The sequence below is a fragment of the Pseudochaenichthys georgianus genome, chromosome 24 (assembly GCF_902827115.2).
Source record: "Pseudochaenichthys georgianus chromosome 24, fPseGeo1.2, whole genome shotgun sequence".
Classification (NCBI taxonomy): Eukaryota; Metazoa; Chordata; class Actinopteri; order Perciformes; family Channichthyidae; genus Pseudochaenichthys; species Pseudochaenichthys georgianus.
Genome location: NC_047526.1, coordinates 18,793,052 through 18,865,140, shown reverse-complemented (window position 1 = coordinate 18,865,140; position 72,089 = coordinate 18,793,052). Strand labels below are relative to the sequence as shown.

The 72,089-nt window shown below is 40.1% G+C and overlaps 3 protein-coding genes across 3 annotated transcripts; 1 reads left to right on the top strand and 2 right to left on the bottom strand.

Moving 5' to 3' along the window:
* Positions 1-31,606: 31,606 nt before the first annotated feature.
* On the top strand, positions 31,607-35,374 carry mrps18a (mitochondrial ribosomal protein S18A). The gene is made up of 6 exons (XM_034075418.2): positions 31,607-31,809; positions 32,902-32,933; positions 33,851-33,955; positions 34,051-34,174; positions 34,741-34,813; positions 34,914-35,374. The coding sequence occupies exons 1-6, from the start codon at positions 31,662-31,664 to the stop codon at positions 35,056-35,058; spliced, it is 627 nt and encodes a 208-aa protein (XP_033931309.1). The 5' UTR covers positions 31,607-31,661; the 3' UTR covers positions 35,059-35,374.
* A 102-nt stretch (positions 35,375-35,476) lies between these two features.
* Positions 35,477-40,884, bottom strand: rsph9 (radial spoke head component 9). The gene is made up of 5 exons (XM_034075417.2): positions 40,331-40,884; positions 40,064-40,232; positions 39,102-39,231; positions 38,477-38,623; positions 35,477-35,747 (listed from the first exon to the last, which is right to left on the bottom strand). The coding sequence occupies exons 1-5, from the start codon at positions 40,555-40,557 to the stop codon at positions 35,587-35,589; spliced, it is 834 nt and encodes a 277-aa protein (XP_033931308.1). The 5' UTR covers positions 40,558-40,884; the 3' UTR covers positions 35,477-35,586.
* A 5,906-nt stretch (positions 40,885-46,790) lies between these two features.
* Positions 46,791-60,816, bottom strand: tmem63a (transmembrane protein 63A). The gene is made up of 23 exons (XM_034075416.1): positions 60,728-60,816; positions 58,191-58,373; positions 57,828-57,904; positions 57,660-57,738; positions 56,776-56,813; positions 56,517-56,659; positions 55,915-55,966; positions 55,681-55,789; positions 55,150-55,220; positions 54,973-55,053; positions 54,522-54,639; positions 53,965-54,098; positions 53,368-53,511; positions 52,482-52,635; positions 52,290-52,396; positions 51,955-52,041; positions 50,525-50,590; positions 49,986-50,148; positions 49,713-49,818; positions 49,420-49,587; positions 48,794-48,909; positions 48,662-48,712; positions 46,791-48,238 (listed from the first exon to the last, which is right to left on the bottom strand). Exons 2-23 carry the CDS (start codon positions 58,350-58,352, stop codon positions 48,101-48,103), a joined length of 2,364 nt encoding a protein of 787 aa, XP_033931307.1. The 5' UTR covers positions 58,353-58,373; positions 60,728-60,816; the 3' UTR covers positions 46,791-48,100.
* Between the last annotated feature and the right edge of the window lie 11,273 nt (positions 60,817-72,089).

Below are 72,089 nucleotides of genomic sequence, written 5' to 3'. Positions count from 1 at the left end.
TTCTTGCCTAGAGCTGAATGTGAAGATCTAAACCACTCTGACGGCCATTGGAAGATTAGCTTAGCATAAAGACTGGAAGTAGCCAAGACTGTCTAAATCCAAACTGTGAACACATTGGTCCATAAGCACAAAATGAACATGTAAAACATCCTGATGATTTATAAGTGATAGTATTTTTTTATTTTATTTAACCAGATAAAAGCATTGAGATAAAATCTCATTTACAATGCTGACCTGGCCAAGAAGGCAACGTTACACATTATTACACATAACACAGACATATAAAATACAGAGAACACAACTAAGTAAACAAAAAGACGAAAAGCAGTCACTACATTGTGGACATTTGGAACAGTAAGAAAGGTGCACTAGTTCTTACTGCAAGAGCAGCTGGAGGTAAGGACCTCAGGCAACTTCAATTTAAAACAGGCTATTAGGACAAGTGCCATCAGTTTGAGGCTTGATTGAAGGTCATTCCAAGGCCAAGGACGATGATGAAAAAGACAACATGTTCCAGCCTCAGTCCGAACGGCAGGTACCTGGAACCATATGGCACTGGTTCTGAGGTTGTAAGAGTTACAAACTGGAGCAAATCTGGCACAAATATACAGTGGAAGCTTACCTAAAATGGCTTTATACAATAATAAAAACCAATGCTGCATCCTACGCACACTAAGTGAGGACCATACAGTTAGGCTATACAGTTTGCAATGATGAGTCCTATAGGGTGCATTTGATATATCGCAGTGCAGCATGGTATAGTGGGTCTAGTTTGGCCAAAACAGTGGGACAGGCAAATCTATAGATTGTATCACCATAGACAAGCTGGGACAGGAATAAGCCAGAGACCAACCTTTTACGGGAAGAAGTTGAAAAACAACGTTTAAGTTTGTAAAGGAAGCCAAGAGTGAATTTCAATTTCTTAGTTAGAACTTCAATGTGGTGTTTAAAGTTTGGATTTCTGTCCAACCAAAAGCCCAGATATTTGTATGTATCGACAAACTCAACAGAGACGCCATCAAGGGTGTCAATGGAGAGGCAAGAGGACGCTAACTTGGGAGCAAAACGCATTGCTTTGGTTTTCTTACTGTTCAATAGCAGTTTGGAATCAAGAAGTGCATGCCTCAGCGTGATAAAATCTGATTTTAAATTGGAAATGGCCATATCCAGAGAAGGAGCACATGAGTATACAATAGTGTCATCTGCATACATATGATAAGTAGAAAATTGCATCTGATTACAAATATTGTTTACATATAATAAAAAGAGCAAGGGCCCCAAAATAGAGCCCTGTGGAACTCCCTTCTCCAAGGTGACAGGGTCAGAGACAGTACTACCCAACCTGACGCATTGAGTACGGTCGGTTAGATAACTCTGAGACCAGCAAATGGCATTATGACCGAAACGAGACACCAACATAACATTAGACATAATGTGGTGATCTATAGTGTCAAATGCTTTGGCCAGGTCAATAAACAATCCAACACAAAAATATTTCTTATCCAAAGCAGCCTTAATATCGTCTGAGACTTTCAGACTGGCAGTCACAGTACTATGCTTTGATCTGAATCCAGATTGCAAGGGTTAAGGATGTTGTGTGAATTTAAAAAAAGTTTTAGCTGTGTAGAAACTAGGGACTCAAGAATCTTTGATAACACAGAAAGATTTGAGATAGGACGATAGTTATTCAACTCAGTGGGATCACCAGCTTTCAAGAGGGGCGATACAAGAGCTGGCTACCACACAGCTGGCAGTGTGTGAGTGGACAGGGAGAGAAAAAAAATATCAGTAACTGGTTGTGCTATAATCTGAGCTGCAATTTAAAAAAAGAAAGGATCCAGGCCGTCAGACCCAGCAGACTTTTTAGGATTAATTGAGGGCAAACCGTGTAAGACTTCAGAGACAGAGAAATAAGCTAAATCAAAAACAGGGGAGATCATCTCTTGACCATGGCTGTGAGTACGACCAAGCAGAGAGTCATGACTTTGCTCATCAAAAATGTGACCAGCCTTTTTGAAGTGAGCATTAAAGGCATTAGACATATCATTTGTATCTGAAATAAAATAATCACTGATCTTCAGTTTTTGGGGGAAACTAGAAACCTTCTTGTTCTGAAGTGATTTAATTGTTTAGTAGAACTTAGAGTGGTTAAGCTCAGATAGTAATCAGCTTTAGCTTTTTTAATAAGGGCTGAACATTTATTTCTGAGGACACAAAAAAGAAGCCAGTCATCAGTAGTGTTAGACTTTCTAGCTAAGGACCATTGCTTATTTCGATCATGAATGAGATCAGATAGTTCTCTAGTAAACCATGGAGTGTTCCTATTCTTGACTCTGAATTTTCTAAGGGCGGTATGTCTATTAATTGGACAGCAACATCGATAGATGGAATTAACGCTATTTAGTTCCATTTAACCTCCGCCAGATTGTGTAAGAGCCTGCTCAGAGAAGTGTTTGAAGCAGTGCCTGAGCACAATAAGGCCCTTGGCTTTGGGCAACTTAGTGCTCCTAACGCAAGCAATATCACAATGGTTGCTGATATCATTAGGAAAAACACCAACAACAGACATATACTTATGAGCTGCATTTGTTAGAATGACATCTATAAGGGTATCGTTTGAGTTTGGCAGGGTTTATTCTAGTGGGACTATCAATAAGCTGAGTTAAGTTCAAACCTGCTTAAACTGTGAAAATGTATCACTCAACCAGTATAATGTTGTGTTTTTTATAATTTATGCTAAGCTAAGAAAAATGGCTGCTTGCCTTAGCTTCAGATGCGGACAGGCACATATTGGAATTGATTTTTGTTATTCAACCCTCACCCCAAAAAATTACTAATTATTGATAAAATTGTATAAAATTACACAAAAACAATCACAACATAATCCAAACCTGTGAAACAGCAATTGCAAATGCAGAAAATAGGCAAGGTGATACTGTGTAACACAATCATAGGCACACGCAGTAAGATGAAAGAAATTCCTTCCTATAAGTATTAGCTCATATAGCTTTATTGTTCATTTAAATCCCTCCTCTGTTGATTGTAACTGTGCAAAATGAAAGTAAACAAACTTTAGCAAACAAACCCGGGTACTGAAGGCAACAAATGAACTCTGTCTGTGCGTCCGAGCCTCAGCACACTATAGCAGTGTTGTTTGGGAGTTAGCAGGCTTGTCGTTGCGCCGGGTCAACACACATTTCTCTCTAAAGTGACAAGCAGCGGGGCTGACATGTTCAGAGCTGTTTCACTTTGTTTCCTTTTTATACACAAACAACGTCCCACTGTCATCACTCCATCCTTCAAATACCCAAGGGCCCCCTTAAGAGTACGGTCTCAGTGTTGGCCTCTGCTCGGGCCCCATGATTTCTCCTGCAAAGCAACTCCCCGAGGAGAAACATTTTACTCAATGTAAGCTCAGAGGTTTTCTTCTCTAAGCAGCCTCACATCCAGAATAACAAAGTATAACCAACTCTGCTGATCACCCCGTCCTCACACAGCAAGTTTTCCTTCATCAAAAGGTGCCTTCAGGAGGACAATTCCCGCCTCCCCCTCCCCCTCCTCCTCCTCCTCGTGACTTTAGGGTTACATTACACTCCTCTGACTGACATAGCAACACACACGCCCCGATTGTGTTTTACAGCAGGTAGTCAATCTCTCACCCTGTAAACCTGCCGGCCTGTGTCAGTGTGCGTTAGCGAGAGTTTTCTCACAGGTTATCACTCTCACAGCTGTTTTTTCTTGTTCTCTGGCTGTAATTTAAGAAACTCTGCGATGATAATGGATTTAACAGGTTTCTTTAAGAGCTCTCTGACCAGATGTGCTCGGCAGCCTCGGGATAAACTGCTAAGTATCACTTTGTCTCTATGCGTGTAAGGTGGTCCTCCATTTTAAACCAGGTAAAGCTCACTTGGAGGTCCTCGCAACACCTATTAATTACCCCTTATTTTTCATGACTTTAATCATCTGAATCTAATTTATTCACAGCTCATCCAACCCCCCAAAAAACAACCGTATTACTCAACCCAACAGCCGACGATGTGTTGAGATTCACTTTTTAGATGCCTTCAGATTCCTTTGCTCACCACTTTAAGTCTTTTGTGCTCAATTATGAGTATTATACCTGAGGCAATTAAAAGAATAGTTTAATTTTTGGGAGGAAATATGCAAACCAGCCCCTCTAAATGTAATGTTAATTCTGTAAAAAAAGGTTTATGACCCCAAATACCCTCACAGGTGTTTGTTGTTCTCTTGCTGATTATACGTACAGACTGTGCTTGGGTTTAGGACAGGTCATTATGTACTTAAGTCATAAGTGTCTCACAATAAAACCAACAGCGGAGCCTCTGATGCCACGGAAACATATTTCCTAGCTTGTTTCACACGATTAGAACTTGTGTATAATTTGTATAATGTAATAACATACAATTGTCTGGCTCCATGATAATGTATTTGTATAGTGAGTACTTTTACTTTGGATACATTGACTACACTTTACTTGTCATGCTAGTTTGACAGTAGGAGTAGAAGTTTACTTGTATGTTTACACTGCTGTATTGTTACTTTTACTGCAGTAAACCATTTGAGTACTTCTCCCTCCATTACACTTAAAACATAACACTTGGGGAGGAGGCAGTGGAGAACTGGGGGTCGGGGGGGGGGGGCTCGGGGAGGGTATGACGATAGGCTTTGGCCTCTTCAATAGTGGCCATTCAGGGTAGGTATTAACACTTTTGCCTTGAGACGTCATCTGACAAAACGTTGTACTAAGTAGATATCTGAATGCTTTAACCAAAGCACTAACTACTGTTTACTCTACATTCCTACAATGTAAATCATTTTTCAGCTGAGTCACCTTAAAGTTTCCCTGCTGCCTTTAAAATTTAGGAAGTTTAACTGAAGCGGAATAACTCTTAAATCTTTGAAAATTGTACTTAACGAACTGATCAACATGAAGTCGTAGCTACACTCTGGAGCGTCTCATTTTGTGAGAGGTAAAATGTTCCTATATCTAATGAACATAGATTAGAATAGAGTTCTTGCATTCATTTTATGAAGCATCTCAATCAAAGTGACCAGAAAGCCAGCATTTCTATGTTCGTAACCTTTCCCAGATGTGCAAGTCAACAGAGAGAGAGGAGGGTGTGGACAGAACAAGGTGCAGCAAAGACATGGGAAAAACCAGCGAGAGTGGAGCTGTGGGAGAAGAAGAAGAATATAGTGAGAAGGGGAGAGAGACTGTCACTGCCTGAAGGGTGAGGCAGGGGGGCAGAGGTGAGAGAGATGGGGGTCTCTCTCCTGTCTGGGTGGTGGGACCACAGTGAATGACAGAGTTATTAGGACGAGCATCTGACAGGAAATAAATACAGCCTAGGCAAAAAATCGCCTAGAGGCAGCCAGCCAGACATTATTGAAAAGTACAATAAACTCTATAGTAAATGGGTTAAGAAAACTTTTCTTAGAGTGCTCCACTGGAGAATTTATAACCTCTGCTGCTCAGACGGAATGTAAATAATGTATTTCTTCCAGAGGGCATCAGACAAAAACTCTCATTTCAGATTTAGGAAACACGCTTTTGACTTTATCCGGTTTAATAAAAACTGTTAATTAGATGATTCATGTAGCCTATACAACTAAATGAACAGGACATTTATAGTCTGTCAAGACATTGCTTTGTTGAGGTTGTTTGGACGTCACTGTGTGGGTTACGTTATGTTAGTGTTGTGTCTGGACTTTTTGTGATGTGTTGATTAACAGATGGAGCAGGAAGACAACTGGATGCCTCAGTAACTCCATCCATCCATCCTCTCTGTCATTTGTACGAGGATATTTGAGAGGAAAGGAATGAAAGGCATGGAGAGAACAAAGACAGAAGAGAGCGGTGACTTTGAAGAATCCATCTCGTATATGTCACTGTCAAGAGTTTTCAACCAAAACGGACTCCGGGAGCCCTCGGCAACAAAAAAACAAACAGCTGAAACACTGAACGCTATGCTTCTGACACATTCAAGGAACAACATGAAAGAACATTTTTCTCATTCTGCTCTAGACATGACTTACAGTGGGGCAAAAAAGTATTTAGTCAGCCACCAATTGTGCAAGTTCTCCCACTTAAAAAGATGAGAGAGGCCTGTAATTTTCATCCTAGGTACACTTCAACTGTGAGAGACAGAATGGGGGGAAAGAATCCAGGAAATCACATTGTAGGTTTTTTAATGAATTAATTGGTAAATTCCTCTGTAAAATAAGTATCTGGTCACCTACAAACAAACAAGATTTCTGGCTCTCACAGACCTGTAACTTCTTCTTTAAGAGCCTCCTCTGTCCTCCACTCGTTAACTGTATTAATGGCACTTGTTTGAACTTGTTATCAGTATAAAAGACACCTGTCCACAACCTCAAACAGTCACACTCCAAACTCCACTATGGCCAAGACCAAAGAGCTGTCAAAGGACACCAGAAACAAAATTGTAGACCTGCACCAGGCTGGGAAGACTGAATCTGCAATAGGTAAGCAGCTTGGTGTGAAGAAATCAACTGTGGGAGCAATTATTAGAAAATGGAAGACATACAAGACCACTGATAATCTCCCTCGATCTGGGGCTCCACGCAAGATCTCACCCCGTGGGGTCAAAATGATCACAAGAACGGTGAGCAAAAATCCCAGAACCACACGGGGGGGACCTAGTCAATCACCTGCAGAGAGCTGGGACCAAAGTAATAAAGGCTACCAGAGTGGGACGGGTGGCGCAGTGTACTGTGCATCTGATCATCAGATCAAGGGGGGTGCTGGGGAACTCCGGTTCGAAACCCGCTCCTGCCGCCACTGCGTCAGGCCGTTGTGTCCTTGGGCAAGACACTTCACCCGGATTTGCTCCTGTGGGTATTGTCCACAGTACATGTATGATATCAATGTGTACTTCAGGGTTTCCGTTAGCCGGTAATTACCGGTTTTTAGCTGGTAACATTTATAAAAAACCGGTAAATTCAAAACCTGACGGTCAAAATGTCTGGTAATAATTAGGGAGGCTCCGATCGATCGGCCGCCGGTCATTATCGGCCGATATTCACTCTTAATAGTTTGATCGGTGCTCTCTATAAAGGCCGATCAGGAGAGCTGGATCTGATCGATATGGACATAAACGCGAGTGAAGTATAACCGGACGCGAGAGAGAGATCAGATCGGCTGCTGAGTCTGACCGAGACACGCAGCTCTGCATAATCACCTGAAGCCCCGCCCTCTGTTTAGCGGGCTGCAGGAGCTGCTTGAGAAACTCACGTGCTGTCAGGAGAGAGGAAAAGAGAGGATCCGTTTCTCCCGTGTTATTATTCAAAGTTGATGTAAACTTCTGAATAATGTACGTCATCTACTACAAGTAGTTTGTTTGAATGTAATAATTATGTTGTTTGTTGTTTGTGGAATCATTTATTGAAAAATGAATCTGAATTTTTCGATCTGTTACGATTATAAACTGAAGCAATATAAAAATGAGCCCCGTGAACTGAGTTTTAAACTGAAGCATATCTGCTCATAGTCCGGTAATTACCTGCTAACGGAAACTCTGCTACACAACTATTATTATTATTATAATTGAAATATGACCGGTAAGTTTCAAATTAGTCCGGTAAAATGAATTCTGCCCGGACATTTGACCATCAGATCAAGGGGTGAAACCCGCCGCTGCTGCGTCTGTAAAGCCGTTGTGTCCTTGGGCAAGACACTTCACCTGAACTTGCTCCTGTGGGTATTGTCCACAGTGACCATTGCATGTATATAAAAAATATGTATATGTGTAATGTGTATCTGTAAAGCGCTTTGAGCACTGGAAAAGCGCTATAATAAATGCAAGGAATTATTATTATTATCAGTAACACACTACCCCGCCAGGGACTCAAATCCTGCAGTGCCAGACGTGTCCCCCTGCTTAGGCCAGTACATGTCCAGGCCCGTCTGAAGTTTGCTAGAGAGCATTTAGATGATCCAGAAGAGGATTGGGAGAATGTCATATGGTCAGATGAAACCAAAATAGAACTTTTTGGTAAAAACTCAACTAGACGTGTTTGGAGGAGAAAGAATGCTGAGTTGCATCCAAAGAACACCATACGTACTGTGAAACATGGGGGTGGAAACATCATGCTTTGGGGCTGTTTTTCTGCAAAGGGACCAGGACGACTGATCCGTGTAAAGGAAAGAATGATTGGGGCCATGTATCGTGAGATTTTGAGTGACAACGTCCTTCCATCAGCAAGGGCATTGAAGATGAAACGTGGCTGGGTCTTTCAGCATGACAATGATCCCAAACACACACCCCGGGCAACGAAGGAGTGGCTTCGTAAGAAGCATTTCAAGGTCCTGGAGTGGCCTAGCCAGTCTCCAGATCTCAACCCCATAGAAAATCTTTGGAGGGAGTTGAAAGTCCGTGTTGCCCAGCGACAGCCCCAAAACATCACTGCTCTAGAGGAGATCTGCATGGAGGAATGGGCCAAAATACCAGCAACAGTGTGTGAAAACCTTGTGAAGACTTACAGAAAACGTTTGACCTCTGTCATTGCCAACAAAGGGTATATAACAAAGTATTGAGATGAACTTTTGTTATTGACCAAATACTTATTTTCCACCATAATTTGCAAATACATTCTTTATAAATCAGACAATGTGATTTTCTGGATTTTATTTTTTTCATTTTGTCTCTCATAGTTGAGGTATTCCTAGAATGAAAATTACAGGCCTCTCTCATCTTTTTAAGTGGGAGAACTTGCACAATTGGTGGCTGACTAAATACTTTTTTGCCCCACTGTATGTGGGATCCTTTCCAGTTCCTGGTTTGTGGTTGGCTTTAGAAACCCCCAGAGAAACAATTAGTAACGTCAATGGAAAGGCAAGGAAAAATCCCAGAAAAATTACCTTCAAACAACTGAAATATCATCCAGCCGTGTTCAGAATTTAACTAGCCTAAATGTCTGGACATTAAAATCTCTTTGTAGCTTAAGGGTAACTAGATGTGTTGCCTTGATGTGGTTTCAACATCCCAGAATGACTCCAAGATAATGACCGTGCTAATGCTTCCTGGCCAGGAGATCAGGATATCGCTCATGCAATTTGTTATACTTCCTGACTACTAAACACAGACAGCAGAGGACTTCCAAAAGCAGCGTGTGATAAGTAAAACATATGATATAAAGAGTGTTCTAAGTTAAAACAAAGTATGAGTCAGTTTGAAACAACTTAATTGTGTTTGATCCAACATCTTTTGAACAAAGCCAACTTTTTTGGAGGAGGTTTGGATGTCTTTAGCAAGCTGAATCCAAGACTGCTGTTTTGATTGAAGAATTTTCAGTGTTTATCCTACGCTAGTCCGGTTCCAGACCTCTAAAGTGCTGCTCAGATCTCCAATTTCTTCTTTTTTTGAAACAGCTCACTAGATGTGCTAGTTGACTGCTGTGTCAGCTGATCTGAGCTGTAAACAACATTTAAAATAAGCCCGTCCTCTTTCTGTGCCAGAACCAGAAACATTTACAGAAAGTTGGTGTCGAGCATAAAATTGATGGATGCTATTCAGGTTTTTACAAGCTGACTTGGATAAGTAACAATTATTAAATCAGCTTGGTTTTATGTAAAAATTATTGAAAATGTCATCAGGTAGATCAAAATAACAGAATAAGTTAGCTAACATGACAATATGGTGTCATACAGCCAAAGCAGCTTTATAACGGCCTGTCCACACAGCGGCGTGCGTTGAAGCTTCCAACGCTTCTGCCCATTCACTTTGAATGGGGTGACATCACTTTTAGCCGAACTGCATTTTGGGAAGCGACGTGGAGCGTTGCTGCCGTTACTCACTTCAAAAGTTGAGCAATGTTCAACTTTTGACGCCTCGATGGAGGCGTCAGCCAATCGAATCATATGCCAGTACAAGCTCTAGCCAATCAAACCGCGTGCTTGTGTGTCTGGGGCGGGAGATTCATGTGATTGGTTGTTGGTCGAGTGTCAGACACGCCCGCCGGCAAGCGTCAACGCAAGCCGCTATGTGGACGGGCCGTAAGGCTACATATGCACAGTGGTGCTTTCAGCTAAATGCTAACACCAATATGCTAACATGCTCACAGATGTTTAAAAGGTAATATTCACAATTTATGTAAAAAGCTGTAACTAAGGAGTCATCCTCTGGGGACCATGAATATATGTACACAATGTCATGTCAATGTGTAAAAAAATGTTTTCAGTCTTTCAAAAAAAGACATTTTAGCCCAGACAAAGTGGTGGAACAACACTTTCTTCCATAGAACAATGCTAAATAGAGTAGCTGACGACATGGTAACCCCAGAAAAAATAATACCTTGGTTCCTCACTAACCACCAATTTAAGTTTAAATACCAAAAATCGGTCTTGACATTTCAAATTAGGATCCAGAATACAAACTCTACGCATGACTGCACAGTTATTATACTGTACATGTCTTTTGGGACAAGAACAGAGTTTTTCAATTAGAGGGGGTCAAGCAGTCACCGCTGTGCAACAGGCATGAAGTTAGAGCAACATCCGTGAAAAGTATACGTTCCGTTCTGTACCATGCAGACCAAATATCCCTTCAGTGAGCATGTAATGCAAACTAGTGTGTGCCACAGCCAAAGGGAGCGTGAGTCTACTCATCAACGTTATCTTTAGCCATCAAAAAAGTAATATTATTCTTTATGTTACTTTAAAATGTGACCACCATGCTTCTATGAAAGAAAAGGTAATTTAATTTCCAGCAGGGCCCCTGTCCACAGAGGCCTGCTTGGAGCGGATCCACCAGGATCTCCTGCCAGGATGTAAAGACTAACACAGGATCTCTGTTGGAAACACGGCACAGCTTTTGCTCTAGGTACATGTCTTTTAATAATCCCTTTTTTGTATTTATTATACCTGTAGTGGACGACAAAGATAATTTCATTTCCATTTTGAAAGGCTGGTTGTGAAGGCTGAGTCCCTAGACATGTGCCCTGAGGTCACTCTAGACTTTTACTACGTCCCAGAAGGTTTACCATGGATACAACATAAACATGTGTGCGTGCATGTCTTAATAAGTCAATGGGGATATACCGTAGGTTAATGTTATTTTCAATATCTTTCACTTCACTGCTGGGATTCGGAAATATCTCAAGAATGACGTAAAAAAATTATACCCCAGTGTGGGAGAGAGAGATAATTGTGGTTGTAGTGCTTCCAATGGGCCATTGTATGAGCTATATAAACACATTACAAGGATTTTGGCTATTGTCTAACTTGAATCTGATAAAGTAGGCTGTTCTCTCTCAGTGTGTCTGAAGAAAATGTATTTGTAGATAACACAAAAACACTGCTAACAAACACTCCTTTCAAATGTCAGACCTCTGGGGTCTTTGGTTTGATCGGCAGTCGATGTGATTGCAATCTGGCAGGAGTCCTGGAGCAATGTTTAGAGGCCAGCTTCATTTACTGTATATGGGGAGGTTAGAGGTTGTCTGTGTCTTGTTAAACGGGATTAACGCCTGGATTGACAGCTTTCTGTTGCATCCTCCGCAGAACTGCGTATTAAATGAACATTTTGTCTTGTTTTGACCATGGTGTTTTTCTCTTAAATGTGGCTCTTTGCATCAGCTTGAGATAACTTTGCCCTCAGTGGCGGTTCTAGACCAATTTTACTGGGGGGGCCAGGCTGGGGCCAGTTATTTAATGAGAGGGGCACAATAAAAGCGGGTTAAAAAAAGACAAAGACAGTATAATGTAATTGTGTAAAATAAACATAAAATACAGTAATTGGTATTTGTTTTTGTAAAGGTATTTGTTTTAGTACATTTAAGTTACAGTCCTTTGTTTCAGTAGTTGTCTTTGTTTTAGTAACTTTAAGTGACAATTTAATTAAAAAACATAAACAGTATTTGCTTTTATATAAGGTAATGAACAGTTTAATCTCCACTTTACATCCGGGTCTCTGATTTGATTTAGTTCCAAAATCGTAATTTTGTAACCTTTTTTTTGGAGGGGGGCCACAGGGGGGTCCCTGGTCAGTGTTACGGGGCACTGGCCCCTGTTGGCCCCCCCTCGAACCGCCCCTGTTTGCACTTGCGACTTCCATTGTAGAGATTCCGGCGAAACGCAAATTACTTTATTCACCATGTACGCGTGCAGTCCGTGCAGACTGGATTGTAATCTTATCCATCGCCTAATGCACACACTGTTCCACACTCCAGTTGAGTTGGTGGCGTATGCACCATTCACTCGTTTATCGAGAGAAAAAAAGAAAAAGGAAAAGGTTTTAAACTGAAGGATTGTTTTGATTAGTTTTTTATGAGGAGATTTGCTGTTATTCTCATTACCAATATTATTATAGTTAGCTTCTATAGGAATACAAAGACAGTCTAATGGCATTGATCTCCTGGAAAACAACGTAATAATGTGCAGTGTGTATTGGTAAATGTGCATCCGTGCAGCATCAGATGGAGGCAGAGCCCCACATGTAGTATCAATTTAACCCTGTGCACATGAATGGATACACGATGTGGAAAGTATGACTGATCTGATTTTTGAAGAAAAAAAAATGTGAAAAGAATGGAAGTAGCCTCTTGGAATGGCCATTATAGTTTACAGCATAGGGATCCACATCTAAGGAACGTCAAGCCTAGCTTTTCACACATCCAGGCGCATCGTTTTTCTTACATGGGTGAAGCTGGCTTTCCCATACTCTCTTCTAAGGAAGCTCAAAAAGCTAAATGCAATGGTGGATCATATGGATATAAAGTCATTCCACACTTTGTTGAACAAAGAAGGAGGATACATGAAGAAATGCAAAGTGTTGCTGCTGAGAAAGGGACCTGTTGATGCCAGATATGGAAAATAGATGTGTTCACAGATGAGAGTGATCCCAGCTGTGTAACTACAGCAAATGAATTTGCAGCACTTATCAAGATTATCATCCTGCAGTCTTTGTTTCACTTTCCCAAAATCAACTGTAACTAAGGGCTGGGGCTGGCTTGACCAAACAGTCATTTTATTATTGTAATTCAGATAATTGCAGTAATCTTTTTGCTACTTCTTCTATAGCACATATAACTTCACAGATATACACAGGTAACCATGCAGTTAGAGAAAATGGCTGGTTTAGGCAAATACTATCTTTTGTAGCATGGCTCAAAAACTCTACAACAGAGGTGCAAAGTTAGCATGAGCCATACAGAGACAATAAAAACACATTAAAGTGAAATGTGCCAGTTTTAAATAAACCGCAATTACTCTTTAAGAAATCAATCAACAGCTTGTCAAGTATTATAGTGGGACTGAATGTGACCAGCAACAGAGCAACAAAGGCAGATGTTTTGCATCTGGATTTATACTTGTTAACACTCAACAGATGGACATAAAGAGTCGGAGAACAAATCAGTGGTAAAGTGTGGTCAGTTAAAATATATTCACCTAATAGATCAATGTGACATCGTCTGCCAAAGGTTATCATAAAATAAAAAGATTTAGGATTATTTGTCAACAAGTACAAACAAAAACCTCAAACCCATCTGTTTGAATGATATATATAGACTTTTAATTAAAATGTAAAATACTGTACAAGCTTGGGAACTGGCAATCCCGTGAGATCAGGGTTTTTTAAATTCTAAAAGACAACATAATAACTCAAATTAACAAAAACTGGGATATTTATTCATGATCCGGTGCAGTTGGGAAATGAAACATCCCAAATGTAAGAGGTTAAAAACAATAAATCCCACCAAAGATACCGTAGAGTCTTCACTAACTTGTAATGGAGTTGCAAATATTTTGACAGTACATGAGTTTAAGGACTATCCTATTACTAGTGGCATGCAAACTCTATACCTCCTGTCAGTGAATGCACCGTTGCCTCGGGCTAGGCAGATATTACTTCAGGGAAAAGAATCTCATTCAGCAGGCAGTTATTACTGTCTGTGTCCTCAGAGACGCTTGCCTCCGCTCTGGATTTAAACAGCGGCGCTCACAGCCTGAAGCACAAAGACCTTAACATGATTTTCTGGATGATGATAAAGGTATGTCTTCCTTATAAGTGTGGCGTATTGTGTTAAAGATATGGTATATCTGTTTCACATTATAGTGCCTCCCTGGCTTTATGCAACTTATTCGACATACAGCAACAATAATCAGAGCCACATTTCCGCTGCAGGGAGGGAGCTTTTTGGACTGGGATATATATGAGGTCCAGGCAGTGATCATCAGACTGTCAAATTGCAGTGGATGATTATTCTGTGCTGGTAATGAAGTCTCCTGGATGGAGCATAAGTGCAATGCAAGGTTCATCTTAGAATGATCTATAGCAGGGGTGTCCAAACTACGGCCTGGGGGCAAATTGTGGCCGGCCGTCCATTTTGAATTGGCCCTCAGCAATTCAAAAAGTATAGTGGAATAGGCCCACACATGAAATTGGTGCCTGTCTTATATTGTACTTCTTAAATATATTCGTAAACATACATAAAACGTTATTAATATTGTGTTAATAAGCCTATTGTCCAAATATATTCAGTCAAATAAAGTTGAAAACCTTTTCAAATAAATCTTAATTGAGAAAAAAAGCATATTTGTGTAACAAACTTGAAATATACCGTTCATATTTCCCCCTATTATAAGCAATCTGAGGCTTCTGTTTGAAAGAGTGAGCAGCCAATACTTTTTGTAATAAGATAAATAAACCCTATGGGAAGCTGTGAGGCTGTTTTCTTTCTTAAAGCATATTCAGGTATAAAGCATAATTTACCTACATTTGATTGATTTTGACAGCTTATAACCTAACTTAACATATGAGATAATATACGGCCCGTCCCTTCATGTATTTTTCTGTTCGTGGCCCTCAGGGAAAAATGTTTGTTCACCCCTGTTCTAAAGGGTTCAAAGGATTGTAAACTATTTTGGGAAATGTATTCAATGCTACTGATGTTGGTGCATTAATTATGGAGCTGAAGACAGCAGCTAGTTAGCATAGCTTGGCCTAAGGACATGAAAGAGGACAAAACAGCAAAATTAAAAAGGTCACAAAATCAATTTAACAGCACCTCTTAAGGTCAGTGATTACATCCGTACAACTGCCTATGTTCCAGACTGTTCTCTGGCTGGTTCCACTAGATTCCTTATTATGGAAGGAGCCAGGTTAGCTGTTTCCTTGTTTACATTATTTATGTTCATGCAAACTTACATCCAAGTGTCTAGTTACTTTCTCTTAAGCCATCAGTGGCATGGCTTGTGTGCAGCTTACATGTCATTTTGGGCTCAGATGCAGCACAGACACAAAGAGATCTTCATCAGATCAAATATCTGCAGATTTCCTGAGGATCAGTAGTAGATGAGCTCCAGTAATGATTGAATCACACACTTACAAAAACAACGGTAGATCTCCTTAACTTTTAGCAGGTGGAGCGCTTAATGCAAAAAGAGTTCCTCAATCAGTGTCATGGCAAATGTATTATACATAAATGTGCACTGTGGATCTGATAAACCAATGGCATGTGTTGTAGCAACGGCAAACCATTATTTACAGCTGAAGTATCTATTTGAAAAAACAAATAATAGGCTTTTGTTTAAGATATACTGTATGAATCTGTCAAAAATAAAAAGTTCTCCCTGGAGATGAGCTATCTCTATTTAAAAAGGAAAACCCCTTCATTGTTCATTTAAGGGAGTGAAGCCCCTGACAGGATCCAGATGCAGCTTGAGAGAATTTCTTAGGGAGAAGTCTTCCCAAACACAGAACATAAAGTCAATGTGAGATTATACTACGGCAGCAGCCCATTGTTCAAACCCAGAAACTATGATTTAACACAAAATATACATTAATATTTTTCCAATGTCTTTTATTAAAGATCACCTATTATGCAAAATGCACTTTTTTACGTCTTTTATACATAAATATGTGTCCCCGGTGTGTAAAGAGACTCAGAAAGTGTCAGAAACGACAACCTTCTCTCTTTTCATCCTTACCCAAAACGGGGGTAAAAAACACTTCAGAGAAATGTTTTGTATAGATATGGCCTTATAATATATTATTCAAATATAGCACAATAGGTGAGATTTAAGTCATATCTTTTTGTTCTGAGTTGTCTAAATGTCATCAGGTTCATCGCTTTGGTTCATACTTAAATATCAGCTATTTCATTGGTTTCCGTGTCATTTTGTACGAACATTCTTGGTCCCCAGAGGATGAATCCTACTTACAGTATGTTCCCCTGACCACCTGTTGTCACCAAAGCAAGTCAAACTATTTCACTCACTCAGTTTAATATCTCATCAGCCACCAGACATTTCTTTTAAAAATATTACATTTGATAGAAAAAACCCAAGCAGAAATCTCCCACCTCTCGAACAGCTGTGGGGTCAAAATCATGAAAGAGAACATGAAACACTGATCAAATGTGGGGGACATGAGGGACCACCGTCTTTGATGCTTTTGTCCAGAGTTGTTTTCCTGTACAAGCATATGGGGAGCTTCTGAAAACATGAGACTAAAATCAGCTGAGAGAACTTTGGAGTTTGTTCTTCTGTGTTCAATCCTTCTTTCTCTCCACCACCACAGCCCATGTTAGCCGCCGCCAATGCTTGAGATCATTTCTCTCACCACAACAAAGAGAAGACATCCCACTATTTTAAAGTGGCTCTTGCCAGTTGGACAGGTTTCCTTAAACATGTATTTCAGCAGGGGGAAAGGAAGTCCGCTCTTCTGAAACTCAGCAGCAACCAACTGTGTGGGCTAAGGGTGAAATGCACCACCCAATCTGATCTAATTAGATTTTCACAATGTTTTACAAGGTTGACACCTTCTTCGTAGCTTTCTGATGCAAGTCCTCTGCGTCTATTTACTGATTTTGAGTGCTCAGATAGACCCCGAAGATTACTATTATCATCACTTGTGAGCTGTAGGGGATTTATAAATCATAACATTGACTTGTTTCTGGTCCAAGTTCTTCCCTTGGACCTCATTTCATGCTTCCTTTCATGGGAATTAATGTATTATTTCTGAGTCAGCCAGATGTTTAACACTGAGCCCTACTCAGAGACAAAATAAATATAACTACCACAAAAAATTAAAAGGTGGAAAAAAAGAAAATGTGTATATCACATTGGTTTGGCTTACTTTATTGCCAACGGAGAGAATATACTGTAGCAGGTGATCAATCTTAATAGACTCTACAGAAATGCTGTTAAAGTGCTCAATGTTATAGAAAAACCATCTTTAACACCTTTGCTACGTCTCAGATGGATTAGGATTACATTACAGCAAAATAACCAAGGTGGCAATGCGCCGAGGTGTCGAGGACAATTTGGTCAATCAATTCAGCGTAATGAAATATCCAGATGTATTTCAGAAATGTGAAACATCTGGAGGACAGTTTTCAAACTTTTGAACACTGTCTTCATGAGAAACTGTGGGTGTTGCTTCTAAAAGTAAAAGATGACATAATCTACACAAAGACCAAAACAACTCTAATCATCAGCACTTTAAGGCACCTGGTGCTATCTTTGGAGTATAATCAGTTTCAACCCAGTCTCATGGCATTTCGTGTTCACCAACACGATTTTTAATCTATTGATTCGTGTTCACCAACACGATTTCCCCCTTTTTTTCGTGTTGCACAGCACGATTTTAAAAGCAATGTATTTCTACTGGTAATGTGTTTCGTGCCTGCAGCACGTCTTGTTCTCCGGTCGGGTCGTGGAAGACCGGAAGCTGTGTGGTTCATAAAAACATGTTCTTACTCAATATCAAGCCACAATTATTGCTTTTATTTTAAATTGTATAATTTCGGACATTTGTTGCCGCTGGGAGGAAAATAAATGGGGCTCAGAGCCTCAGGATACTGAAATCTGTATCTTTAAATATTTTTTTCCTTCTAATTTGTTATTCTTTTCAAAATAACACACTGTTATTTACTCACCAATAACACACAATTATCCTTGCTTTTATTTATTGGTTTAATTCCATAATCTCGGGCTTTTTTGGCGTCCGTCAGGAACTGAATTTCCAAATAAAAATAACCGGAAACAGACTAGGGACATAAGGGACTTTTCGAGCATCATTGCGATTGTCAACATTTCTGAGTTTAGGATGGCCGAAGACACTACACTACCCATAATCCCCAGCTATCGTTTAGGACTACAGTCCCCGTAAAGTTACACAGAGCGTCAAACAGCTGTGTGAAATGGAACAAAACCACGCCAGACTATTCAAAATTGGAATCGAACGCCCCCCCAGAACTACACATGCTGGCTATTGTGTTTCGCAAAATGTTCTATGGGACGTCACGTCTCTACTGAACGTTTTCGTTTTCCCCACAATTAGAAGTTGCCAGTATTAAACACATTGGTGTTATCAAATGTAAAACATATAATTAATAAATGGGTGAAAATCGCTTGTGTCCACAATGCGCAGCATTAATATATACCTACTCCACTACAATTCAGAGGTTAACCTGGTATTTTTACTCCACTACGTCTTATTTGAGTTACTTTGCAGATTCTGATTAATGATGTGAAATATAAACAACCCTTAAAACAGACTTTAGTTACACCTGAGTAAAATTCAGGGAAGGTGATTGTCAAGTGCCAACAATCAGGAGAGATATTTGATAGTTGGTGCTTGAGAAGACTAAACATGTATCTGCAATTGACATGAATGGAAACGAGTAATAAAGTATATTCATTACTTGTTATTCTCTACTAATAGTTCATTAAAAACTGTATATTATGGCTATTTTGCACATCCCTTTCAAGATTTCAAGATTTTCAAAGGTTTATTGACATATCATATACACAACTACGGTGTAGTTATGCAATGAATGAAAATCTTGGGTCACAGGTTCCTCAACAGTGCATTACAAGACATCTATCAATATGTGTGTACCTCCACCGTTAAACTGTCATATTCTGCACATTTCTTATTCTATCTACATACATAAGAGTATAATTAATGTGTATAATATCAGTTAAAATAAGTGCTTCAACATAGTTAACATGGCAGGAAAGCAATATATTAGACGTTAAGTACTTTGTCAGGCTTAATATTTATCTGTAGATAGATACCCCCAAAGTTTTTTTCTTATTTAAAAGAAGACCTTAATCTAAAGTATTATTTAATGTTTAAATAAAGGTTAATTCGTTTTTCTGTTTTGCACCTCCTCCTATTAATATCTGTGTACATCCTGCACTAAACTGTTTTATTGTAGAGATCACTTATAGTCTCTTCTTGATTTTTTATATTCTATATTTCTATATTTATACTTTCCCCCTATGAAAGTATGTACTCTTAATATTTTTTTAATCAAATATAACACATAAAAACAAGAATTCAATAACGTGCTTTAACCACTAGGAGGTGCACACAAGGTACACACAGCCATAATAACTTTGTATTATTAGTGTAGGACACTTATGTATGTACAACATCTGAAGATGTGTAGTTTTATTCATGCTTTCACATAATTTTACAGCATATTGCTATACTATTTCAGACTCAGTATTTACATTCTTACATTCAAAGAAAATCAGTAATATCTTTAAAAACTACAAGTCCTTTTATATCAGCTGTGCACTGTTATAGTGTAAATATAACCTATCTACGAATTAGATCAAATGTAAAAGTCAGCCGAATTAGTGTTGATACTGCAAGGAGACGTATTGTGTGAAGAGAAATTGAAGATGTTGTTTAATTGTTGATATATTTATGATCCACGTCAAGTATTCAGTTTCGGCGGCATTTCATCAGTTTTTCCAAAGGTCTTCTCATCAGGGCTCTCTAAATAAAGAACTACGGCAGATCTGTAATGTGTAATGCAGCCGCACCGTGTATTACAATGCCGTTATGTGATGACTTTCAAAGAGAAAAGCAATAGCACTCGGAATTAAGTATTATTTTATTCTTTTAAAATGTTTTCTGGATTTCATATCATATAAACACCAAATCCCAGCATGCATTGCGGCTAAAACATCCAATCAGCGAGCTTAAAACCATAGCTGAGGATCTTGGGTATTCGCTCGAAATGCCTACGTCTGTTTCCGGTTATTTTTATTTTGAAATTCAGTTCCTGACGGACGCCAAAAAAGCCCGAGATTATGGAATTAAACCAATAAATAAAAGCAAGGATAATTGTGTGTTATTGGTGAGTAAATAACAGTGTGTTATTTTGAAAAGAATAACAAATTAGAAGGAAAAAAAGATTTAAAAAATACAGATTTCAGTATCCTGAGGCTCTGAGCCCCACATATTTTCCTCACAGACGGCAACAAAAGTCCGAAATTATAGGATTTAAAATAAAAGCAATAACTGTGGCTTGATATTGAGTAAGAACATGTTTTTATGAACCACACAGCTTCCGGTCTTCCACGACCCGACCGGAGAAAAAGACGTGCTGCAGGCACGAAACACATTACCTGTAGAAATACATTGCTTTTAAAATCGTGCTGTGCGAAATACCATGAGACTGGGTTGTCAGTTTACTGCATGCAGTAGTCTACAGAATAAAAACTGTTGACACTTAGACACACTGTCTACAGTATGTACTTAATATTCTGAGAATAGAATGTATTTGCATTATTCTTTAGCCATTAAAACAAGATTGATCTTAATCTAAAGTAATAAACCCCACCTGCTTAATTCAGTAGACCTAGTGCAGGGGTCGGCAACCCGGGGCCCACGGGCCGCATGCGGCCCTTTAAGCCCTCTGCTCTGGCTCCCTTGAGCTTAGACAAAAATAAGAAGGAAATCAAATAAAAGTATTTGTAGGACTATTTATATTTTGTTGCATGGTTGAAAATGTTTCGTATCTTGTATTTTGAGGTGATACTGTGACACATAAATAAAAAACAAAACGGTTTTAATTAGGTCAACTAAAATATGCGTCACATCCTTCTACGGTCCCGCGCGAGCGCCTTTTCTTGGAGGCGAATAACCTGACCCCCGGCTCGATGAGCGAACTATGGATAAATCAAAGAAAAGTACCGGAGGAACACAGGATTTAATTCTGTGTGGACAGAGTTATATGCTTTCACAGCAAACGATGCTGGTTTACCGGTATGTTTGATATGTAGAGAGAAGTTGTCAACGGTGCTGCAGCCTTTACATATCGAGGAACAACAAGGGAGAGGAAGACAGCTGACGATCTTCAGTCATAATTCAATGGGGTAGGCCTATGTAATTTATTGCAGAAAACACTTTTTGTTATATTCCATGGAATGCTCTTGACGTCCCGATAGCAATGAATATATTAAATGCTTTGACAATAAATACATACAAAAATGTATCTCTGGAAGCCGTAGCGCTGTAAAAAGCACGACCAATCATCTGAGCCGGCCCGGCTAAAATAACTGGATGGCCTAACTGCCTGTCAGCCTTTCTGTGCACAAACTTATCTCGTGCCCTCATTGGTCATGTGCGCGTTCGTGTGTGTTGGAGGAGGGGCTCTGTAAGGAAGTCTGAAGGAAGAGGCATATTTTTTCCGGTTGTGTACTTTCAAATGCTAGCGCACTCGAGCAGGTTTCTACATTCTTACCTACCCTACCTTTAACTATTTTTAGGGTGCAGCTATATGTTTTATTTATTTCAAAGTGGGCCCATTTTATATAATATTTTTTTTTCCTTAAAATGTGCAGAGGACTCCCCAAGTGCTGTGTTTAATTTATTTTAAAGTAGGCCTGTGTATTATTTTTAATTCTCCTTATAAGAGTTATTTGTTTCTTATTAGAGGTTAACAGTTTTATATCATGTAATAAATAGCCTAATAAATGTAAAAAAACCTGTAGTTTTGTCTGATATAACAATAAAAAACTATGAAATATGTTTTGCGGCTCCAGACAAAAAATTTTTTTGAAAAAAGGAGCAAAATGGTTCTTTTGGTCAAAGGTTGCAGACCCCTGACCTAGTGCCTCAAGTTGCCACCACAGAGGCAAAATACAGCCAAAAGAAAACATGCTAAATGCTAAAGGATGGCTAATATTAGCACATTCAAATTACTGACTGACATACTGACACTTCTTTGCTTGTGTTACTGTAACACTAGGTTTTGGCATTTCACAGTTACACATTTTGATGTTTCATTATCCCAAAAACAAGTTCTGTGCCTCATCCATGTAAAAGCTAAATGCGTCAGGAGGCTAATCTTAGGTAGCCGTACTAGCTTGTCTACTTGTAGCCTGCTAGGAGATAAGCATTGAAAACGAAATTTAAATAATCAGCTAAATCTGTAAAATAAATCGTATTCTGTACCTTCAAAGCTAATTAGTTTTGGGGAAATGTCATTACAATTTAGAAAAACAATATTCAAGGTTTGTAGCAAACTTTTTCCAAAATATATTACAGATTAATATTAATGACTTCCTCTTCATCTTTACTTTATTGTGGGAATATATCAGATAATCCTGAGGATACTAAAGGTGATATTGTAATAACAAATATCATTTTGAATTATTGAAATATACAATTGTTAAATTGTTGGAGACAAAATCTGATAAAAGCATTAAACATGAAGTTTTACTTTAAAGGTGATTTGTTATGAACAGAACAGATTAAACATGTAGTGCGCTTCCTCTCGATGACAAAGCAGCTCTTGGAAAAGGTAGTTCTTCCTCTCCGCCTGTTCTCAGTCCTGTGTTTGCCAGCCATGGAATTTTACTGGAGAGTTTGCCTTGTGTTTGACTGTGCAGTCCTTATACATACGAGTGAATGGGAGATGGAAGGACTTCAGGTTTGCTTCTTTTCAGCGTCCACTCTTTTGTTGCATCATAGCTCTTTGTGTTGAGCAAAAGTCTCCTAATTAAGCCTGATGCATAAAGACTGGAGAAACTCTTGACTGATTGACGTTCACTGTACTACTTCTTCTCACAGTGGCAAAGGCAAACTGGACACACACACACTTAGTACGTTCTTTACGTTCACATTAAGTGGAGAACATGTATTGGACATGGTGCTAAAAATACAACAGAAAAGACGGTAGTAAAAATAAGAAAAAAAGACGGTCTCAAGTTGATTCCATGAATGACCCCCAACTGAGAAGGAAGAGAAAAAAGGGACAAAGATCATGTACCCCATCAGGGAGCCCACATAACATGTCTCAGGGGCGGAAGAGGGGGTTTCGTAGCTCTGAAAACACATTGCCCTGACAGGAAAGTCATTAACTGCTTTTATTCCACTGTCAGATTAAAGTCATTATTTCTTTGTAATGTTCCATTGATATCTGTGGACCATGGTTTAAGGGTGTGACTTCTACCCGTTTAGATGTCGCAGCTAAAGCTACTTGGCTAGATAAGTTACTAAAACTGTGTCTATTGTTCTTGATAACATCCACAAATGATTTTTATTTTGTAATCCTTAAGGTCTCACTGACAGATTGTCTGCTGCCATGCCAGCGTCAACAGAAGGTTGGATGCAGTCAAAGAGTGTCAGTGGAGCGGAGCAGCACCTGACAATCACCGCTGCCCCCTGCTGGGCTTCACCTCCCTACAATACATGCATTCTATATATCATCCAATACATTCAGCCAGCTTCAGGCAGAGAAAGGAGACGGGCTAATGAGGGCTGAAGAAAGTGACCTTGTTTAACACCATGTTTTTGTACAAGCCGGGTGTGGTTCAGATTAGAGAAGAGTGCAGATACAGTATCTGCTTTTCTCACTTTTTTCTTTTCTGAGAGTGAAAACATAACGATATGTTGAACTTGAAGATGGACTCTCACAACATGTGACCTTTGACAACAAGTGTTCCTACTTGTGAACTCAGTATGAATGTATGAAAGTAATTATTTTTCCTGAAAAAAGTAATTATTTTCCTGAAATAAGATAACATAAAACTAAACTGTCAGATCTCTTAATGGAGTTTGGAGTCAATTCCATGCCCATACCAATAGGGAAGAATAGCACATATTGAGGCCACTCAATATTAGGAGACTTTGCAGACCAGTCACCAGATTGATTGATTATTTATTTTTTTAATCAAATAAACTTGTTCTTACTCCCTATTACATCACCCAAATGTGATGGTTTAAAGGCAGCCAAACTGTCATTTCAAATCAGGCCTCAAAGAAACTCTGGAAAATATAACCGTCTCAAATCAGCTGCAATCAAAAGTTTGATATAGACAATGGATCAAGTGACTATTGGGTCAAGGCAATGGCAAGGGTTTGCACATCGTGACACTCGGATCATTTTTAACGTGTTTCTGCAGTTCCACTCACCTCTAATATTTTATTTTTTTCAGCTTATTGTTTTGGTTTTATTTTTTCAGTCACAGCATGAAGCTTGTTTTCAACAGAACGGCACTAATAAACTTACTAAATCCTTCATTTATTATCTCCCGACCAGACCAGAGTGGAGTATTTTGCATTAAAAGAACCAAATATTTCCTTAATGAGTCGTTGGAGACCAAAGCAGAGCTCAAAGTAGTATTCACTATCTACATTTTTCAAACAAGGGTGATGGACCAAGCTGTCATTTCAGTGTTGGTCATTTGCCCAAAACGAATGAACCCACCACCCCAGCTTAATAGTTTAAAGAGTATTGAACATAGAAGACACAACTGACAGAAGGGCGGGACTCAACAAAAAGTTGCAATTACAAATCTATCTACTACTTCAGCACCATGGACAGCAGCGTGGATTAATCGGGACACAGCACAGGAGATCAGGCTACTCGTATATTACAATCATGGCCGGAGCCATAGATTCTCACTTGCAGAAAGCACTTTTGGATAAAGGATCAATGTATCAGGCCGACTACACTAACATATTCAGCTAACCAACCCCTCTCCCCCTGCACTCTCTCCGCTGTTAGGGGGTGAGTGTGGGGGGGGGGGGTGTTTTGGTCATGTTTGGCAATCCCCTACTTGATAAACGGAGTCAGAGGGAATATTTTACTTACATTTATCATCTTCAAATGAAAGCTAATGTTACTCCATGTCTGCTTGTAAATATGCCGTTTTTTTTCTACTTTCTACTTTATAAGGCCACATGGACTCACTTTAATAAGGTCATCACATGTCAATGTTTTGCATTCCCCGGCAAACCAATGAATTAATATAAGTCTAAATTCAAACGATTGACCTAAAAAGTCAAATGTGTTCATGAATTGTAGGCAGGATATCTGAAAGTAAAAAAGTGGAAGCTCCTTTAAATTTAAATGGTCACCTCACATGACCACTTTGAGTAAGAGGGACTGCAGTTGACTGGAAACCAGCTGGTCTGTGTGAGAATGCCGCTGCAGGCGTCATGGCAACATGCACAAGGAGGAAGTTAAGAGGCAGCCATGGTGGGAAACTAATCCGGGCAGTGCTGCACAAATCAGCACAGCATGAGATGGCCCTGTGTCACATTAAAACATTCAAAACTTAAATGAAACATTGACAGGCTACTTTTTGTTTTTTACTTTGCCAACAGGTGAATCGTGAATTCGTCAAAAACAGATGGAAGGAAAATAACTCGTAAGTTTTGGTTTCTGGAACAAGGTGTTAAACCTCCTGATTTAATCGACTTCCTTGTTGCTAGCCACTGCAAACACAACTCGACAAAAAGAGAAACGCAGAGGGTACAAAATGTGTTCAAACATTGGAAGAGGACCACTTAGGAGCCAAGGAGCTTTTGTTTGCATTGTATCGCTGGCAATGCAACCTGCATGAACATTCTCTAAAAGGGCTTCTTGTCATAAAGTGTGTTTCTGAGATGGACAGATGCAAGGGAGTACGTGTTTGTGTGCGTACGTGGATTTACGCGCCGGCTGAGCTTGTGTGAGAGAGAGAGGAGAGAAGCTAGCACTCTGAAAGGGCCAAGAGGGGGGGGGGGGGGGGGGGAACGGGGATAAGAGCCTCTTCAAAGAGTTATCAGTTTGTTAAAGAAGTCAGTGCCATTTAGCACGTACACCGGAAAGGGTAGTGAGCGAGAGGGGCTGAGAAGCGGGGGGGGGTTGATACTTGGATCGATGAAGATTCATGTCACTTTCGAGACAGCTTTACTGCCTCATCAGAGCCATAAACGCACGTTGCATGTCACTCTGAACCCTGAGCTCCACTCCCTGGTGGATAGAACCCACGTCTCTTGTTTCCAGTTGTCTGATTTGGCAAGCTTCTTTCCTCTCACCTCATCTTACACTCAGGGGGGGCCTTTAACCAAACCCATCCCCTTGAAATAGGCTAATTGTGTTCAGTTGACTTCCTTGGATGCAACAGCCCTTACAAGTTAATCACCCAGGAAAGCCTCTTAGTGACAGCTATGCCTTAATTGCATACCAGACTGTGCCCATCAATTTGGATGGCAGCAAATCCACACATTCCATCTGCATGGGAATGAGACGTTCTGTCCAAAAGAATGGGCTCTCACTGAGAGAAACCTTCAGCTCAGGAAACACTTATCAGAGAGAGGCATTAGAAAGCTTTGCAACAACAGTCAGCATGTGTAATTCAGTGATTCTGATTAAACACCAAACTTCTCAGATCCCACGGTGCGGCTGCTATGACCCTCTCGGAGGTCTTTTTGTGTTTAGACTCTTCAGCAGCGGCTCACTGCAGGGGCTCTTCAGTCTCCACCAAAACATTAAAGGCAAAACAAACTGACCAGTGTGACAATAAAAGGGGAATGCCGGCGGGGCGGGTTGGATTTGTTTTAGTGTGATGTGACCGTGGCCACTCATCTTCGCTCCAGTCTCAGCTCCTCTGCTCGTTGCATGCTGCGTTTGAGCAGTTTGTCTGAGGAAGCGGGGTGAAAACTCTAACCTTTCCACACAGCAATAACTTCCCACCATGACATCGAACCAACATTGCTTCAGCGTCCCTCAGCACTCGCTGTGAAAATGTCAGACGAGCTCTTTTCATCTCGGGGAAATCCTATCTGATTTACTCTCCCCCCTCTTCTTCAGCTGAGGCGCCTGTTTGTATAGGGCCATGTTTCATTTGAATATCAAAGCCTGTGGAGGCTGAGGAGGTGGCCAGACACTTTAAATGCCATTTTTTTGGGTGTCTCTCAAGGAATGTGACTGCTTAAGTGTCCTTGACGAAGGGACCTGATCACTGAGACAATGCTTCCTTTGTGGCCGCAGGGTGACGGTAATCTCTATCTATCTACTCTCTGCTCCGTATAGGCGAACACACAAGTCCATTTTCATCTCAGTGTGCAGCTCTTTTAGGCAACACAGTTTAAATGACATTTGAGAAATTGTTCTCATTGTTTTGGTCACAAAACCAAACAACCATGGTGGACAATTGTTGTTTAAATAAAAGGTAATTGGTTTTTTTGTGTCTGTAACCCAGGTTATTGGACTGTTAATAGATTGTACAGAGGTTCCCTGAATGCCTCACTGACGTAGCATGTAACCCAGGTTATTTTAATTTAAAATGGTTCTTTACATTATCGTAATTGTTGCTGGAATCTTCACTCTGATAAAATTATAACTTATCCCAATCACATATCCAGAAAAACCACAACTAAGATATTAACTTTCTTCATATACAACAGGGGTGTCAAACTCAATTTCTTCGCGGGCCACATTAGCATTATGGTTGCACTCAAAGGGCCGGTTGTAACTTTAAGACTATATATAAAAATACATATATAAATATTTAATATTTATAAAATAAATGTATTATATTACATTATTGCCTCTGCATTGGATTATTATCGGATAGGGTAATAACTTCATAATTAACTATACGTCTGAAAGCAGAAGTCTAGGGCAAATCATTGCAATCTCTTCACTGAGAATGTCACAAAATGATTAAAAAAAATCTAATTCTGAGAAAAAATGAATATTTTGAAGAAAAAAACTCAAATTCTGAGAAAAAAACTCAAATTCTGAGAAAAAAGTTAAATTTGAGATGCATTGTGGGATATGTAGTTTATGGGCAACGTGCTTCTGTAAATCGGCATGTAACCGTATAATAAAAATATTATATTCTTTGCAAGCTCTTGTGGGGCCGCATTAAATGAAGTCGTGGGCCGGATTTGGCCCCCGGGCCTGGAGTTTGACACCCCTGATATACAACATACTCAATCAAAAAATACATTTCATGCTTAAAGGTGAGTATATATTTAACTTGTAAGTGCACAAAAAATTAAATTTGAAGAAGTGTTTAACCACAACACACTGTGTGAAACCTTTAGGTCTAACAAAAGGTGTGCATGGTTGTTATTAAATATCCAAATTGTGAATACTATAAATCAATGCTTGCAGTCTTCCTGCACTTGTTGGTCATTTTTGCCTTTGCTTGTTTACACTACCAGCTATCAATGAGTTAAATAGCGAGAAACCAGTGGTAGGATTGTGTGTCGAATTGTTTGCATATGTTTCTTTAGTGTCTTATACAAACAAGCATGGCCCCACTATGGCTACTTGTGTTCGAAAAACCAGAAAAGGCCCTATTTATTAATATTTTGTTTCGAAACTTGAGACATACACTGACTGAGGACATAAACGAATCCTGTTCCGCAAAAATAATATTGTAAGTTAGAAGAGCGAACAGGGGGTTATAAAGTTTTTAGAATGTGTGCAATTGTTGAAGAAAAAAGAGACTGTCTTATAACGGCTTTGCTTAACCTTATCACACAGCTGTGATTTGCCCAAGAATAAGTTCCATAAATATTTTGACTGTATCTCAGAAGGGACTTAAGCACATCCATTGTTGCAGCACCGACTTGGATTTCTTAATGCGTCTTTATGCAAACAAGATGAAGCCATGAGATAAATCCTGAAAGCTAGCAAACAAAAACATAACTGGACAATGACATAGTGTTCTCATGATAACACTATCAAACCTCAAGCTCCTTATCTTCTCTCTCTTCATCCGGGCATGAAGAATCTGCCTGTATCTTCTACTTTCTGCAACAAAAGTGTGGCGTGTTCCTACACTGCTCCTCTAGGTGCCTCTCATACCTCAGTCTGATGAGCGTGGTAGAGAGCAGTGACCCTATCTTGTTATGAACCCTGAGCATCTGAACGAAAGCAACACAGGGATGAAAGTATACAGAAACACGCCACAGTTTATCGTATAGACTGCAGTTTTCCCCTTGCTCAAGCTCAAGCATGTTGTGTTTAAATCTTACTTGCAGACAAATACATTAGCTTTACATGGATCCCTCTGACCTTTTAAGCTCTCTCACCTGGATGTCACTAACACTTTCCCTGAGTTCTTCCTCTGACAGGATATATGCTTTTTAACATGCAATATCTTCATTGTTTTTCCCCCCTGTGTTTAACTTTATTTGATAATGTGCTGCAAATTGTTTTGTTTTGGCTTTTTGAAGATTAATTTGATTACAAATGCATGTTGGCTCATGATGTGTTGTCCTTTGAAGCAAAGGTTTTGAGAAAAGATCACAGCAATAATTACATGTATTATCTTTATTTGAGCTGGAATTTCCTATTGGACATGAAACCATTTCAGTTCTTTAAACACAAACATACGTACTTACATACACGTACTGAGCCAGTATTTTTGATTTTATAAGAAAGGCCACCTAATTGTGACGTATGTAGTCAACGTCAACGGCGGCGTGCGTTGCCGCTTGGCGGTGGGCGTGTCTTGAGCTTGGGGAGTCAACGCAAGCAGCAAAAAAAAGTGAAAAATATTACATATATAATAATAATAATAGTAGTAATAATAAGAAGAAGAATATTAAGAAGAAGAATTTAGTTGAAATTAAATAAATTGGAATTGTGGTTAAATAACATTGCTGCATTTATTTGGTCAATTTAAAGGGTAAGTAACGTTATTATGTCAGGTGTGTGTGACCTGTGCCGCTGCGCGTTCGTCATCTGCAAGGTTCTTACAAAGCTATCAGTGTCAGTGATGATGGACATCAGACAATGGTTAAAACAACCAGCCCTTATCGCCAGCAGTAACACTGCATCTACTGCAGGTAATAACAGTTCAGATCATGGGGACATTACGTTACCCGCGGCCACTGTCGTGGACAATAACGCCCGACTCGCCGGCTTTGCCCGACTCGCCGGCTTTGCCCGCCTCGCCCACGGAGGCGGTGTCTTCGTTGCCCCAAACACCGCCACCCCTCAGCAGCCCGCATGTGCCAGAGGACCTCGGCAAAACAGAGCCTGCCCAGGTATATTTAAAAAAGTACCCAACTCGCCTGTAGGCTACTCATTTTGCAGCTCATGGTTTGAAAACAGAGATTGGCTGGAATATTCATGTAAAAAAGATGCCATCTTCTGCTATGCATGTAGACATTTCGGTTCAAGTAAGTCAGATGCCTTCACCACAACTGGCTACAACAACTGGCGCCATGCTCTTATAGGCTACGTGATAAGGGACTGGGAAGGCATGAATCAAGCAAAGAGCACATAGATCCATAGATCTCTTCATTTTGCTCTCAAAGTGCACCAGATTGATGCTTTTAACTTCAATATTTTAAAGAAAATCTTCCCGGGGGAGCATGCCCCCGGACCCCCCTACAGGAGGTGAGGACCCTCCTAGAGGAGATGAGGACCACTAGGGTGTTAGGTCCACTCCCCACTTATAAAAATAGCACTTTACCACTGCACCCTCTCTAATCTCAGATGCACCCTGAGTCATTTTGTTCTGGAACCGGGCCTGCGCCCCGGACATACAAAGCAAAGCATTCATGCTACATCCATGCTGGCTAAATATACTGTCTATGCTTGCTAGCTGTCCATTCAAACGAAATACACTGGATATAAACTCTCCAAAGAAGCGAAAACCTACCAGTTTCCCCCACTGTCTTTGCCACCTCCCCCCCATGCCTGGCTCCTCCGGTTTGTATCCCTGTATGTTCCCTACCGCCACGATCATTTTCTCCTCCTTTTGTTGACATACGGGAAATAACTGCGGTCTGGCTCTCCCAACATACACCCGGTTTGATTGGCTACTGCTTGTACTGTCAGATTTACATACGAGGGATCTGATTGGCTGCAAAAGTAGAACATTGCTCTACTTTTGCAGCGAGCACCTCGAGAGAAGCTACGCTTCGCTCCCACAATGCAGTTCGGCGAATCGTGATGTCACCCCATTCAAAGTGAATGGGCAGAAGCGTTGAAGCGGCAACGCACGCCGCCGTGTGTAGGGGCCGTCATTCCCACGGCGCCTGCGCTAAAGCCACAGGGCAACCTGTTTGAGAGACGCCGTCGAGGAACAGTTTTTAACCGTACACACGTACACATACAAATCGTACAAGTACCCTTTAAGTTATGAAGTTATATAAGCATTATTAAAAAAGAAAGAATACCTAAGTTGTTTGTTATTTAATTTGAGTTTTGCTTATTTCTTTTGAATATTGTAAAGGCCTGTTTTCTTTGTTGCATGTGCAAAAGTTTGTTGTTTTATTTTTGAGCAAACACATCGCATTAACATCATCTAATTCTGAACCATCGGAGGCCAAGGAACTCTTCAAACTGTAAGTAATTTAAAGGAAAGAAAACGAGTTAGAACTGTCTGTTTAAGGCGTCTAGTGGCTTGATGGAAAGACAAGGAAGGAAACCACGACAGTACATTGGGGGGATTTAAGTGGATTTGTTTCATGTTGTGTAACCCACGTTCTGCTGGAATGTGTATTTTATTTATCGGCCTTCAACACCTTCGATGTAATAAGAGGGCTTCACCGTGAGTGGCGCTGTGCTTATTCTCGCGAGATTACCCTACAGGAAGACACGAAGAAGGCGAAGGTCAGTAATTAAACATGGCAGCCCGCAGTATGTTGAGGTCTGCCTGGACCTCTTTTGCGGGCTTGAAATTAGGTGCCACAGGCAGGAATGTGATTTTCCAACAGGGGACAACTATTCCCCAGCTATCGGCTGTAACCATCCAGAGCCGAGGCCTCCGTCAAGGTGAGACTAACCTGCAAATGTGTGGATGTTAGCCCACCAATGCTAAAGGAGCTAATGTTAGCTGGCATGGTAACGTGAAGACACTGACAGGCATTTCAGCAGCTGCTTTATATTTTTACATTTGTTTTATTTATCTTTATCTTTTATAGACTTCTATAACTGTGGTGGAAGAAGTATTCAGATTATTTACTTGAGTACAAGTACAAATACATGAATGATACAATCCTCCATTACGAGTACAAGTAAAATACCTGCATTCAAAATATAACTTAAGTAAAATGACAGTGTTATCAACAACATTTACTTAAAGTATAAAAATAAATGTAGTTATTCTGCCGAAAAATTCTCTAATAATAAATATGTGCTTTATTATTATTATTATTTAAAGGACATTATTAGATAATATTGTTGCATCAAGTAGCATTTTACTATTGTAGATGGACACAATTCTAATATATAAAATAATTAACTTTATTATATATGTTATAGGTTGAATAATTCTACTTTTTTACACCTTAAGTAGTTTATTTTTTAGAGATGCATTATGTTAAAAGTTCTGAGAAGTAGCTAAACATGTTAAATGAATGTAGTGCAGTAAAAGTACAATATTTACCTATGAGGAATAGAAGTGTAAGTAACATTGATTGCAGTACTTCAAAATCTTGAAAATACTTGAGTAAATGTACTTGGTTACTTTCCACCACTGGTGTACAACACAGGAAATAGTCTCTTATTGCAAACGCTAAAATATGAATGAAATCAACCTATGAATCCATAGAGGCAGTCTTCCTCTTGAAATCTTTAAATGTAGTGATTTAAAAAACATGTCTATGAAAAAGGCAAACAAGTCACAATAGAATACACATACATGTTGATGATATAAGAAATACAAAATGTCTATATACATATGTATGTGTGTATAGCAGTATATTGTATTTATTTACATTTACTGGCCGTTGAAATCTTTTTTTAACGGATACATTTATCACTGAAAAGCTGACAATGTATTCTAAAGATTAGGAAGGCATTAAAACATTGTTCCATTTACGTTTCAGATCAGAAGCCTAACATCATTTCATGTTTGTTTTTCAGTGGTGGAGAAGCAGGAGGGTAAAACCACAATAGTAAGTACAACCAAACTGATGATACACTTAATATGATGTTATTTGCTGTTACTTCAACAGTTTTAACTGAGAGGCTCACAATGTGTGGACGTTAGGAGACCTAAATCCTGATAGTTTGGGCTTGTATTATTCCAGGTTATTTACTAAAACAACAAATTAAAAGCCATAAAGACAATGCTGCTGCTTTGTTATAGTAGCGATATATAGATAATAATAATACATTTTATTTCTATAGCGCTTTTCTTGAACCCAAAGACGCTTAGATGAGAGCAACGCTACTTCCAGCCAAAAGTACGGCCCTGCCCACTTTCTGGGGGAAATGAGGCATTAGAGTGAAGCAGAAAACAATAGTTTCTTCATGCCTAAAAGTTTCGTCATGCCTAAAAGCTGCCGTGTATATTGCACCTCAAACAACAAATACATCTTGAGTTACTGTTTCTTTACTTCCTCTACAAAAAAAGAAACTATCCAATTCAGTAATCACAGTTTTGGTGTAAGCCTGCTGCCTGCTACTCATTCACTAGCAGACTGACCGGTCATCCATTCCCTACTGATTTAAATGTAGCCATAAATCGTCGCCGATCATCGATCTCCAATAACATTGTTTAATAGTTTGCCTGTCTGATCATCATAACTGGGCTCCTCGTAAATAAAAAAAGGCGCGGTTGTATTAATTGTGATTTCCGAAAACTTCAGTATCTGTATTTACCTCCATTCAAATGACAGCAAGTATTTTCTCCCAAAAGGGGGCGTGGTCTTGCGTAGAGGGCAAGTACCAGGATGCATTGCTCTCATCTATAGTGGAAGAGAGAGACTTGATTAAAAAAATTATTTTTAAAAAAATGTTCCAACAGCACATCTATATTTTGGTCAACCTAACAAGAAACGTACCCTAACAAATGATTGCACTTGGACAGATTGAGGGACACATACTGAACACTCCGAAGGCTCCAGAGCCTCCTAACCCTGAAGCCAAATGTCCGATCTACAGATGGAACTTGCAGCACAAATACAACTACACGGTAAGTGCGTACACGGTAGTAAGCACATGATCTCAGACATTATGAAAAGTCTTTCAGTGGTTTATTGTTTGTGGTTGTCTTTCCCCCCTCTCCAGGATGTGCTGCTGCTCAGTCAGTTCATCAGGCCGGACGGAGGCTTGTTGCCCAGGAGAATCACCGGCCTCTGTCTGGAGGAACATCGCAAGATCGCCATCTGTGTTCAGATGGCTCACAGAGCAGGTCAGTGTTTGTGGTTTTAAATCTTTGTTCCATACAAAGTCAAATGTCTTCATTCTCTGATACTTGGTACCTTAGGTGACACAATTGTAATGATTGTAAAGATATCTCAGAAAGATAGTGAGTGTTTTAGACGAGACATACTTATGTGCGTAACCTGACACTGACAAGATGGTAAGAAGCCAAAAATCTCAACTAAATATTATTTGTTGGTTGTTTATTACATTATTAAGTATTCAAGCTGAACCGTTTTGTCCATCTTGATGCCAGATATTATTACTATTTCCATTGCTTTCATAATAATAATTTAATATTGCATCGATATTGGGATTATAGGAATAGGTATTGTCTAATATTTTGGCTATAATATTGAAAGTGTGTTTTTTCCCCTGGTTTAAAGGCTTAATTACAGGACAGTGATTTCATTTTCTGAAGCAACCAGACTTTTTCTGTTATTTGCCTGTACCCAATTTATATCCACAATACTGGTTATTATTTATTTAAATGTTCTCAAAATACAAATATGTATAAAAACGTGGCTTTTTTTCCCCTAACTTTCTGTGCTCCAGGTCTGCTTCCTGACCACAAACCAGAACCTCCAGCGAACCAGATCATTAAGAAGCCCAAGCAACAACTGAACAGGTAACGTACACCTCTGTGTCTGCTTATATATATGTGTTCCTCATCAATATGTATCCAGCAGCAGTGAAACTAAAACTACCAATGTTTTGTTGTTGTACAGATACCTGACTTGCTGGTCCACTGACTCTGTGAAACCCATTTATAAAACTGGACTAAAGTGGTGTAAAAGGCGCATGGCTGTCGGCAGCCCATTACTCAAGTACAACGTGCGTTACGGTGTCAAGCACATGAATATCAAACACTGAAGGACAGGAAGCCTGACCAATCCGTGCAGCAACTGGACGAAAGTGGGCGGGAGTTCCAATTAGATCTTGCCTTGGGAATAAGGCCTAAAAGCTTCATCCATCTGTATTTATTCTACCTTTTTGTTTATTAAGCTGCGTCACTCGAATGAAGTGTCCTCAGCCTGACCCAGAACCATCTTGTCTGTTTCTGCTGGTTCAAAAAGCCCTCGAAGTGAACTCTCCGACAACTTTATGTGAGCAACAACTGGGTCAGTGTCACAGCTTCAAAGTAGGTGGTATTCTCACTGTGTATACTCAAATAAAATGTGTGCGATTACTCGGCCTCTCAACCTGTGTTTACTGTATAGAAACAGCTAGCAACTAAACAGAACCAAAAGCTTGCAGACACAAACTGCATGACTGGGCTTTCTTGAGTTTATTTGTTTAAAGGTAGAAGCAACAAAATGTCCGGGAATAATTAACTTAAAATACAATTTGAGAAATGTGAACGACAGAAGTGGAGAATTTGTAAATATGTGTAAGATCTTTTTATATCATGAAGGGAAGGTCCAGATTCTTCCTGCCATCACCAATATAGATGTGTCCGTGCTGCGGGGTCGTTGGCAGATGGAAGAAGGTCAGGCCGGGCCACAGCAGGCTGCGCAGCACCAGCACTCTGCTGGCACATTCCAGCTGGAGACTCCACGACCCTGCGCACAAAGAACACTCCAGGTAAATGACTGACAATAACTTCCACGTCATTTTGAGCACGATTGAAATGGAGGCTACTTTGATCTTTGGAAATCAGAACAAGAAGATGACACTATCCACGTTCTTGAGGCGAGGGATACTCAATAAATCTGTGCTTTTTGATATCTGCCGTCTCTCACCGGTTTCTCAGCACACTGGGAAAAATGCTGCTCCAAAAACTGTTTTCACTTGAAATAAGTGCAAAAATCTGCCAATAGAACAAGTGAAAATGAGCTTGGTAAGATTTATTGAAATAAGATGGGATATTTCGATAAATCAGATCTTGCAATTAGCTGGGAGAACTCGTTTTGAACTATATTTGACCAGAATCAGGAAATGTTGTGTTGCCGCCAATGCTCAAAGTTTTCTGATGTTAGTCTGTGATTTTCTAATAAATATGTAAAAATAATGTGTTTCATCTGAGATACAACTCAAAATAAGATTGTTTTACTTAACAAGATGATGCATTGTCTAAAAACAAGACCAGATATCCCACTGCAGTGTTACTTCTGAAGTTATGATGTCTTATATCAGGTGTAAAGACATATTCTGATTAGATATTAGACAAATATACTTGGCAAGATTTCGAGTTTTTGTAGTGGATGTCTGGGTGTGATTATGAACCCAACAGCTCGGGAAATGGAGAACAAGTGCAGCATCTGCTCTGGTGTGAAAGCTCTTAGATTAAAGCTTTCGCACCACGGGATGTGATTTCCAGATAAAATTGTTTCAACACTTTTTTTGTTTGTTTTAAATGTATGGCAAATCATGAATCGACTAGAAATAAAAACATGTTGAGCCTTCAGGATGTAACTTCAAAGATGAATTGTAGAAAAAATAATCCATGGGAGAGGTGTAATATCTGGATTTCTTTCTTATAAATATGTGACTTTAATCCTAGTTTTTCTTGCAAATGTATGACTTTATAATCTAAGAAAATAAAAAGTTTAATCTTCCAAATTCAGATTTTATTTTCTCTAAAAATGACCCCTTTCCCCTCTCTCTGAATTGATATGTTGTACCTATGATGGCTCTGATACATTACATGTTACTTGTTAGATGCTTTTATCCAAAGCGACTTACATACATTCAGTACTGTGGACAATCCCCACAGGAGCAATTTGGGGTGAAGTGTCTTGCCCAGGGGCACAACGACATGCTGACTGCAGTGGGGTTTGAACCTGTGACCCCTGATCCCAACACCAAGGCTCTATCCACTGCGCCACAAGCCTCCCTACACACCGTCTTAAATAACTGTACGGCTGCAGGTGGTGAAACCAAAAGCCATACATCAAGAGCTGGGAACGGTTGTCACCATTGTTGTGGAAAAAAGAGGGGAATCCCGACCTACGGTCTCAGAGGAAAGCACCTGTCTTTCAGTGGAGATGCATCATACCTCATTTTCCCCAGAGCCCCTTTTTAAAAAGGCATGCGATCTGCCGTCCAGAACGCTGCAGTGAGTGTGGCATTGAGACAGCTGTGTAATGTCTGCTGTAGCGATGACACCGCTGACATCCGCATCAACTCAAAGAACACACACAAACATAAACACATGTGGAAGCTCTCCTAAAGCAGACATCTGTTGCATGTTTGGTCACGGCCACGGGCACTAAACATTTTTTCTTTCACACACATCCACTTTACTCTACATCTACTATCAACATTCACTATGACCTGGAGCACATCCAGCTCAGCGTCTAATATCCAAACTTCGACACGGCTAAATTAATTCTAAATCTTCCTTTTTTACGGTATCCATTCACATTCTTTTCACAGTATCCATGGTTGCTTCCTGACTTTGATTTGTTTCCACATATGTATTACAGTTCAACAGCTCAAATGTCTGAGCTTCCCATGAGGATTTACAACAGAAACCTGAAAGACTCATCATTTTTTTTGTTATGCTTTCAACTACACAAAATTCTAAAGATTTACCCATCTCAAGAAAGCAAGGCTCTGCATGTTCGTTGTCATACGTTTTTGAGTCTAAACCAATGAAAATGGCGTGCTTTGGATCCCAATTGGAAGCGATTATTTCTCCTGAATTGGCTAAAAGAGGGGTATTATTACTTGAATTGTTGAGGTTACAGATGTAAGCTGTCCCATCAATCATGTTTCAGTTTGGTTTCAGGTGGAGCTCTTCCCATGAACTGGTTCGTGTTCAGCTCGTAATTATTTCATTTTCCTATGGAAACCCCGATGCCAGGCTCAAAGTAGGTGGGCTAACGTATTTTCTTACCAAACACTATACTAGCCATCTGGTTATCAGACGTCTATGAAAAAGTTCTTCCAACATATTCCCAGAAAGCCTAATCCTTGTGGGTTATCCTCAGAATGTATTTGATCAGTTTAACAGTGACTGACTGTTTTCCTGTGAAAATGACTCAATTTTCTCTGGTAAGAAACGTCTCTGGACTTTCAGTCAGTTGAATCATCGAAAGGGATTTTTGCTCAAACCACATGTAATGGAGTTGTAATGTTGCATCAGTGTTGGAACTCATTGTTTTACCACTGGCTTTCTAAAGGCCTCAGTAACACTTACTCATGCTTAAAATAGCTGCGTGTTAATGGGTCCAGAGATGACCTTTATTCCACTCTGTCATTTCCTTTATACACCTCTTAATGCTCAGTGATCATTAAAGAACAACTCTTGTAATATTGTTTGTGTGTGATGAAAAAATACCGTCACCTTTAGGAATGTCGTCACTCAGTACATCCAGGAAGTCGATGGCTGGGTTTAAGTCGCCCATTTCCAGGATGGATTTCTTCTTCAGATTCTTGGCTTTGCTGAAGTGGAGGAAGTTGTCCAGCTTCCCAGCTTCTGAGTGAGAAAGACCTGAGGACGCAAGTAATTGAAAACTGAGAAATGATGATGGAATTTTACAGTGAAATGTTGTCTGAATATACATGTTTAAAAAAAAAAAAAAGCAGGCCTATCAGAACTCAAAGTATTGTGAAATATATTTCTAAAATGCTGTTTAAATTATGCATCCAGTTAAAATAAATGAAACACCTCAGAGTCATCAAACAGCATCAAAACATCAAACATGAATTAAGCTCGGTTGGATGCTACTCAATCGGAGGCTATTGGTACCTGCTTATGTGGATAATTATGTAAATGATGCTGTATGATGTCCTTTTGTTCTATTTATGTTTTTATGTTTCATGTGGAACTACTTGAGCAGGTCTCCCTTGCAAAAGAGATCAATGATCTCAATGGGATTTATCTGTATAAATAAAGGTTTGAAATGAAATTAATGTTCCACAATGAGAGAGACACATGCCATGTCTAAGACTAATATTTACATATTTACCACCAAAGCTGCGGTTGATCTGGACGAGGCCATGAGGACTCTTGAGGTAGGCGCCACGCGGAACCACAGACGCTTCCTCATCGATCTGGTGAACTGTGACCGCCAGCCTGCTCTCCTCATTCACTTTGGTCTGAAACCCAAAACTACTTCATAAAGCTGGATTTTGAGACTGTACCGATATCGTTGATATCAGCCAGAAAAAAAAATGACTGAAAATAGGAAGCTCTGTGAGATTAAATTCTCTTTCCCACTAATTCTTTATTGATTACAATAGTACTTTGTTGCAGAGATGGCTGGCTGGAGATACATGTGCGCCTGAATACAGTATGTTGGTAGAGGTAGGACATTGTCTCTTCTGCATTGTCATCTTTTGTTGTATAGTTCATGTTGGTCCCACATGGCTTTAGGTATAGTGTTACTGCAATATGTTGTGTTGAATAGTTTTTTCTTTGGAGTACACTTTTGGCTGGGCAATATGAAGGAAATTACAATATTTTTGACCAAATACCTCATTATCTATATGTGACAACATTGTAGGGTTGACCATTAATGCCTTCAAACAAATTTCACATTATGAGAAATGTGATAAATAATCATTAGTACTGTGAATTATTGATTAAGTGAGAAAGGGCAGATAATAGAACATCTTTAATGTCTAGTCGGTTCAGAAAATAACACAACTTTACTTTATTGTATTTAAAACCAGGAATAGACACTTACAATATTAGGGGATCTATTACCCTAACGATAAAGACAACATTGTATCATTATGTTATTGATATATTATAAATATATTGCCCAGCCCTAATAACAGCCAATGAATGGAATTGTGTTTATAAAAAAACGACTAATATTACAATTAACACTTGATCTTGAAGTTCAGCTTACCGCTTCATATTTGTACTATGTTCAATGTACAACTTCACAGTATTGATCACAATTGTCTTCATTGACACACTCACCACCACCTCCTCCTGTATAGCATCATTCCTCCCTCCTGCCCTGTGGATCTCAACATGTTCATACACATATGAGGGGTCTCCTACGAAGCTACCCTTTGCCGTTTTGGACACCTCCTCGATCACAGAGTCTGTGGCGGGGGCGAGCAGCATCCAGTCCATGCAGTTGAAGCTGGAGAACAAACGACCAACAGGTACATTACATTGTCAACGGCAGATATAAAGTACTCTGTCCTGCCACAATGGAACACATACCCACGGTTATCTCACCTATAAAGAGTCTTTTTATCCTTCATCTCATCTTCTCCTCTCCCCTGAGCGATGAAGTAATCCTCCTTTAATCCCAATATTTTGCCCCAAAACAAGACTCGATGGAACTTGTAGTTTTTCTTTAGGATGACCAGGGAAGTCTGCAAAGCGGTTCTTTGCTCAACGTTTAAAGTATTTCCGCTACCGGCGACCAGTTCCAAAGAATAGAACAACGAATTTGAGTCCATTGTTTATAAAAAATAAACCACGTTATATCGCATATATTAGTTACCTTGACGTGTTATGGTGTTGTAAACTCCTTGCTAGCTAACATAACAGCTAACCTTAGCATGAAGGTCCGAGCGCTAGGGTTTGGTTGCTTATGTCAACAAAGTTTGTTGCTCTGGTTGTCACAGCAACGCTTCAGTTTTCTTGTGCGTAGTCTCTCCGTTTTCTTTTTGCAAATAACCTTTTTAGAGTGTTAAAATAACAGTGTAAAGAGAATCAAAACGTTTTTGTTAACGTTTCGCGCGTGTTTGCTTACAGTGTTTATACAAACCAGACCGTGCGCACGTTTAGTCTGACGTCATGCCCCGACTTTTGAAGTGAGTGTGTTTAATGAATCCCAGGAAGGCACTCGGGGCTAGCTACTACTAAACAATCTATGGTTGTATGTTTCATTTGTCGCTAAGAGATAAAGTAATGAAAGCGTCCTGGTACATCCCATACAGTAGGCTACTAAAAAACATACTAAAAACTGTTGGTGCATAGGTATACTTACTAACATTATTCATTTCATGTAGTAGTTTGTACATTCACTCAAGCCTACTTATAGGCCTATATACTCAACTACAGCTTTCTGACAGCTTTACTAACTTTTAAAATGACTGTCTTTTTCCAATGTTATGTTTATGATGAACTATAGGAAGGCATCCTTTATATGTTGAAAACATCCTTTTTAAATAAGCTGGAAAATGCATCGTCCCAAAGTTGAAAAGGAAACTTTTAAGACTATCTTACAGTTAATAAAGCATTTAATATTGTGCATTCATTAAAACATCACTGAAATGCAACAAGGCCCACACATTAATGAGGCAGTAATAAATTATCCAAAAATATCATATAGTAAAAACAGTGAAATTGAAAATTTTACTGCACAACGAGTACTTTTACTCTACTATTTTTCTGATAAAACTACTACTTAAGTAAGGTTTTGATTGCAGAACTTTTACTTTTTGTTCACAGTGTTGTAATAGTACTTGTGGGCTCTGTGTGCAGGCTTCATACGCTGTCTTTCACTGCATGAAGCCCAAAGAAGGGGGGGCATGCAGAGGAAAAAAGAGAGGGCTGGCAGTTGTGTGTCTTGAAGACAGAATCGGTTAAGCTCTTTGCACAGCTGGCAGGAAGCATGCTTCCCTCTAACTTGACTGTGTGGCATGTGGGAACAAGAGCGAGTCTCAGAAATGATCTTTGAACCGAAAATCGCCGTTTGGTGGTCTGCATTGGGATTGCAAAACGGCATGTTGCCGTTAACCCAAACAGGGAACAAATACATGTGTAATTAGAGATGAAATATAGTGGAGCTAAATCTGTAAAGTTCTCCCAAGGTAACCTACTGCCTCGTGAAATGACCCCGAAGCACACGGCCGGCTGTCATCCTTTGGGCTTACTAGAATGTAGCGCCGTGAAGTGAGAGGAGAATGGCACAGTGTGTGTTTCGTTCTAGCGTTGAGGCTAGAGATGTGATTTCGCTGCAATGTAAACAGCTGAAACAAATCCAGCATAGGAGAGAAAGGAGAAGGAGAGATTTTCATCTTGTTTAATCTTCGTACATACATTTGCCAGTATTTTATTTACTTTCTTTCCCAAGCAGTCAAAAGCTTTCTTTATTTACACATGTATGTCATATCTGATACATCAGCTGTCTACACATCATATATTTCAATACATATGTGACTTTATTGTAAGAATTGGACCACCATCATGATCATCCGCTACCCTTGTAGTATTCGACCAAAGAGTTTTCCTCTTCCTCGTGCTTCATGTTCTTAAGCTGATCTCTTCTTATTAAAACTTGCTTGGCTCATAGTGGTGATGTAACTCCCTGAACTCCGTGGTATATATGTAAGGACAGACTGAGTAGTACTAAAATCACTGGTTCCTCTGTTTAGAAGACACTGAACCGACAAGGGTTGTGCGGTTTATCCTGGCTGGGATCCAGCAGCCCCAGCCAGTGTACGCTGTGTGAAGCTGGCTTCAGTTACACTTAGAAAAACATGATTGGCTACTGTCCAGCAACTGATTGTGGATAGTGCTAGTGTTGGGCTAATCTTGCGGTTAGTGATTCTATTTTGGTCTCCCACCTTGATTGACAATCTTGGCTTTGACTTCAATTGTCTCTGGGTTTATGAGTTTGACAGAACACATTGAAAAACATGGCTGTCTTGTAATTCATGCTAGTTGTTTGTTTTATAAATCATATCTTAATACTCATTTCCCAACCACTTAAAGTCAAGATTAAATCATCTCAAACCCTGTTTTTGATACTATTTAGCTTTTCTACAATTATGCGTAATAACATGTCTTTTAAAGCATTTGTTTTTTACTTTCTGGGTCCACCAGTGAAATTGTTTTCACACACACATATCCAGCATCACTGATATTGGCCGTCTCTGTTCACTGCTCATTCACCTCACACTCTATCAGAGCTGCATAAAGTGGCTGCAAATCCATCATTTCCATTTCCTACTGCCGTTGCATCCGACCAGCCAATTCAATGTGAAGCGTGCATTGTTTCCGATGAATAACTTAGGCGTTTGAAGGCAATTTGAATCCAGCTTGGGAATGGCGGTCTCGGCCACCAACAATGAGAACTACTGTCCAAAAAGGTCATTACAGAATGCAAATACATTGAATGGGAAGTGTTGAGACAAAAATCGAATACATTATATATCATATAATTGTATTTGATGAAAATCTTAAGAGTTGTGACTTTAAAAACCCAATACAGGCGGTTTCTCTGGAGAACAGAAGCTGGTTTTAATAATTCCCATGCTTGACATTTCCCATGCCACACTGCTATTCCCGGGCTCTGTGTGTTGGCTGCGATTGTCCAAACAAAAGGACCTCGGTCTGGAGTCACATGCTTCATCAGCAGCGGTGATTTCAGCTGTCTGGCCCTCCGCCCTTCTGGCTAATGTAGTCCACCAACAGAAAAGCGAGAGGAGAGTGGGGTGACTTTTCTACAGAGTGTCCCACACAGAAGAGTACACACAAGGACAGCCCCTTCACCAACCCACCCACTTACTCACACACACAGACAAACACACTTTAAGCTTGTGGCTCAGGATGTCACCTCATTAGAGTTGGCATCTAAGGTGGAAGTTTTGGAGTTGGAAGCCACCGAGTGACCCGAACCGACACACCACTCCAGTTCTGTTCCCCAATTGGCCGGGGAGGGAAGCAATACTTGGACTGAACGGCCTGTTTCTGTCCCAGTCCCACTGCCTTGGGAAACTCACCTCCCAGGCGACCAGCGTTGCCATGGCACTAATCCTGACGGACAAAAGATGGGAGTGCCACGGAGCATGATGCTGCCATACACTCTGATTGGCTGGCACCATCCCACGCGATGCTGTGATTGGCCGGTGCTATGTTTATATACAAATTGGAGCAGTCAGAGGTCACATCCATCGATCTTGGTGGTGACATGAAGGAAACCTGACCTCAAAAACCTCAGAACTCCAAAATGGGGTTTAATTCCTTTTTGATACACGCACGCACGCACGCACGCACACACACACACACACACACACACACAGGTTCTTTATTACATTCAGTGGCCTGGGAGTGCAGAATTAAGTGAATACTGAGAGGGAGTGAAGTGACTAAATAATAGTGTCTGTGGTACACAAAAGTACAGACGACAATAATACCAAGAATGCATGGAGGGCACTGGGTTCAGTGGGTTGCACACCTACACACAAACAGAGGTTTTGGATTAACACGGGATAAATATTTTGATCCGGAGAAGGGCGTGTTGTGTAAACTAGTAATGCTTTAAAGACTCAATTGTGTGTTTCCTTTGACCTGGGAGCCGAGAACTGCTTAAAGAACTATAATTATCATCAATAGGTTTACTCTGTTTTCCTCACATTTCAAAGCCTGATTACTCTCCGAAATGTGTGTTTCTTGCATCCATCTAGAATCCACATTTCTGTTTAGATTAGCTAGATTAGCTACAAATGTATATATAAACTGCTATGCTATCAATGCGGGCAAGTTTGTTGCTCTGTGAATGTTTCGGCCAATACGTAACAAGAATTGACAGTACAGATATGAAAACAATTAGTTTGAGCTCATTTTGACCGTTACTCATTGATATTTTGTCATTTGTTCGCTTTAAAATCCGTACTTAAATAGGCACCCTCATGTCTGTGCGCTAAATACCAACCTACCGCCATCTGCCAGATAGCTTAGCTTAGCACAAACATGGGCAGCAAGCGCTAACAGAAGGTATCTAAAGTTTAAATGATCATCTTGTTGGTTTAATCGGTGCACACATATATCCTAGCTGTAGCTCCACATTTAGCATGAGTGCTATCGGTCATCTAACCTTACTCTCGGCGGGAAAGCAAATAATAGTATTCCTTTTAAAACACTTTAAAACTGTAATTTAAAAATTATCTTGTCTGTAAATCTTCTGATAATTTCCTTGATTGTCTTGGAACAAAGTGACATCATTTCTATCCCAAAAACGTATTGGAAATGATTAGAAAGGCAGTGATATGTCAAGTTAAGCACTACCAAACTCATTACTGCTCATCCAGGTTATTTCAAATTACACTTGAGTCCATTTTCTTTTTAAAGAAACGAGCAGATAGGGCATTGCGTTTCCGGCATTAACTAGGCAAAGAGATGCTATCTTATCCGATGCAAGGTCGAGATATCTCAGCTCTGACGCTTTAAATTTGACCATTTTCTTTAATATAACCCTTTTTAAGTTAGAGGAATTATTGAGGTGTCCAGATGAAGAGCATGATATGTACATCTGTGAGAACCTCTGAGAGCTGCTCGAACACGAGAAGCCACAAACTGCTCCCAGTCTGCATGTATATGGATCAAACTTTCACACACCCATTAGTAGAGCCTAGAACCATGTGGGCCGAAACTGAGCCAGTGGATTTGTGGTGTGTGTTAAACATCGGGTCAAAGAATGGGTTTTGCAAAGCTGCACACTGCAGTTATGGCTGCGGCTGCTTCCCAGGCTCCTTCAGCCTTAACGTCCACATTACTCCTGTCCAGCTGAACTCACGAGATAGTCTTTAACAGCAAGTGCATTTAAAAACACATTCACAACGTACTGTACAGACAATATATCAAGGTGTCTGATATCAAACACTCTTCTCTTTCCCAGCTCATCCTTGGGGCCACACGAGGATATCTGCAAGTTATTAGTGCCCCCGCATCCTGACCCTGCACAGCTTTCTCATGTGACTTTGTTGAGGTATGTCTGTTCGAATCTATCTCTGAGTTTCTTTGCATGGGAGTCATACAGTGTGTGTTTTTGTGATTATTACATTTTTCGTAAAGAAAAAAAGAATCTATATTATCGGTTTTATTATCGCTTTTGGCATACTGGGGAACGTTTAGCACTGAGAAGAGTGTTTGTATTGGTTAATCTCTCTCACACACACGCACACACTGAAATAATACTTGAGAAAGAGTAAACAAGAGAGAGATTGTTTTGTAATGCCTAATCTTTGTCCGACATGAGGGGTGAAATTCAGTCAATAACCTTTGTGCACTTAAAAAAAAAAAAGATTTTAAATAAGTGTTTTCAGTCTCTTTGGTAAACAATCTTCAAACTTTGAGTGGCCAGTCACAAAATATGTATTTATCAGCAGCTAAAGTGCAATGAATGTCTTAATGTGTTAGGCCTATAATGTAATATTAGACATCTATAAGGCAAATAATGAAACCTAATAGAAAAATGTTTCACATATTTAAAAGTGTTCAGTTGTTAAGTTATTAAGGAGCCCTTTAGTAGCTACTTTTCCTGTTTTGTAGGCACAGTATGGGAAACGTATCCTTGTTTAATCCCCTCTTTTCACCACTATATATGTTAGTTTAGCACTTCATTACCCATATTTAACAACTGTGCTAATCCATACAGCACGCTAAAAATCCTCAAACAACAAAAGAGGTCTTTCTCAGCTGAGGCAGCTTCCGTGGCGAGAAAGGGGGAAAGGGCAGGGGAAAAAGGAAGCAAAAGGAAAGGGAGACAATAGGGAAGGATCAGGTGAGGAGGTGGAGCCACTGGAAAAGTCACCCAGTAAACTGGCTCATACCAATGTCAGTATAAGTTAGAAATCCTCAATGCAACATTGTGCATTAGTCCCTTTGCACTGCTGCATGAATGTATCAAGTCAAGCTAACCCACTGCAGCTCAACAGTGCCCCCTAATGACAAAACACAGGCATAACCGGAACATTTGTATTATTTCTCAGCACCATTATTACCAACCATTGCACATGTACAATTATGCCTTTAGTACTTGTTAATATACAGCTGCAAAAACATACAGGTATAGTATAAAAAAATATAACATCCAAATAAAAATTGACCAAGTTCTTAATCAGAAATCCTTCTTTTATGGGACAGCATGATTGAAAAAAGAATGGCTTTATGGCTCTAATCGTTATATAATCCCACCCTAACCCTTAAAGTTATATGTAGAAAAATAACAGTTTTGGTTGCAAAACCCCTGCAATACTGATAAAAAGAATGTTTCAATACAAAAGCCCACTTAAAGGTTACGTTAGTCGACACAAAACAGGCCTCTCTTGATACAAAAAGTGCATTATGAACATGAGGAAATAAGTTATTCCCTTGGCAGGTGTTGACATATCGCATCACAAAAGGCGCAGTGAAGAAATCTTAACAAACAGAAAGCTCTGCCTGTTCACCTCTTTGGCATCAGTGTTGCTGGCTGGTTCTGGTAATCCTTGCATGATTAGTGCAGGATATGGATCTGGTTTGTTTGAAATGTCAGGTTTTTGGCAATTAATTTGTTGCAGAGAGGTCTTTTACAGAAAATACAAAAATGAACTGTGCTTTATGATTGATAAGCTTCAAATAGAAGACTCAGCAGGTTGTGTCTGCTATGCTGATCAAGTGAAAATATTTATCAGATAGAACATAAATTATTATATTATAAAAAATCCTATGTACCTTCTATCCTGTAGAAAGTTATTTTTACTCTAACACAATGTCCCCTACTTGTACTTTTAACTCATACATTTACTAACTTTTGGTCGGCCAATGGGGCGGCTGTTGCTTATGAAGCTAAGTGGTCATCCACCAATCAGGAGGTCTGATTGGTGTTGATCCGCAGCCCCTGCTGTCAACATGTAAAACTGTCCAATGGGCCGAGTTTTTGAACCCCAAATTGGTCTTCATGACATCGCCAATGGTGTGTGTGAATGTCTCCCGAAGCCCCTGCCTCTGTATTATTGTGTGTATGCGACTTGTACATGACAAAGCATTTTGAAGGGTCACAAAGACATAGGATGATATATGCAATCCATATACCATTTAGCATGTGGGTGACAGTGCTATAAGAGTTGCACGTTGTTCTCTTTCTCTCAAAAATAAATGTCTCATCCTACTCAGCAGTGGAAGGGAATTCAAACGCCGACTTAAATGCAGAAATGATCAGAAATCAGATTTTACATCCAAGAAGTCATAGGCATCCTCCCAAGCTTTGACTCAGTTCTGGGACGCGCTGATTCAGCCATCCGACACGCTCTCCGCCAAGGGGCTGGTGCTGTGGGCGGAGCTTCCCATCGTAGAACCGTAAGAGGGCATTTTAGATCCCTCTTGTGCGCTGGCAGGCGATTTGGGATCAAGCACTCTGGGAAGATAGACCTGCAATCAAAGAATACAAAAGAGAAAAGAGCTGAAATCAACAACGGGGTGTTTCTCAATATTCGTTTGCAACATGCTCCCTGGTGTGTGTGAGGAAACTAATACACTCAAAGGCCAAAGTATAATTTTTTATAGAAAAGAATGTTGAAGATTAAGTAAGTTGGCAAACTAGGACATGTTTGAATAACTGCTAAAGTTCACTGCAACAATAGCTGATTGGGTCTTTAACATAAGGTTCAGAAATGACCTCAACAGCTCCGGTATGTTCACTTTGTTAATGAGTAACAAACCGTGAGGGTGGTGACAAATGGGTTTATAGAATTTACCAGCAAAGCTCAGGTGGGTTAACTAAAGATCTGTCCTGCCCTAACATGTGGTCTTTGTATTCACACTGTGTGCTTTGTTTGGGAACAAGTACAGTACCATGGTGTTTTCTTCCACTCCTTTCTCTGTGTCCTCGTCCTCCTCTTTCACCTGCAGGAGAACATAAACAACATGAAGGCTCAGAGTGGAGGAGGACAAAGAGAGTAACAGCATACCAAACCAAACGCTCACCTCATAGTTGTGTGGACTGAGGTACTTGAAATTACCAAAGCAGGTGTAACCAATGCAGATGAAGACGGTGATACACAGGACCACCAGAGTGAACAGAGCGGGGGGAGCCCAGAAACCTGAAACAACACACGCATAGTTCAAAAAGCGACACAGCCATTTCACTTTGTGTGGCCGCATGAAAACACATACATGTGATTATGTAGTAAGAAACAGTCTATATTGTGCTTTTGGGGGTTTTCCTTTCCTGTAGTTTGTTATATAGGTTTGTGTGCATGGAAACGGTCTGCAAAGGCTCATATCCCAAAGTTCCCTCCAGAGGACGTTTCTTTATATTTATATATATTATTTTAAGAAAGGCTTTTACTCAGTGTTTTTCTCCAAACTGGGGCTGTGCTGACCACCATCAATTGTAGGAAATACACTGATTATAATAAGAACAACCTCACTTTTAAATATCCAAAATACCCCTTTAAACATTTTAACACACCAACCAAGCTTTCTTACAAGATATTTGTGTTTCCATTTACATGTTTTTAATATTTCTATCTCTTCATTGCCATGAGGGAATCTCAGGTCCCTTTACGGACGGTTACTTTCTCCAGGTTACGCCCACGCTTGTTTCTAACCTTGTCTGAGGACAGAAAAGAAGTAGAGCCATATCAGGCAGATGATGGGTGCAGCCAAGGCTTGATTGACAGCTCCCAGGTGCACCTGGCTGTCGAGGCGAGCAGGCAGGTAGGCAAAGTACATGTTGTGTTTGTCCACCAGGTGTTTCAGCATCATGTACAGGAGGCCTGAGGGGGGTGGGACACACAGCACAGCCATTATAAACCGTACCCTGTAGCTGAGTGGAAATAAACTGTACATGTATATGACTGGTTGTCATGCTGCTTGTGTACAGCAACAAATTAATACTTACCAAAAGGGACAATAATAGGACATATGATGCTGTAAGCCATGATGACAGTGAAGACACACAGGCACCAGCCATACATGGCTCCATATTCAAACTCATAGGCCTGGTTCTGTAAATAGAAGGTAAAAAAGGTGGCTTGTTAATGTTGAAATGAGGCTGGGAATCAATTAAAACAAAACTACAAATGTAATATTGTCTTCTGTTAACTTTTCATTTACTTGACTTAAACAACTTTTTTTTAGGTGTAGCAATTTTCATTGAAATGCCTTCACAAACCTCTTTGACATATTTCCTTTCAGCAGCAGAGCGCGCAAACACCATGCGAATGATGTAAAGCAGTAACCCTGGCAACCGCAGCAAATCCATCCCAGAGCCCACTAGGGCTGCTGTGATGACGTAGTTGACAAAAAATGCCCCCTGGTCAGGTAGGAACACGCATCTGGTGTAAGGGTAAAAAACATCTCTGTTAAGATAACTCCTGATATAAAAACAAACACATGACGGCACATATTCACTTTAAAATAACAACATCAAAACAAAATAACAACCACAACAAACAGCAACAACATAACTAAAGCATTGAAACAGCACAACTACAACCACAGGATTTTCAGCACGACACACAAAGCCGTTTCATTGATGGTTACTCGATAGACTTGAGTGTGTGTTTGTAGTGCATGCAATGAACAAGTGTTGTTTTTACAGCTTGTGGTACAGTATGAGACACGTGAAAATGATTGAGTGCATGTACACGCACACAGTTTGTCACTATTTGATTTTAAATACACAAGAAACAAAAAAGCAGGATTACTTACTCAAACCTCAGTTTCCCATCAGCGAGAAACTTCGTATCAAACAGCCAGCGGAAGAACACCGCAAGACTAAAGGAGAAAGAGAAAGATATTGCAAAATGTTAGGCAATGTTCTCCCTACTGTAAACATGGGTTGATCAATTAAAAAGTTAGTGTCAAACATTTTGAAAGTAATCTTTCATTCAAATGGCAGAAATGGCTGTTTTCAGTCACTCAAATATGGAGGTTTCCTGTCATACTAAAAACAGAATACCTTTAGGTTATGGATGGACAAAACAGGATGTTTAAAGATATCACTTAGACTTTTTGATTAGACTTGCATGGACATTTTTCAATGTATTATGACATTTTATAGACAAAATGTGTATTCTATAATCAAAATAATTACAGCTTGGAGCCTCCCTCATGTAATCCAAGTTAATAATAATATATTTTATTAATAAGCGCACTTTTCATTTGCGTAAACAAAACTCAAAGTGCTACAAAATTAAAAAGGGTGAAACAAAAACAATAAAAAACAATTTAAAAACAATTTAAACAACATAATCAAAGCTGTGACATTCATGCCGGCATGGCTTAATGTGGGGGATTTAAAAATCTAGTTAAAGGCTTTTCTAAAAAGATGCGTTTTTAGGCCTTTTTTGAAAGCCTCCACAGTCTGTGGTGTCCTCAGCTGGCTTGGGAGGGCATTCCACAGTCTCGGAGCAGAAGGCTCGGTCTCCCATGGTCTTCAGTTTTGTCCTTGGTGGGATGAGGAGGTTTGCCTTTACGTTCCCCATTTATCAGTGTTTCTACCAAAAACTGATTGCTATATTAGACGACAACTAAATCACTTCTTCCCCTAGATCAGGGGTGTCCAAACTTTGTTCACCGAGGGCCACATACAGAAAGATATGCGAAGGGCTGGACCGCTCACTAGAGGTGAGGTATAATGCCTCATAAGTTAGCAAAATTAATCAAATGTAGGTCATTTATGCTTAATACTTGAATATGCTCTAAGAAAAACAACAGCCTATATCACAGCTCTCCAAAAGCTTTCATTGATTTATTTAGCAGCTCGTTACTTAAAAACAGGAGCCTCAGATTGCTTATCATCAGAGGCAATAGGAAGGGTTCATTTCAAGCGTGTTATTGGGCTTTTTTCTTATCAACTTAGATTTGATAGAAAATGTTTCAACTTTAATTGACTAAATTTGTTTGAAAAAGTGAGCTTCTTAGAACATGAATACTGTGTAATATCTGTTTTCATCTATATTGAAGAAGTACAATACAAGACAAGCACAAGTTTCATTTGTGGGCCATACTCCATTATACTTTTTGAATTTGCTGAGGGCTGATTCAAAATGGCCACATTTGGCCCCCGGGCCGTAATTTGGACACCCCTGCCCTCGTTGAAGGACAGTCAGTTGCCTATTCAAAGTGATGTTGATTACCTTGTGAGCCCCAGCGAGGGGAGGATCAGCACCATGAAGAGCAGGAAGAAGTAAAGCTTACGCATCATACTCAGCTGCTCACTGGACCTGAGACACAGATGGCACACGATCAAAACTGGTGTTACAGAAACAAAATGTCCTCAGCTAAGAGAAACAAATCACTGTGTGTACTGTGTGTGTGTGTGTGTGTGTGTGTGTGTGTGTGTGTGTGTGTGTGTGTGTGTGTGTGTGTGTGTGTGTGTGTGTGTGTGTGTGTGTGTGTGTGTGTGTGTGTGTGTGTGTGTGTGTGTGTGTGTGTGTGTGTGTGTGTGTGTGTGTGTGTGTGTGTTTAATACCTGCTCCAGTGTGCCTCTCCTATTGTAGAGTAGTAAACTATGGTAGGCAGCAGGGCAGAGAAGGACCACAGCAGCAGAGTGGGGAAGAACTGACTGATGATGGGACTCTGGGGGGGGAAACAAAACAAACTAGGTTCATAGCTTTAAAGCTGAAGTGTGTCACGGAGGCGAGTCTGCATGTGTAGGACTCACATTGAGATAGTAGATGGGCATCGTCACGTTGAACTTGTCCATGGTGCTGATGATGATGGTGGGAGTTGTGAGGAAGGTGAGCAGGAAGAAAAGGAGGAAGTTGAGCATCAAGTAGCGCATGTACCAGTGGAAACCACGCAGTGACAGATTCTCCCTGAATGATGGGGAAAGAGTAAACAGAAACAACGTGACTGTTAAACACAAAGTTGCAAAAACATTACAGTATGGGTTAAACTGTTAACATCCGATAGTGATACCAATTATCTTGCTCTACTTCAAAATGTCAAATGTAGTTATTTTTGTCAACATTGTCACATAACTTAGGTTGCTATTTTCCACAGTTGAGTTGGGAAGTCGTTCAATTGACTTTGGTGTGTTCATGAGCTTCTAAGAAAACCCGTCAATAGCTGTTTCTGAGTTTTTGTTCTAACTTGTTCTGACCCAGTAAGGAAATATTATTTCTGAATATTTTTTTAATTAATGTTATGTATGCACACTCTTTGTTTAATAAAGACTCATTATTTAATGTTAAACATAATTTGAATATCATGCTAGGATACAGATCCACACAAATGCTAATAGGTTCTTCTTCATCCCATGCCAAGTTGAAACTCAAGCAAAAGTAGTTCACTTTATAACGTTAAACATCTAACAGTGAATGCATTTTGTTGCACTTTAATGAGTTACATCAGACCAACAAATACAACTTTAAAAGTACATTTAATTATGTTATAATTGGAATCACCTAAATGTAATTTCACCATGTGATGCCACTAAAAGTCAAATTACGACAAAATTGAATTATTGCCCAGCCCTATTGGCACCAGTTGTATAGAAACCAAGTCATATGATTTTCATGGAGCACGCACTGTGTTTCAGGTCTCACCAGAACACATTTTTGGGATGGGGTGCAAAGCTGACGCTCCACTTGTTCACTTTCAGAGTTGAGCTGTCGGATGACGGCTGGGGCGTCCTCCCGCAGAGGAAGCCTGTGCCCCCACACTCCAGAGCGTTGAAGTCCTTCAGGATGCTGGAGTGAGTGAAAGACAACTGTTAGTGATGCACTTTGATACACAACACCAAAGCTGCTTCCAATAAAGAGTCACATGACAATAAAATCGAGATATCAAATTCAAGATTAGAGCAGAATCAAAAAACAACATCAGAGAAACAATTACAGTTAGTTGACATAACACTGCCATGCCAGCCGTAAACTAGCAATACTAAGGGAAATACCCTTATCAAAGTCAAAGGGAATTTTATTGTCAATCTTTCAGTTTGTGTGTACAGACAGAGAGATCAAAATACCGTTTCCCACAATCCAGAGGAATACAAAATACAAATATGTATACAAATATGTATATATATATATACACACAATCAACAGACACATTTATACATTTCAAAGGTAGAAGTAGTACCTCTGGCAGTAAAATACAGAGGCAGTACTGACAGGTGAAGAAACCTTTAATCTGGTACTCACTATTTGGCCATAGCCTCGGTCTGCAAGGTGATGAAGGCCATCCCCAGGGGGCGCTGTGGCACCAGCTCCGTCTGCTTCCTCACCTCCTCCAGCAGGTATTTTTCTTGAGTTCTGTAGAACTCTACGGCATCAACCTGATGACACACACACACACACACACACACACACACACACACACACACACACACACACACACACACACACACACACACACACACACACACACACACACACACACACACACACACACACACACACACACACACACACACACACACACACACACACACACACACACACACACACACACACAGATTAAAGGCTTTACTTGAAACAACCTTTATTTTTATCTCATGAACTACTTAACATGTTTGCTTTATTCACTTTCATTGTAAATAAATAAAAAACATTTCCGCTGTATAGTTTTTGAGCTTTGAAGTCATAGAAAACAACATGTATGCAGTATTGCTTTAATTTTCTCAACCTGTTTTTGAACATAGAAAACAAAAGCATCTTCACACCCTGTTCCAACCCGTCTAGTCCCTGCTCCATCTCACCTTCTCAGAGCTGGCGCAGCAACAGAGGTGACCGCACAAACGGGGGTTAATCAACTCAACTTTCCCTGTTTTCTCCAGGACATGCTCGTAGTAGCGCAGGTTTTTTCCAGCTCGCTCCCTGAGGGCGAATAAAAATAAATACAAGTTGATTAAACTAGGTAAAGATAAAGCTGAAGTTAATATCCCCTGAGTATTCCACACATGAACATGATTGCAACGATTCCTTCTGCAGACAAGCGTACAACATCTGAAACCAATTTAATATTGTAAGGTAAGCTCTTGTTGATTTGAAATAATGAGCTATAACACTAAAAAGGTCAATAAAGCTGCTCCGTTAGGTTGAAATTATCTTTGTGGATATTATCAATGCACAGACCAATATAAAAATAGGATACACTGATAAAAGAGAACATAATTGTCATTTTATTGATTGTTTCTTGTGTTTTCTTACTTTTCTTTATCCAGGTGCATGAGCTTGGCCACGTTATAGCCCAGGGTCACAGCACACACTCGACAGGAAGGGTACGCCTCTCTGTGCAAAAACAGCGTTGATATTGAGAAATCGAGCTTGAAAATGTGACTTTACCAACTTAGGAAAGTGTAAATCGCATCAATGCAGTGAACTTACATGAAATGGGTCTTTACAGCTTCCTCTGTCGCCGTTTTAGGGACTGAGCACACAAACAAAGTGTCTCTCGCCTAGAAACGAAACAGAAATGAAGACTAGTCAGGGAGCAGCACCGGTGAGCCACAGCATTTCAACTCTGTAATCTGACTTATTACAGAAATAGAAATCCTTTAATCATCCCTCAGCAGTGAACGTGCATGTTACAGTGAAGGGACAGTGCAGACAAAAGTAAGAGTAATATATTCAATAAAGAGGCAAACACACGTAAAATAATTAATTACACATCCATGGTAAAAAAAACAAGTAGACGTAAGTGAACATATGGAATATTAAAAGAGAATAAAAAGTGAATATTGCCCACAGAGATGTTACAGTCTGAGTACTGAAGCATCATCCAGTAAACTCATTGGTAAATAGTATACATTATATAGCGCACATAGTATTGTTGTTACAATATCCTCAAGTCAGTAATGTGGACACTGTCAGAGCGAGAACTGTGCCCAATGACCTTAAACCTAGTGAGAGACTCACCGTCTCTCTGCGCATGCCCTTCATCTGTGACGTGTGATGCCGCAGCACAACAACAGTCAGGATCAGGTACAGAACTGCAAACACTGTATGCAGCCATAACATGTTGCTTCTACGAGCAGAAAGGAAATGACAGTCATCAGTAAGCATTTAGTCATGACCAACCCAAAAAATGGTATTCTAATACAAACTTTTGTTTTTATATTAAAAAATGTTTGTATAGGGTACAGTAGTTACCCCATTTGGATATTTCCCACCGTTGTCCTTCCAAAACTCTCTGGGTCATTACCTGACAGAAAGAAAGAGCATTTTAATAAACAAGAGACCTACTAGTGCCAATGTAAATATGAACACAACTGAAAAAGATATACAAGCAGCCTGCATTTCACACACAAATAAATAAACACACTTTTGGGACTTGAAGTCACTGATTATAATATGAGATAAGTCAGTAATGAGTCATAGCTTCAATAACATTGAAGACCAGGATAGGAAAGGGTTCACAAAAGGAGAATAATAATAAGTAATAGTAATATATTTAAATTAAAGGTGTTTAAATCTATATGCAGATATGGATAATTATAATTTGTTAACTATATAAACATGTCTATTTGGAAATGTGATTCCAGTGTAGGTACGTTGTGATACAAAAAGTAAAAGTGCACGTTAAACGTCTTTATGAGGAAAGTAAAGCCTTCTTGCTTTGAAAATGGTCAGTGCAGATTCTAAATTAGACTCAATTGAATTACATTTGAAGCCATCATAAATGCACACCTGACCCATACACTTATGTGTTTTCTATAGTTTTAGCCATTAAGAGACACATGCAAAAAACGCACCCAGCAGGTCTCCCGTCATGTTGACAGGCAGTATGATTGAGAGCGAGGTGACGGTTAAGACGATCAGCAGGACGATCAGATGACGCTGGAAGGACAGGTAGTGAACAGCATCCATGCCACACCTGGTTTTTATTTTTCCCTTGCTGAAACACACCAACACACACTGATTAGAAAGCACCAACACATGGATTATATACAACAAATCAATATAGCTTTGGTTTAGCCCCAATATCAGTAATATTGAGCAAATGTCACTCACTCCATTCTGAGGATGAAAGGCAGCCAAGAGCAAAATCCCTAAAACAGAAAATAGTACATGTAAGGGAAACTTCTGTGTAGCAATGCAGTGGGAGTCACCGACTCAGGAAAGAGACACGGGAAGAGCAGGAGCTTTGATGTGACACTGATGGTTTATTCACATCACAAGTCACAGCAGCCACGGTCTGACTGCACGGGAGAGTTGCCACGTCAATTCTGGAGCGCCTCTCTCTCGTTGGCCCATTTAACTGGTTTCGCAGAGAGTAATCAACATATTTGAGAAGATAGCCTAAACAGTTGGGAAAACTGAGTTACTTGCGTCTGACACTTATGGCCTCGAAGATTTCACACCTTGGAGTCCACAAACACCGAGAAGGAAGTGTCCCAGTGTACCCACAACAATAAACCATCTGTGACCTAGGGTTGCCCGGTCATAGAATTGGAACAACAACATTATGGCTGAAGCAGCCTCTCTCCTTAAAGGAGATAACAGACGTCAGGGTCGGTCATGCACGTCATATCTAGGAGTCTAGGACAATTATTTCCCTAACAGTACATACAGTGAAATATGCATTAATGAAGGATAGTCATTTATTTATTGTTACGGTTTAAAATGATTAAAAAGGCGATATTATGTTAGTTTTCAGGTTCATATTTGTATTGTGTGCCTCTACTATGACATGTTTACGTGCTTTAATGTTCAAAAAGTGCTTTATATTTCTTATCAAGCCTGTGCTGCAGCAGCTCTTTTCACCCTCTGTGTGAAACCAGAGTTAGCTGGCCTACTCTGTCTGTCACAAGAACCTATATACCACACTACAGGGAAAGGAAAACCCCTAAAGAATAACAGGGCCCCTTTAAAAACCAATGTCTTCTTTTACATACCAATTCATACTCAAGGTCATCCGTATTGGACGCTATGGATGACTTGTGTCCATAGCGTCGGTGTGTTGACTCTGTGAACCTGATACACAAAGTGGATAGTTAAGGAACAAATCATTTTCATCTTTCACTATTCTGGACAGTATTGCACATTGAAAACCATGAACCGACCCTTCGTCTGTAACTAATGCCAGACGCCCGTAGTCCCAGAACTTCCTCCTGATAATAGAGAAGACCATCAGCAACACCTGTGGGTCACATGAGAAATAGAACCAATCAGCTTTAAACTCATGACAATGGGTGATAACTTATATAGATAACACAAATAAAGCAGGGGTTGGAAAGTATGGATTTAATCAGTTGATGTACATCTTAATGGGAAAGGAATGTTCTTCTGTATTTTTTACGTTAAAATAAAGATATAATTAGAGAAACTATAAGGCACTTTGTTCGGGATTGCCTCAGAATGATTTCCAGTCTTTCCTCTCTTGATTCAATAACAGGCAGACAGACACAGTTCATTAGTGGACGTACCAGAAAGACACAGAAATCGAGCAGCAGCACGATTGGCACTCCTCCAAAGCCGACTCCCTTCAGCACGGTGCTCTGTGTGGCGCTGAAGCAGCTCCCGTTGTCCGGGAAGCCGGCGGGAGTCGTGCCATTGGAGTCCGACAGGGGCCACCACAGGGCAGACATCACTGCAGCGGAGCAGCTTCTCTGCACACATTGATCATACACTGAGAAACGGCCTCCAAGAGACAAAAGCTGCTAGTCACAGTGATAAGACAAAATTAAGAACTGCAAGTAACAACACTTTTCTTTGTTTTATTGATTCATTGTTGATACGTCTGAAGATAACCTACTGAAAGATGCAGGACACAGTCTTTGTACCCACCTACAGTACAAAACCCTAACAATTATTATTTAATATTAAGTAAATATCAAACCCTCAAACAAGCAAATACTTGACATTTTTGCTCGAAAAATGAAAAAAGCCATACATTTGCATTTCCTTCAACACTTCAAACTCAAAAACACAGCAAAACAAGAGTGTAGCTACCGGTTATTGCGATTATCAATTATTTTCCCTTTAAAGGTATTAAGAACATCAAAAAATGTAGAACAAGTCTTCCACAGTTTCCCATAGCCCAGGCCCCAGGTTGTTGTGTCCAGTTGCTAAAGATAATACATCGTCATTGATAATAACAAAAGAGAAATTATGCAATTCCCCCCCCCCCCCCCCCCCCCCCCCCCCCAAAAAGAATAAAATTGACATTTAAGGTGCTGTAACCAGAGAATATGTTACATTTTTACTTAAATGATTATTCGATTATTAACCTTTTCTGTGCATTCACTGATGGATGAATGATCTAATAATTACAGCTCTACACAGAAGAGACCTTGTCCTATCAGGGTTGGCCTAACAAGAGGATGCAGCTGTTCATCCAAACAACTAAGCTGCTTTTAATTTCTTTAAGTTTAAGTCGTGTTCCTGCAATTAAAGATTCAATCAGATGACCCCCGTGACTGGCATACTGCAGGCCAGCTAAAGGAGGAGGACGCATGAAAATCATGTGGTATTTTATTTGGTTGCAGAGAAAAACAACATGCTCTTAAGATAAGAGATAAGATGGTTTTCTGTGCTGTCGGAAATGTCAGATCTTTCAGTAAAAGTAGCAAAATGATATTGATTTCTTTTCATTGTACAGCTAAATGACCCCTTCATAAAAGAACAAAGAAAGAGCTTTGTTTGTAGCTTGGAGAGCCGAAGCTAGTTATAACCACTAAATATACTGTTGGATATCTTATTCTATAACCTTATATTTGACAAATGTACCATTAGGGCCAGTTCAGTTCAAAACCCAAATAAATTAAGTTTAATGATTGAAACAGAGAAAATACTTTTTTATTTAACAGTAAATATACTGTACTGTAATACCGCTGGTATTATCTGCCATATTTGAATGAAAAATAACTTTCAGCATCGGTTTTATTACAAAGTAGGTTTACACGAGGAATTATCTTTGGTATATGTGGTATATATATATATATATATGTATTAACTACAAACCAATACTGTTGAATATAATTGTTTGGCAATCGCCATATTGTTGCAGCTCTGACCACCTGTGTGTAAATTCTATGTATTCAAAGAAACGAGCAAATGTAGTGGATTAAATAGTAGCATACAATATTTTTCATCTGAATGTATTACAGTAAAGACAGTAACATATTGGAAATACTGAAAAGTGTACTTAGTAGGCCTACTACTACTTCAACCACTACTACTACTACTACTACTACTACTACTACTACTACTACTACTACTACTACTACTACTACTACTACTACTTTTAAGTAAATAGTAAACTAGTAAATGGCTTGCTTGGTTACTTTAAGGAGCTTTGTAAATCCTGGAGGGCATGTGGATATCAACATAATTACGACTGTGGTTACATTTGACTATGTCTAAACTTGGAATCAGGGGGTTTGTCATGGTGAACCGTGCCTTTGCAGAAACTAAAAGTAAATAGTGTTTGAGGTTTCAGAAGTGTCACATCCTCACAACACAGCCCCGCCTTCCTCACTGAGCTCGGCCACGCTCAGTCACGCGGAGGTGGTTAAAGTTATAATGTATGTAACCGCTGATTTTTGTCTTTAAACCCTGACTCTAAATGTGACAAAAAAGCATAACTCAAAAGGGAACTCCTGTAGCAGTAATATTTCTGATCTAAATTTGACTGGAGGCCTTTTTTCCCAACAGTTGTTTTCTTTTTATGACATTTTGAGTGAACGTTCAGCGTCAGAACAAGAGCGGTTCCTTTAATGACACTTGGTGGACTGGTCAAACTTGAAGTTAAACAAATACCATGTTGTGTTCAAGGAACACGTTTTTAAATCAACAGGTACAGAAGCTACAGGGTAGACGAAGAGTTGCTAATGCTACTATGATGTAAGCAAAAGTTTTGGCTATGTCAACATCCGTGAACTAACTATATTTACATGCCTGATAGTAGCACTCGCTCCCATGTTGCCAACAAAAAAAGTATTTGTAATTAACTCTGTCCTACCTGTATGTTCGTCTTTTATTCCTCACTGAAGGAAAGTTTTCTCCACAGTTAACTTGAAATATGTAAACGTCTCCGCTCCTTCCCCTTTATGTCCCACGCATGCGCAGACGCTGCAGCAGAGCAGTATGCTACAGTATCTCGTGCTCAGTTCCAACCTATGGTTCCAACCAGTCCTCAAGCCTTTACAGAAGGGACCCTCCCTTTTTACTCTTGTCAAATAATTTACAATGATTTACATAAGTACAATTCCTGAAGTAAAATAGTCTTACAGCAGCATAATGTATTGAAGTGTTAGCCTACAGCAGGGCCGGACTGGGACAATAAATCAGGCCGGGAATTATACACCCAGCCAGGCCACTACCAGTTTTTTGTGCCATTTTGCTGGATTTATTTGTCAATTTTTACAGCGTTGCTGCCCGTAGTGATAGCGCTCTAAATCTACTACCCAAAAATAAACATATGGACATGGGTTACTATTTAAAAAAATGTGCAAATCTATTTAGGAACCTATGTGAACATATTTTAAGTGGGGGTGGACCTCAAATCCTATAGGGGGGTCCGGGGGCATGCTCCTCCGGTAAGATTTGTTTTTAAATGTTGGACTTAAATGCATCAATCTGGTGCATTTTGAGGGGGAAATAACGAGACTACACCCATATGAAACATAACTGTATACATTTAAATAATCATAAAATCATAATAACATGGCCATAACCAATAACATCCCATATCCAATATGAAAAAACATTGAAACTTGTTTATTTATTTGTTTTTGGTTCATTTATAGTTGTGAGTTTGTCTGTGCTCCTGAACCAGCCTCACCTGTCTCCCTCCTCTCCTCCTCTTTGAGGCAGCAGCAAAGACTAGTTTTAGCTCTCAACAAGTTTTAATAGTTTATCTTGCCTTTTTTCACCTAGTTAACGTTTTTATTTTTTTTATTATTCATGCATATTTTACTAATCACTCCCCCCTCAAATGGAAATATGTGTTTACATAAATGGTGACCAAACCGTTTGAGACCCACAGAGAACTTAGACTAAGTTAACTATCTAAACACTCAGAGAGTCCTTTACCTCACCTGAGCTGTAGTTATCAGTCTCTCAGTCTGACAGGAGAGGACTCTCCCCCCACCTTGTTGTTGAAACAGCTCCTTATATCCGTTAGCGCAGCTAGCTAGCACCAGATGCTAACAACAACAACAAAACACGTAACCGGTGCGCGCGCTTTATCTCACTCGCTCGCCCCACACATAACACACACACCCTCCCGAGCTTGAATGACACACAGAGACCAATCGAGTATGATCTGTATGAAAGTGGCCATGTCGGCAGGCCTCATCATGTAGACAGCCAGTCATCCTCTGTGAGGCAGAGTCAGACCCACATTTGCGCAGCTTTGCGTTCACAATACATACGTATACAAAAAAATATCCTCAGGCCAGCAGGCCACTTAACAGGCCAGGCCATCGGGAAACCTCCCGGTCCTCCCGATGGCCAGTCCGGGCCTGGCCTACAGAAAGAGCTGGAAGAAGTGAAAATAGCAGAACCACTCAATGAAAGTGCCCCATTTTAAAACCAATGTTTGTTTTGTTTTCATAATTGTAATTGTGCACGAAAGCAAAATGTAGGCTACTTAAGTGATTGAAAGTATAACAGGTACTTTACAGTAGCCCTTATTGTGCAGAATGGGCCCTGTGTTAAATTATTGTGTTCATCTTATTACTGATGCATTACTGTGTAAGCAACAGACCCGGCGTCATGGGCGGGCCCCATGGGGCCGGGCCCGCCCATCCAGGATTTGGGCCCGGCCATCCAGGATTTGGGCCCGCTGTTTTAATCAGGGCTGAATACAACATTTTAATTGTTTTATTATTATGTTCAGTGGCGGAGCCAGGGTATACTTGGGTAGGCTACAGCCATACCAATAAATGGCTTAGCCCCACCATGAACAATGATTTTAAAGTAAGCTAAATAAAGTCCGCCAACTCGCGCGGAGTAAATTGCACAGACAGCAGTTCGTAAGATTGATTTCAGCAGTCACTTGTCTGGAAATACCGAAGACTAGAAACGGTTTGAAAACTTTTGTCACGTAGTGATCATCTTCTCAATAGAACATCTTTGATAATGTCTTCTGGCCAATCAGAATCAAGATAACGACGTGGTGTTGTTGCAGGAAGTCCCGACGGAGAATATTTTTGCTGTAGTTACAGTACATCTCTCTATACATCGATACAACCTTACGTGATGATATAAATCAACACGTAATTAAATAAGACCCCACGGTTTGATGATTGATGTGTGGGCTGTCTTTCATTTTGACACACAGAACAATGGGGGCAATCCACCCTTATCCACAATGTAAAGTAATGCACAGCCTCTTCCCTCTTCTCTCTGTGAAGAGCAGCAGGTTCAGCTTTCAGAACAAAGTAACAAAAAACTGAAATGGCATTCATTTTTTTTAAATATGTTGTGTAGTAATAGATTTATTTATTTTTCTTCTCAAGAGAGAACCAGAATGTGTATTTTATGTTAGTATTTCAAAAAATCTCCTGGGGGAGAATCTCCCCAGACCCCCCTGCAGGCGTTGGGTTTTCAGCATGTCCGCTCTTTCACAATTCAGTTTTTCCGGGAAATGTAAGTTTCGGGGTGGGCCCGCCCTGGTACATCAAATGCCCGCCCAGACACGTATGTCTGCCGCCGGGTCTGGTAAGCAACACTTTAATTTTTACTAAAAGTTACCAAGTTAAAGGTAGGGTAGGTAAGAATGGAGAAACCAGCTTGAGTGCGCTAGAATTTGAAACTACTAAATATCTGCCCCTTCCTCAGACTTCCCTACAGAGCCCCTACTTCAACACACATGCACAGATGGACGGCTGACAGTCAGGTAGGCCATCCAGTTATTTTAGCATTTTTTTATGTATTTATTGTCAAAGCATTTAATATATTCATTGCTATCGGGATGTTAAGAGCATTCCATGGAATATAACAAAAGTGTTTCTGAAGTGAATTACCTACCCTACCTTTAAGTTAACTGGACACAAGATAACAAGCTCTGTAAAAGTAAGGTCGAATCAATTACACTGCAGGCTGACAAATCAGTGAGATTGCTGTTTATTTAATTTAAAATGTTAAAGTTTGACACAAAAAAAGGGATCATGCAGAGTTAATACAGGCTGCATACAGGCTGTATACAGGCTGTTAATGCAGGCTGATCCCTGTGGCTGTATAATACATGTCAACATTTTACTTTCCACACAGAACAGTATCACTTTATGTAAGAGGGTACCGATTCCCCCAGTATATTTTAGATGAAAAGCTGAGCTAAATACTGTGTCTGATAGCTTTATATTTACCTTACAACATAATAGTTGCATCTATCCGTCTTTTTAACATAACTGGTGGTGTATTTTGGATAATTGTTGCATTTTCCTGATGTGCATAAAGACCTCCTGTCATGCCATTGCAACAAGATCCAGTACTCTGTAATAATTGCATTACCATTTTGAATTATTATAGATTATCAGTTTTTTTTGTTTAAATATATGTTTTGATTGAGAATAAAGAGTGTCTCTGTAGGGGTTCAGATCTTTTTACATAAATCTTAGGCACGGAAAGATAATTATAAGTATTGAAAATTCCGAATACAATAGAAGTCCTTTAAAATGAATATTTTCTTCTGTACTCTTAAAATCACACTGTAATTACCTTGTGAATGCGGAAAAAGTCAATAGAACGTGGTAACTCATTATCTGTTACCTATATTTAGCACTCAATAGAAGACTCCCTTGTTTGGTATTCTTTGTTAAAATGAAGCTGATGTTGAGTCATAGCGATTGTGAAATGATTTCAAATTGTTTCTCTTCATTATTTTGCAATTATGAATCACAAAATGAGTGGAAGGTTTGTTGGCGGTCAATTTTCTTGTTCCTCTTTCGGTATAAATATGAAAGAGGAAAAAGGCCATTTTGTAAAGGTCAATGGCATAGAAGGTCAAGCAGAAAACGCAGATGATTTTACATTCTCACAGTGTTGGAGAAATGGCTAACATTAACACAGTGTACACGACACCCGCTCTGCAGACATTCCTCTCAGTGATCCCTCCCAAAGACAGTGACACTCACTGTCATAAATGAAAACCAAAGCAGATTGGTGTGTGTTCTCCAGCAGCTATGCATGCTCTTTGTGACATTTCCCATCTTCTTTGATTGATCACGGCTGTTCCTTTACTGATATTTGAAGTATTTAGCATACCATCAGACACAGTGGAGTGAATCCCAATTGTTCCACATTTGAGACATCATAGAAGAGGTGTTGTGGTGGTTTGTAGGACAGAGCATCGCTAACCAATGTCACGGGGCCTGCTATCAGATGTGCCACTGGTCAAATTAACGAATCCAATGCAATTAGTCATTCAATTTACTGTGAGATTCTGTGGTTGAGCATGTCTCTCTGCCTCGATCCCTCCCTCCCTCTTTTCTCTGGATTTGTCATTATAGGATTTTCTGTTTATCTGTTGTGGTTTTGACTGTTCATTTCTGCTTCCCATGTCTTGCTGTGTGTATTTGTGTGTGTTTCTCGTCTGTGTGCAAACAGTTGTGTCTGTGTTGTGTACACCAACACCAATCTACTTGTGTGTATGTGTGACAGTGTGTGTGTAGTGACTGTTCATGCCTCACTGTGGGACGCGTTGATTAGCGCTCACTGCGGCTCAGCTCCCAGCTGTCCTTGCGGCTGGCTGCTGATTGAAACCAATCAGGCTTGCGATGGCCCCATCGCGGTGACCCCTCACCCCTCCCACCCCCGGCCTAATCACCTGCTGATTGGCCCACGCAGGGCCCCCTCCCGTTGGCACGGAAGGTTAATTTGACCGGTGGATGAAGGCTCCAGGAGGGAATAGGAACGTGCGCTGGGTGATATTGCATGGATATAGCCCACCTGTCAATCACAGCCACTTAAAGGGGAGCAGCTAGGGAAACACTGACAACTAGAAAGAGTATAGAAAGGTAAGGAAATAAGGAATGGCAGTTTTAGTATAAAAACAATTTAGGGTAAGTTTATCTTTGGAAGTAGATATATGTTGTAACGTTAAAACACCCTCACTCACTTTCATTTTTGGAGCATGATCTACTTCATCATTATATGGTAGCCCTTTATGGTATGAATTGTGGAAGTAAACAGAAATGATAACAACCGAGAAACCATCCTCTATGAAAGACCACAAGAAAACACATGTGGAAACTCTTGACAAAGGTAGTTCTCACTGTATACTGTAAAATAAACATCATGATATGATTTTATTGCAATCTACCATTTAATTTTTAACATTACTCACAGCCCCACGGATACATTAAATCATCTTTACTTTTTGTCGATATTTAAAAGTGGTGACATTAAAATGAACCTATGTGACCCAGTAGATTTGAAAATAATATGATAACATAGACAATATTACAATGACTAGGGTAAGGTCACAACAAATACCCTGAGTGAAGACCTTTAAATAACAAGTATATTATAAATGAATGACATTTTATGCAAGGAGTTTTTACATAGTAATACTTTTGTATAATATAATGCTTTTAATTGACAACTCATGGCCATTTAAGTATATACAGTCACCAGATCTAATTTATAAATCTAAATTGTACACTGTGCACTATAGATACTGCACTGTAGCGGTTCATCCAGAGGGTGGCAGTGTTGTATTCAATGTAAAAAGTTGCATCCTGTGTGATAGAAGGTCTATTAATAGTCCCCTGCTTTATAATCAACTTCTTTATTTTGATGCTGGGAATATGAGTGTATTTAAGACTTTTCCTACAAAATACTTGCTCTATATATTAATATTAATGTATATGTATTAGAGCTTACAGTGTAATTATTGACCTTGAAAAAGTAGCTTAATACAATTATTTTTAACTCAATGTCCACTGACTAGTTTTCTATCTTGAGGTAGCTCATTAGTGAATGGACTTTTTGTAGTTTTTATCAGAAGTGATTAGGTTTGAGAACTGAAACTAATCTATTAAATGGGCCTTGAGTTTAATCGTACTTTTCTTTTAAAAAAAAAAATAGGATGTTCTTCCCAATGCATATCATTTATACATTTTGAAAACTAATGTTCCTCACAATATATATAAGAGTTTTCTGCTAAATTGTGTGTGTAATCAGCCAAAGACACATCAATATTGTGACAACCACACACCCCTTCCCCCACTCTGGTCTTATTCTCCTCAGCCATGTCAGTCCATATATTTCACTTTATCCCTGTGTGTGTGTGTGTGTGTGTGTGTGTGTGTGTGTGTGTGTGTGTGTGTGTGTGTGTGTGTGTGTGTGTGTGTGTGTGTGTGTGTGTGTGTGTGTGTGTGTGTGTGTGTGTGTGTGTGTGTGTGTGTGTGTGTGTGTGTGTGTGTGTGTGTGTGTGTGTGGCAGGTTCTTCTCGCTCTTAGTCTCTGGTGGGCAGAATAATGTTGCCAGATTACCATAGCATTACCATATCATTTCCATGTCATTATCACACTTCTGCCTGTGCTGTGTGCCTGTGTGTGCGCCTGTGTGTGTGCGCGTGTCTGAACTTTGCATCAGATCTTCAACTGTTTCTCTTTGTGATGTGCTCAAACACACATGTTCCCACACCCACATACACACATGGTTAGATACATGCGTACACACACCCAATCCCCCACAGGAATACACACATCCCTCTGACACGCTCCCTCTGTTTCTCCCTGTCACAGACTCTATCTCTCTATCTCTGTTCCACACCCATGTAAGCACATCATAATTCTCAATAATCTGCCATTCATGATCCCTGTTTGCTTATTTGTCTGTGCTAATCTAATGCCAATTAATGTTAACCTGTTAAAGGTATGGCAACAATTGCTGTATTTAGGAGCTGTAATAGCAATATTTCTAATATATATATTTTGTTTTTTTTACATTTCTGCATTTTAGCTTGCTTATTGTTATAACTGTATCTCAACTCACTTGAGAAAATTAATCTACATATTTATTTTAAGTAGTTTTTTTCTGTCATCAAATTATTTGGTTCTTGCTTTCTAAAATATGAATTGTTGCCAGTTCTGCCAACCCTCTGTCACTGCAATTTGAATAATTTGGATTTTAAACTGTAGAAAAAAAAACAAGGAAATAAGAGACCTCAATTTGGCAAGTTGTGATTGATGAGCATTTTAACCATTACTTTAAAATGTAATAGACCAGTTGATTATCAAGAACATCTGATTAACTGATGGTTGTTATGCCCAACCATGGTTATTTCTAAGTTGGTAAATGGAAAGAATTGAGCGATTTTAACCAAGGTTAAATTCCACTAGTACATTTAAATAATTCTTAAGTCCATGAAAAGGTAGCTACGTGCTTAGCGTTTTGAAAAATCTTTAATTTTTTGGGTTGCCCCAAATCTTGGCTATCTGTCACCAGATTGGAGCAGATTGGAGTAAAATGAATTTGAACCGCACACCATCCAACCTCTTTTCCTCAAAGTCATCCACAGCGTTTGTTGGTGCAGCAAACTCTTTACCAACAAGATTTGGGATAAATGACAACCAAAAATCTTTTTTGTACACAGTCAGAATCGCTGAAGTAATGAAGAACAGAATGCCTTTCCCTGTAATATAGTCCGTCAGCCATTCTGGCTCCAATTCTCACCCTACAAGGTCAGCCATTTTGGGGTCTGCAGCTGCCAGAAAGAGCCCATTTAGTGAGGGGAGCATGTTTGGGGTCGCGCCCTTGTTTACATGGGGAGCCAGAGCTGATGGTTTTAAAATGGCGTCCAGATGGTGACAGAGGCTTGATTGCGGCAGAGGGGGCTTCTCCATCCCGCCCACTCCTGCTGTCCGGCTTACGCTAAAGCTGCATGTCTCTATCTGCTCTATCATCAAGCTACCACTTCTGTTGTTAACAATCCCTCACCTGCCTGCCCAACACTGCTCAGAGCCATTACTGGGTTTCCTTTGTGGAAGTGACTCTTTGCCTTCATATGTGTTATCTGTCTCATCGTTTCCAACCCTTTTTATTCTCCCTGTACCCCCTTTCTGTTTCCCTTCTTTACCCCTTGTGCTTCCTACAGATTCACACTTTGGGGTTTTGCTTACTCACACCACACACCACACACCACAAATGCACACACACGCCTGCAGCTGATTCACAGCAGCGGTGTGTACATTGTCTGTGTGATTGATTGGTCGAGCCGTTGTTAAAATGCAGTGTTGCCACCGCCCCCCCCAGCAGCTTAAATAAGGGTGCCTTGTATTAAGATGGAAGGGAGGGAAAAAGAAAAATGGGATGAAGCAAAGGGGAGCCGGGTGAGAGGGGTGTCACTCTCAAGCTTTATGTCTGTGTGTTCAATGTCGGCTCCATCACTCCAGTAAGGGGGGGGGAGGATGTAGGGAGAGGGGTGAGAGATGCTGGGGAGGATGGAAGGGGATTGAGGTGAAAGATGTAAAGGGGGGAGAGGAGAAGGGAGGAAAGCTACTGTGCATTGGAAGACAAGGGGGAGAGAGGAGTGGGAGGGCGGGCCACAATAGATACAGATGTTGAGTTTGTGTTTGTGTCAGTGTGAAATATGATTACTGTTCTCTCTCATTAGGGAGCTCATCACACGCATGCCTGCCACACACACACACACACACACACACACACACACACACACACACACACACACACACACACACACACACACACACACACACACACACACACACACACACACACACACACACACACACACACACACACACACACACACACACACACACACACACACACACACACACACAGCAACAGTGAGAAAGCAAAGGTGCTAAATAGGGTACCACGAGGCTGTCAGGATGTCTCGAGTGTGACCTTCGTGTGTTTGCAAGTCTACATTTAACTTGGGTTTGTCTGCATGTTATATGTGGATCTGTGTTTCTCACATTTGCGTGTTTCGCTGTGTGTCTGTGTGCGCACAGGTGTCGACATGTGTACGTCCTCTCCCCCCTCGTGGTAGCTGGTAAGTGATTCCACAGGCTGTTGGCGTAGCTCCAGCTCAGAGAGAGAGAGAGAGAGAGAGAGAGAGAGAGAGAGACACACACACACACACACACACACACACACACACACACACACACACACACACACACACACACACACACACACACACACACACACACACACACACACACACACACACACACACACACACACACACCACACACACACACACACACACACACACACACACACACAGACTTTTATATATATATATATATTATAGATATAGATATACTATAGATATATATATATAGATATATATATATATGATATATATATAGATATATAGATATTTATATTAGTATAGATTGACTGACTGACTGACTGACTACTGGTATAGATTTTACAACTATCACATAGCTTTGGCAATACTGTATTAAATATGGTCATGCTAATAAAGCTTTTGAATTGAGAGAGGCAGTGGCTGTGTAATTAGCAGCAGGTTTTCTCAGCCCTCTACTTCTGTTTAATTAAAAAACTGAAAGAGGAAACAGGAAGGAGTGGGAGCCCGCAAGAGCGAAAGAGAGTTCTGCATAGTTATTTAGTTTGTGCCAGGGGCAGGTGTGAGGCTGGCGCTGGGAAAGATGCCCAATAGCTCCAGGCATCTCCCACTGGGCTTTGTGAAGAATAGTTAAAGAGATGAACTGCACCAAGAGTTTGATTCATTCAGAAAGTGAATTAGAATTGAACGTGTTGGCTTCTCTCACATTGAATGATACACACATGGCAGATTTCATCTCGTCATAACGGCATTGAGTGATAATAGAGGTGAAGTAGAGCATCCGGATGTGTCAGAGAGAACAGTCGCAATTTTTACACGCTCCCACTGCCTGTTAGCATCTGGCATCTGTTAGCATCTAGCTCTCCTGCTCACAAACATTTAGCCATCCCTGCTTATACAAGTAGTAGTTTTAGTTGTCTGCGGAGGCCTACTCCCACCTGTCGAGTACGGCTGTACTGAGGTGTTTTTCCTCCGGAGACGTCACGAAGAGACGGAGCGGCTCCACCTGTTGCTGCCTGCGATCTGTGATCTACGGAGGCCTGCTAGTCGCGAAAAGACGGAGCGGCTCCACCTGTTTGCTGCCTGCGATCTGCGATCTACGGAGGCCTGCTCCCACCTGTAGAGTACGGCTGCACTGGAGAGGTTTTTACCCCGGAGTCGTCGCGGAGAGACGGAGTGGATCCACGCTTCGGGCTTGGCCTGCTTCCACCGGGCATGTGCTGCTGTACGCAGGAGGATTTTACCACCGCTGGGGCCTGCTTTCCACCTGTCCTGGTTCTGCTGTTGCAGAGGCCTGCTTTCACCCCGGGGATACCACGGAGGGACCGGAGCGCTTCCACGCTGCTGTTTTCGCCTGTCCTTTGCTGCTGTGCTAAATTTGCTCCAGGAACATCGCGGTTTCTGTGTGCTGGTCTGGGAAAATGGCCCATATCGGGATCCTGCTGTGCCTGTTAACTATTTTGGACTATGAGAAGATCTCTAGTCATTCTGAGAAGACTACTGGATTCAGGTCTGTTCTGCCACCCGCAGTGGGCATCCCCTGCAAAGGTTCGGATGTGTTACACAAACAATTACCGGTTGCCTTGTCACAGACAATCTGCTCGACAAAATATGTTTGTCTTTTTTGTTTTCCTGCAATGATGGTTCTTCAGGTCTGCTTCTTAAGCTCAAATCACACTCTTGCAGACTTTTCCGGTGATTCTAAAGTAGATGACAATGTATGTGTGTCGCTTAAGAGGAAAAGATGCCTGTTTTTTGTGTTGTTATTACTGTCAGGAAATGTACAACCTAACCCTGGTCCGCCCAGTAGTAGTAGTCAGATCGCTACTCCTGCTGATTTTAAAGCTAGGTCTGGGTTGGGTTTCATCCACTTGAATGTGCGCAGTCTGTTAGGTAAACTAGATTTTGTCCATATCTGGGCGAGCTCGACTGACGCTGACGTCATTGTTTTATCAGAAACATGGCTAAACAAATGTATTTTGGCCTCTGACATTGCCTTAAATGGTTATAATGTGTATCGTACCGACCGGCCTAATAAAGGTGGTGGTGTTGCCATTTATGTTAAGAATAAGTTCAGTGTAACCACATTAGTTTCCAAATCTATCAGTATGCAATTTGAATTTTTTGCCTTAAATATTAAAGTGGCAAAGGGTCAACAGGTCATGGTCGTGGGCTGTTACAGACCCCCCTCAGCTGTCAAAGACTCCTTGTCTTCGCTAGAATATCTTTTATCGCAACTAGACTACAAGGAAATAGTGCTACTTGATTTGAACTGGGACTGGTTAACTGCAGTGTCAGAGGATTTTAA

Bases quoted from the DNA above. Each gene is read 5' to 3' on its own strand.
- tmem63a (XM_034075416.1), bottom strand. From the start codon at position 58,352: ATGTCTGCCCTGTGGTGGCCCCTGTCGGACTCCAATGGCACGACTCCC. The intron at 55,054-55,149 runs GTAAGTTCACTG...GTTTTTGCACAG, and splicing joins GCTGTAAAGACCCATTTCAT to AGAGGCGTACCCTTCCTGTC. The intron at 48,910-49,419 runs GTTAGAAACAAG...GTGTTGTTTCAG, and splicing joins CTTTTCTGTCCTCAGACAAG to GTTTCTGGGCTCCCCCCGCT.
- mrps18a (XM_034075418.2), top strand. From the start codon at position 31,662: ATGGCAGCCCGCAGTATGTTGAGGTCTGCCTGGACCTCTTTTGCGGGC. The intron at 32,934-33,850 runs GTAAGTACAACC...GCACTTGGACAG, and splicing joins AGGAGGGTAAAACCACAATA to ATTGAGGGACACATACTGAA. The intron at 34,814-34,913 runs GTAACGTACACC...GTTGTTGTACAG, and splicing joins CCCAAGCAACAACTGAACAG to ATACCTGACTTGCTGGTCCA.
- rsph9 (XM_034075417.2), bottom strand. From the start codon at position 40,557: ATGGACTCAAATTCGTTGTTCTATTCTTTGGAACTGGTCGCCGGTAGC. The intron at 40,233-40,330 runs GTGAGATAACCG...TTTGTTCTCCAG, and splicing joins GATAAAAAGACTCTTTATAG to CTTCAACTGCATGGACTGGA. The intron at 39,232-40,063 runs GTGAGTGTGTCA...TTTGGGTTTCAG, and splicing joins CTATACAGGAGGAGGTGGTG to ACCAAAGTGAATGAGGAGAG.